This window comes from Dendropsophus ebraccatus, chromosome 13 (assembly GCF_027789765.1).
Source record: "Dendropsophus ebraccatus isolate aDenEbr1 chromosome 13, aDenEbr1.pat, whole genome shotgun sequence".
Classification (NCBI taxonomy): Eukaryota; Metazoa; Chordata; class Amphibia; order Anura; family Hylidae; genus Dendropsophus; species Dendropsophus ebraccatus.
The window spans coordinates 32626060-32698148 of NC_091466.1; the positions used below are offsets into that span (position 1 = coordinate 32626060).

Genomic DNA, 72089 nt, shown 5'->3' on the forward strand with positions numbered 1-72089 from the left:
ACAGCTCTATGCAGAGCTATTATATCCAGGGGAATCAGTACAGCTGGCCGGGATGCACTCTAGTCAGCGACTAGGTGTAACAAGGATAAATAGACCCTGGCTTGGATTACACCAGATAGCACAATACTTCCTTCGAAATGGCCCTGCAGACAGGGCTGTGGAGTCGGTTAGCCGCAGCTCCGACTCCAACTCCGACTCCTGAATCTTATCAGGACCGACTCCAACTCCGACTCCTGAATTTTATCAGGACCGACTCCGACTCCCGACTCCAACTCCTGCTCCTTCATAAATGGCCGGTCAGATACCAGGGGAGTTATTATCACACTGGCTCAGCAACTTCTCCCTAATGTCCTACATGATCATGGTGCAACTTCTGAGTGAATAAAGGAATACTGGGTATAAAGCAGCTTCTCCTGTGTGTGCAGTGGATGCAGCCAGTCTCCAGCCTCCATGTCCTGAACTACTCACAACTAGACTAGATGGAGCAAGTGGTCTTTTCCTGCTGACAGTCTTCTATGTTTCTAACTAAATATTCACCATACACAAAGAAACACTGCTAACAATGCCAGATACCTGTGATACAGAGGGGTCAGCCATAGTGATATAGAGGGGTCACACATAGCGATGTTGAGGGGCACTGTGGGGGCACGCATGAGCACACACACACAGCCTGCTACAGCCATAGCATACACACATAGCCTTCTGCAGCCATAGCACACACACACTCATACACACAGCCTGCTGCAGCCATAGCGCACACACACACACACACACACACACACACACACAGCTGCAGCCATGGAACACTGAAGAAAAACACACAATCTTCTCCAATAGAGAAAACACCACAGGACAGATGTTACTGCTACACTACTTATGTCTCCTCCTCCTCTATATTACACAGGATATCTCCATATTACATGGCTGCGCATATACAGTCATCTAGCATCCAGGAAGAGAACAGCACAGATCTCCCCCCACACAATGGCCTCTTCCAGCTCAGAAGCAATAGCTCAGTGACCTATTAGAATGTTGCTCATAATATATATTGATGAGCAAAAAGATTTTTTTAACCCTTTAAGGACAGAGCCAATTTCGATTTTTGCGTTTTCGGTTTTTCCTCCTTGTGCTTAAAAGGCCATAGCAGTTGCATTTTTCCACCTAGCGACCCACATGAGCCCTTATTTTTTGCATCACTAATTGTACTTTGCAATGACAGGCTGAATTTTTGCATAAAGTACACTGCGAAACCCGAAAAAAATTCAAAGTGTGGGGAAATTGAAAAAAAAAAACGCATTTTGTTTATTTGGGGGAAATGTGTTTTTACGCCATTCACCCTGGGGTAAAACTGACTTGTTATATATGTTCCTCAAGTCGTTACGATTAAAACGATATGTAACATGTATAACTTTTATTGTATCGGATGGCCTATAAAAAATTCAAACCATTGTCAACAAATATACGTCACTTAAAATCGCTCCATTCCCAGGCTTATAGCGCTTTTATCCTTTGGTCTATGGGTCTGTGTGAGGTGTCATTTTTTGCGCCATGATGTTTACTTTCTATCGGTACCTTGATTGCGCATATACGACTTTTTGATCGCTTTTTATTACAATTTTTCTGGATTTGATGCGACCAAAAATGCGCAATTTTGCACTTTGGGATTTTTTTGCGCTGATGCCGTTTACCGTGTGAGATCAGGAATGTGATTAATTAATAGTTCGGGCGATTACGCACGCGGCGATAGCAAACATGTTTGTTTATGTATTTATTTATTTACTTTTATTTATAACCTGGGAAAAGGGGGGTGATTCAGACTTTTATTAGGGGAGGGGGCTTTTTACTATTAACAACACTTTTTTTTTTACTTTTACACTTATACTAGAAGCCCCCCTGGGGGACTTCTAGTATAAGTGCTTTGATCTCTCATTGAGATCTCTGCAGCATAGATATGCTGCAGAGATCCATGAGATCGGCACTCGTTTGCTTTCGGCTGCTGCAGCCGGAAACAAACGAGTGCCGAGCCGAGGACGGCGCCATCTTGGACGCGTCCCCGGCAGGCTTCAGTTACGGAGATCGCTCCTCCGGGATGTTATCTCCTCCACTAGACCCCAGGAAACGGCTGAATCCGGTAATCGGATGCAGCTGTCATGTTTGACAGCTGCATCTGATTACTGTATTAGCGGGCACGGCGATCGGACCGTGCCCGCTAATACCTACGGTCCCGGGCTACTCGCGGCACCCGGGACCGGCGCGGTTCAGAGCGGGGTCGCCGCGCGGCCCCGCTCTGAACTTCCTTACCGGCATCAGGGCGTAAATTTACGCCCGATGTCGTTAAGGGGTTAAAGCTGGAGTCGGAGTCGGTACATTTTTTTCCAACTCCAACTCCGACTCCGACTTCAGCCAAAACTAGCTCCGACTCTGACTCCACAACTCCAACTATACAGCCCTGGTAAAATGTCTGTGTCTCACTGTATTGTCCAGGCTGCTCTACATCGGCTACTCACAGGTGCAGTCCCACTACTGATCAGCTTGGGGAATGAGACCTGAGCTGTTCCCGACCTGGGCTGGTTCATCCCTCCTTAGACAACCTGGTAGCTCTGAGCTTTCCCAGAGTCACCATATTGACACTGATCTTAGTGCGGACACCCGATCAGCATAGCACAGGGAAGAGCAGAACTCCTGGAAACAAGTGATCCAACAGCCTGAGCCTCCCAGGTAGCTGGGATTACAGACACACGCCACTGGGCCCAGCAAGAGGAGCAGCTGCTGTGTAATATAGGAACCTGTGTGATGTAAGGAATACTGCCAGATAGAGCCACCTGCGGTGTAATATAGGAACCTGTATGATGTAAGGAATACAGCCAGCTGGCGCCACCTGCTGTCTCTTTCGTATAATTACACCATGTTCAATATCAGTCCAAGAGATGATGATGGTAGTCCCCCTAGTTCTCCCCTGGGGCACCCCTGACTAAAGTGCCTGGCTGATGGTAGAGTGGTGTTCTGCAGGTGTGTGTTATGTCAGGTCACAGGGAGGAAGACAAAGAAAGCAGAGAGGGGTATAATATTATGGTAACTTTGTTTAACAGAAAATCATCCACATGCATGGAAGCACAGTTCTTCAACCAGGTACAGTTTCAAGGAAAACAAGGTAACAGCAGATGGCAAAGGGTTAATCCATGTGGGGGCAGTGAGTGTCCTGAGTTAGTTCACCCCCCTGGGGTGACAGAGAGAAATCACATCGGTGGACTCCCAGTGGTAGACGTGGTATGAGCCCGACCAGAGGTCACTAAGCCACAGACGGCTGGGAGGTCCTTGAAAACTGTTACCCTCTGAGATGAGGTAAAGACCTGACACTAGATTTGTTTTTGAAGGCCACAGAAGAGGTGTCCCTCAGGGTAAGGTAGATACTATGGGTGTTACGTATGGTGACTAAGAGGAACTGTCATGGTCCTGAGCCCCCCAGGTTAGACAACTTACTCTGCACCAATGCCTGCTGCTCGCTCTCTTAATTCAACTCACTACTTCTTCTATCCTCTGTACACACTGCGCATCGCTTTACACAATCTTCCTGAATACAAAAGTAAAAAGATGGGAAGTACAGTGGTACCGTCATTTAAGAGTAACTTGCATTGAGAGCATCACAGTTTTTCAAAATTGTGACTTGGTTAAGAGCGACTCTGTACCCACAATCTGTGGCCCCCCCCCCCCCCCCAAATCATGTGTACCTTCAGATAGCTGCTTTTAATCCAAGGTACAAGCGGTTTGGGGGAACACAGAAAACATGTTTTACCATAGGGCAAATGGTGTAATCACAAAACCCCTCAAAATAAAAATAGTTGCAAGTTTTTTTCCATTTCACTGCACATATAATTTTTTTTTTGTTTCGGAGCATATTTTATGGAAAACTAAGTCTGTCATTGCAAAGTACAATTAGTGTCACAAAAAAATAAGGGCTCATGTGGGTCTGTAGGTAAAAAAATGCAAGCGCTAGGAGGACACAAAGAGGACAAAATGATAGCGCAAAAAAAGAAAATTGCCTCAGTCCTTAAAGGAGAATTCCGAGTAAAATCAATTTTAACCCCTTAACAACGCATGGCGGGTATACCCGTCATGTGGCCATTAAGGGGGAAGCAGAGAGCCCTACGTGAGACCTCTCTGCAGCCTGCGGTCCCCAGTTGCTATGTGCAGCTGGGGGCCGTGGGTATTAGCCGATGCAACCGATCACCACTGCTGGCTAATTAACTATTCAAATGCAGCTGTCAAAGCTAACAGCTGCATTTGAATAGTGCTTGGCCCCTATCCCTAGTGTCTAGTGGCGGGATCTCCCCCCCTGTGATGTGATTGCAGAGGGGAGATCTCTCATACTGAGCCGGCCGGGACTCAGCGTCGGAATGACGCCGATCCCGTCTCGGCAATCTATGTATGTGGTCTGCAGCATGCCAGTATAATAGAACACTGATCTGATGGATCTATTATATACACAGCATTGATCTCAATGGGAGATCAGTGCTGTGTATATAGAAGTCCCCCAGGGGGTTTCTGATAAATGTATGTGAAAAAAAACAACCTTTTTTATTAACCCTTAGAGGACCAAATTTTTGGGTTTTCGTTTTTCCCTCTTTGTGCTTAAAACGCCATAGCACTTGCATTTTTTCACCTAGAAACCCACATGAGCCATTATTTTTTGCGCCACTAATTGTACTTTGCAAATACAGGCTGAATTTTTTCATAAAGTACACTGCGACACCAGAAATAAATTCAATGTGTGGTGAAATTGAGAAAAAAAACGCATTTCTTTTATTTGGGGGATTTTCGTTTTTACACCGTTCGTCCTGGGGTAAAACTGACTTGTTATATATGTTCCTCAAGTTGTTACGATTACAACAATAGGCAACATGTATAACTTTCATTGTATCTGATGGCCTGTAAAAAATTCAAACCATTGTATAACAAATATACGTTCCTTAAAATCGCTCCATTCCCATGCTTATAGCGCTTTTATCCTTTGGTCTATGGGGCTGAGGTGTGAGGTGTCATTTGTTGCGCCATGATGTATTCTTTTTTTTTTTTTTTTTTTTTTGCAAACAAATTTTTATTGTTTTATCCAAGAGCAAATATCCATGCACATAAAAGTATCAAGGCATATGAAAAAGAGCTGCCATGCAGCCTCCAACAAGGTTAGCAGAACAGCCAATAATACAGCCAATTAACAGTAACAATAACTCGGTGAAGGTGAGGTACCTCTGTTCTCTCACATAGATGAGATCTAGGGCAGAATGAACTCCCCCTTCTCTCCAACTGATAAAAGCTGGGTTTTGGTATCCCTGGGCAAATTCCGGATGACGCCAGACATGCATATGTTTACTCTTGAGGATGGGGAGTCCCATCAACTTTCTGGTATGTTGCCATGCTTTTATTGTGTCTCTCATCACTAGACAGCCTTTCACCTCCTTAGGGAGATGGGCATAACTTGTATGGAGAAGACCATTTAAAGTCCATGGGGCGACTAACTGGGCCTCCAATTCCAGGTTAGAGAATAAGCTAGAGCCCCTCAACCAGTCAATCCCGTGCCTCAGGAGGCAAGCTAAGTTATAGCACCTCACGTCAGGTAAATTAAGGCCTCCCTTGTCTTTAGGTAGGATCAACTTCCTCCTTGCAATCCTAGGCCTCTTAGCGGCCCAAATGAATTTTATGAAGGAGGAGTTTAACGTATTCACATCCTGGTGCTTCAAAAGGACCAGGATTGTCTGGAGGGGGTAAAGTAATTTAGCAATTCCCATCATTTTAAGTAATGAAGTGCGTGCCAGGAGCGACAGGGGTAGATTGGACCACTTCTGTAAATCAGACAATATTTTGGAGATTATAGGGGGGATATTTAGGGAATAGAGAGAGCCAGCCACCCTGCCAATCTTAATCCCCAAATACGTGATAAAGTGAGAGGCTTGTTTAACAGGGAAGGGATAATGCCCACCCTCAGTCCTATTACTAGAGGTGGTAAGACGTAAGATTTCACTCTTATCAACGTTCACTGTGAAGCCGGACAAGGTTCCAAAGTCATGCAAATAAGTAAACACCCTATCTAAGTCCCTGTCCGGGTTGCCCAAGAATACCAAAAGGTCATCAGCAAAGAGAATCACCTTCAGAGTGGTCTGACCTACCCGTATCCCCTCCACATCCCGAACCGTTTGGAGTTTCCTAGAAAGGGGTTCAATGGCCAAGTTAAAGAGTAGAGGGGATAACGGGCAGCCCTGTCGCGTTCCCCTATGTAGGGGAAAATGAGAGGACAGGAAACCCGGGGTGTGGATACGTGCCTGGGGGGTGGTATAAAGTCCCCTTACATATTCAAAAAAAGGCCCACAGAAGCCCATCCTCCCCAATACTGCGTGCATCCATCCCCAGCTCACGCTGTCAAAAGCTTTTTCTGCATCAATAGAAAGGAGAGCTGGGGATGGATGCAAGTGGGGCCTGAGCTGAATCTCGTCCAACACAGCCATAACTTTTCGGATATTCATGACGGCCGCCCTACCCTTAATAAAACCCACTTGGGCCGGAGAGATGAGACGTGGCATAATGATTGCCAAGCGGTCCGCCATGATTTTCGACAATATTTTTAAGTCTAGGTTTAATAATGAAATAGGCCGGTAAGAACTGGGACTCTGAGGATCCTTACCCGGCTTCAGTATGACTTTTATATGGGCCGTGTTGGAGGAGCTGGGCACCGGACATCCCTCCAGGTAGGTGGTATATAGGTTGCAAAGTGGCCGACCCACCTCCTCAGAAAGGATCTTATAAAAATCCCCCGAAAACCCATCGGGGCCCGGGGCTTTCAGCGGTTTCAATTGTGAAATCACTGCTGAGATTTCTGCCACTGAAACCGGGGCATTCAGATAAGTCCTGTCCTCTTCTGACAGAGAGGGGAGGCAGGCATCGTTCAGCCAAACAGAATTTTGCATGCTCCCCGCCCCCCCAGGAGGGACCTGCTTGCTATACAGCTTTTCATAAAATGTTTTCAGCACCTCATTAATCTTTTGGGGGTGTCTCATTACTTGGCCCTGATCATCTTTCAGCTGAGTAATGGTCTGGGAGGAGAAAGGGCCTTTAGCAAAGCGAGCTAGAATTCTACCTGCTTTATTCCCATGGCGGAATAATAATGCCTCAAAATAGGACCTTTGTAGCCCCTCCTTCCTCTCCATCCAGAGTTCATATGTTGACCGGGCTTGTTGCCAGTTCTGTCTAGTGGTGTCAGAGGGGGACGCTAAGAAGGCAGAGTACGCCTCTCTAAGTGTTTTACTGAAGGTCAAGATTTTCTCAGATACCTTCTTCTGCATGGAGGCTTTATAGGCCATAATATGCCCTCTTAACACAGCTTTGGCCGTATCCCAATATAGCTGCGGTTGGGATACGTGAGCATTATTAGTTGAGGCGTACTCCAACCACCACCCTTTTAAAAGGGTCTTGAACTCGTCATCTTTGGCCAGTCCTGTTGGGAACCTCCATATAAAATCGGTGCCTCTTGGCAACTGGGTGGTTAACGTACATAACATAGGGGCATGATCTGAAATGACCATGTCCTCGATCAAAAGGGACTCAACTCTATGTAGTAATGGAGGAACCAACAGGACATAGTCAATTCTCGACCATGAGTCGTGGGGAGGTGAGTAAAATGTATACTCCCTAGAGTCAGGGTTGAAATGCCGCCAGGAGTCCACTAGGACGGTCTTGCGGCATAAGGAGGCCAGTGGGGTCAGTCTAGGGGAGGAAGAAGATTGGGAGGATCCGCACCGCATACGGTCCTCCATTATGGACATTACTTCATTCATGTCCCCAGCCACTAGTTTGTTTGGGGTTGGGTCAGCTAGAATTCTGTACTCGGGAGAAACTGCGCTACACGTTTGGTGTTTTTTTTTCTTTTATCCCCTTGTAAAAATGAAAAATGAAGGCTAGAACAACGTTTTAGTGTAAAAAATTTAATTTTTCCTTTTTACACCACATTGTTCTGAAAATCTGTGAACCACCTGTGGGGTCCAGATGCTCACCGCACCCCTTGTTACATTCCTTGAGGGGTGTAGTTTTCTAAATGGTGTCCCTTTAGGGGTGTTTTTTAGGTTTTGGCACCCCAGAGCCTCTGCCAACCTGAAGTGGTACAGTCAGAAATGACCAAATATAACGGAGGCGTTGAAATTCACTAGGTGCTCTCTTATATCTGAGGCTTGTGGTTGCGTCAAATAGCGCAATAGGGCCACATATGGGGTATATCTATAAACTGCAGAAATTGGGCAATCAATATTGGGGTGCATTTGTCTGCTAATAGGTTTATCATTATGAAAGATATTGGATTACAATAAAATCTCTGCACAGAAAATTAAAATTTTTAAATTTCTTACACACTTAGCTTTTATTTCTGTGACTCCCCTAAAGGGTTAAAAAAACTTTCTAGATGTGCTTTTGCAGAGTTTGGGGGGTGCAGTTTCTGAAATGGGGTGCTTTGTGGGGCTTTCTAACATACAGTCCCCTCAAATACACTTTAAACCTTAACAGGTCCCTAAAAATATCTGATTTTGAAATTTTACTGAAAATTTGGAAATTTGCTGCTTATGTTTTAAGCTTTCTATTGTCTAAAAAAAATGAAATATAGTTTAATAAAAGCTACCAACATAAAGTAGACATGTTGCTAATGCTATTTAAAATATAACTTATGTGGCATAACCATTTTCTGTATAAGCAGAAAGGTTTCAAAGTTGGAAAAATGCATTTTTTCACAATTTTTCACGTTATTTTGGTGTTTTTCATAAAGATTCGTTATGAGTATCGACTCCATTTTACCAGAAATGTAAAGTACAATATGTCAGGAGAAAACAATCTCAGAATCGGCTGGATAGGTAAAAGCATCCCGAAGTTATTAATGAATAAAGTGACACTGGTCAAATTCATAAAATTTGTCTCTGTCCTTAAGGCCATTTCAGGCTCTGTCCTTAAAGGGTTAAAGGCTAGCTATGATCTGCTCCCCTCACATGTGTATGGTGTATTAAAGGGAACCAATCACCCCAATCAGGCTGATATGGTTCCCTGAACCGCTGTATACAGCTTCTGAGCAGCCGGTGGCATGTACCGTCTGCGGCTGCAGCAGCAAGTGTATAACCGTAAAAAAGCAGTTTAATCCCCCAGGCACGTGACAGGCAGCGACGGGGAAGTAGTCATCTGGTTGGCTCCCCGTCTGTGTCTAGTCACCGCTCTCTGCCTGTCCGCGTGCTCGGAGGGGATTAATGACAGGCAGAGAGGTCCGTTACTGGCCTCTCTGCCTGTCATTCATCCCCTCCGAGCACGCTGACAGGCAGAGAGCAGTGACTAGACACGGGTGGGGAGCCGCCCAGATGACTACTTCCCCGCCCGCGTCTGTCACGCGCCCGGGGGAGTAAAGTCCTTTTTTTGGGTATAGAGCTACTGCTGCAGCCGCGGACGGTACATGCCGCAGATGCTGCAGGAGCTGTATACAGCAGTTCAGGGAACCATATCAGCCCGATTGGGCTGGTTGGTTCCCTTTAAGAACACATAACATACACTTCCCTTCGCTGCTCTTGTCTCAGACAGCAGAAGAAGGGTTAAGCCTGACCTGCTGGGTTACGGGTGAGGAGACAGGGGATGAGACAGGAGCAGCCAGAGAACAGCCCCTCCTCTCCCTCCCTCATCCAGGGCCATGACAGGACTGCTGCCCCCACCTCAGGGTAACTGTGCAGTCCCTGTCATAGCCCCCATTCACAGCTACTAGAAACCAGAGAAGAAAGCAGAGTGTTTCCTTACAGCTGCTGCTCTGTCAGGATGGCTCTGTGGGGGAGGGGCCCTTCCTCACTCTGCCTCCAGTCTCCATGTAGCTGAGCCAGTAGGTGACCCTCCCTGCCATCTGGGTGTGTGCCATCCAGAGTCTTCAGAGGAGAAGCTGCTGCCTTGCTGCTCCTGTCTTCCCTCTGGTGTAGGGTCGGCACCATCTCTCCTGCTGCCTGAGGCCTCTATGGTGCAGCTTTTTCCTCTCTTCTGCCGCTACGTCCTGTGGCAGAGAGGTAAGCAGCAGATGGTGGCTGGGACCCTGGGCCCCCACCCTGCTTCGGCGCTGGCAGTTCACCAGCTGCCTGAGGTCTGTGTGATGCAAAGCAGCTGTGCTAAACAACTTGGGAATTTAAACAGGTGGCGGGGCATGCCGGGCCCCCCGGGCAACTGAGACCTTTGCCACCGCTGTAGCTACGCCACTGGTTATAAAGCATGACCACATAATGACTGGCTTACCTCGCACCATTTCCAGAGATACTTTCTTCCAGGATATATTCTGAGGTCAAGGATCCATATTCTCAAGTTCTGCTGACACTACAAAATTGAAGAAAGAGCTAGGTGTAAGTCTGGATATAACCAGACTAATCTATTCATCATTTCTATGTCTCACTGTACAATTATTCACTATATCTAGATGGTCACTATGAGCTGTGTCCAGCCCTATGTTGGTGTGTATACTGATGAGGGGGGGGGGGGGCAGGGAATATATAGATGGTGGGAGTGATAGTTTCTACCTCTGCCCCATGTCCCTCTGTCCCTCTATTAGAGCAGAGAAATAGATCTGTATTAATGTGCTGCCTGTATTGCCCCAGAAGCCATCTAGCTGCTTCCTATCTACTATGTATATTATTCCATCATTTGGTGCAACTTGGATTATAACAATGTCTATTAGCACACAGAAGCATAAGAGCGGCGGTCTTCTAGTACAGTCTTTCTCAACCTTTTCAAGACAGCTCCCCCAATGAAATGCTCCAGCCGAGCACCACAAGGATGCGATCGATTTTATACATTTCCTTAGGGTTGATTCACAAATACGTTTCTTAGTGAAATCTGCTGCGATACTCTGTGATGTTATGGCCTACGGCCAGATTTTCATTCCACTGCGAGAATGTAGCCAGTGTATATTTAACTACTTAGCTCCCAGGTCTTGAACAGATCATGCTTACCTGCCTGCGCTTCCGCCTGCTTCTCAGTCTTGCGGTTCACAGCCAATCAGTGCACTGTCCCGCCGCAGCCACTGATTGGCAGAGCGCACTGTCAGTGAACCACAAGACTGTGAAGCAGCTGGGAGTGCAGGCAGGTAAGCATGATCTGTGGGCCATCAGTGAGCCAGGAGCCTGAGAAACAGATGGAAGCGCGGCAGGTAAGCAGTTTTGTTCAAGGCTTTGATTTTTCTGCGAACTCGGTACGTGTGAATCAACTTTTATTTTTTATCAGATAATTTTTTTTTATTGAACTGCTCATTGCATGACAAACATCAGCACTGACAATATTCAATAGGATAGAAAATAATTACATAATACATGTACATTTTTTTTTACATATGGTACGAAAATATGCATCCGGATACATTAAGGGTGCATTCACACGTATAGGATCCGCAGCAGATTTGATGGCCCACATTAGATTCAAAGCAAAATTGCGCCAGGAAATCTGCTGCAGATCTGCTGCACATCCTGTGAGAACGCAACCTAATTAAAAGAAATTCGTCCTGCAATCAGTCCTCCAGTTTTTCTTTTTTTTCCTCATAAATGCTTGTATCGCAGTTTCGTACGTTTAAGTTAAAAGAAACATTAGGGAGAAAAAGCAGTAATAGTGTACAGAAATAGAACCCAATTCTATCAAAATTTCACTACATAACCAACGGCCCATTATGAGCCAAACAGTCTGCACTGCACACTTAGCATTATGTAACCATATGGTGTTATTATCCAGTCACAGTATGGCGGTATTGGTCAGGTCTGGTATGGCGGTGTTATCCAGTCACAGTATGGCGGTATTGGTCAGGTCTGGTATGGCGGTGTTATCCAGTCACAGTATGGCGGTATTGGTCAGGTCTGGTATGGCGGTGTTATCCAGTCACAGTATGGCGGTATTGCTCAGGTCTGGTATGGCGGTGTTATCCAGTCACAGTATTGCGGTATTGGTCAGGTCTGGTATGGCGGTGTTATCCAGTCACAGTAAGCCGGTATTGGTCAGGTCTGGTATGGCTGTATATGTTAAATGTGCATTGTCTGAAGCTTTTACCTACCAATCCTATGACGAGAATCACTATAGACAATATGCAGAACATTTAATGTGCCAACTTGTTTATATATCTTAAACATTTAAAAATCACGTAGAAAAAAAAAGATTTAGCCAATGTATGTGGCCGAAATAAGATCAGCAATCTCCTCTCCTGACATCCTCTGTGCTGCTGTGACCTCCCCTATACAGGGCCGTCTTAACTGCATTATGGGCCCCTGGGCAGAGGTGCGAATTGCCCCCCCCCCAACCGCCACCATCAAATCCCCCACATCTTTGCATATAGTGCCCCCCATATAGTGCCCCCCATAGTAGCCAATCCCCCCATAGTAGCCAATCCCCCCATATAGTGCCCCCCATAGTAGCCAATCCCCCCATATAGTGCCCCCCATAGTAGCCAGTGCCCCCCACAGTAGCCAGTGCCCCCATAGTAGCCAGTGCCCCCCATAGTAGCCAGTGCCCCCATAGTAGCCAGTACCCCCCATAGTAGCCAGTACCCCCATAGTAGCCAGTGCCCCCCATAGTAGCCAGTGCCCCTCATAGTAGCCAGTGCCCCCCATAGTAGCCAGTGTCCCCCATAGTAGCCAGTGCCCCCCATAGTAGCCAGTGCCCCCCATAGTAGCCAGTGCCCCCATACTAGCCAGTGCCCCCCATAGTACCAGTGCCCCCCATAGTAGTCAGTGCCCCCATAGTAGCCAGTGCCCCCCATAGTAGCCAGTGTCCCCCATAGTAGCCAGTGCCCCCCATAGTAGCCAGTGCCCCCATACTAGCCAGTGCCCCCCATAGTACCAGTGCCCCCCATAGTAGCCAGTGCCCACATAGTAGCCAGTGCCCCCCACAGTAGCCAGTGCCCCCCATAGTAGCCAGTGCCCCCATAGTAGCCAGTGCCCCCATAGTAGCCAGTGCCCCCAATAGTAGCCAGTGCTTCCCCCAAAAAACAAACGAGTTACTCACCTGTCCGGCGGCCCCAGCAGCTCCTCTCCCGACAGCGCGCACTTCCGACATCCTCCGGGCACAGGCAGCGGGGTACAGAGAGACTGCCTGTGCCGGAAGTGTCCGGCTGCATGACACATCCAGGACACAGGCAGCGTCTCTGTACCCCGCTGCCTGTGCCCGGAGGATGTCGGGAGTGCGCGCTGCCGGGAGAGGAGCTGCTGGGGCCGGCGGACAGGTGAGTTCCTGGACTGCCCGCCCCTTCTATCGCCGTTCAGCTGAGTCGATCAGAAGCCCAGGAAAGTGCTGCTCATTGCACTTTCCTGGGCTTCTGATCGGCTGTCAGCTGAGAAGCGATAGAAGGGGCGGGCTGGGCGGGCGGAGGGGGTGGCTCAGGGCCGCTCACTATGCATATGCATAGTGAGCGGCAATAGAGGGGGCGGGCGGGCCAGCTTCCTTGCGGTGCTCGGCACTGCTTGGGAGCCGTCTTCGCTTTATAGGACGCACTTAGTTTTATAAGTGCGTCTTATAAAGCTAAAAATACAGGTCCCAGAGGGCAGGGGCCCCCTAGGATGCAGGGGCCCCGGGCAGCCGCCTACCCTGCCCAATGGATAAGACGGCCCTGCCCCTATACTATCAGCACCGTCCTCTCCTGACATCCTCTGTGCTGCTGTGACCTCCCCTATAAGATCAGCACCCTCCTCTCCTGACATCCTCTGTGCTGCTGTGACCTCCCCTATAAGATCAGCAGCGTCCTCTCCTGACATCCTCTGTGCTGCTGTGACCCCCTATAAGATCAGCACTGTCCACTCCTGGCATCCCCTGTGCTGCCAGGACCCTGTGACTTCCCATATAAGATCAGCACCCTCCTCTCCTGACATCCTCTGTGCTGCTGTGACCTCCCCTATAAGATCAGCATCGTCCTCTCCTGACATCCTCTGTGCTGCTGTGACCCCCTATAAGATCAGCACCGTCCTCTCCTGACATCCCCTGTGCTGCCAGGACCCTGTGACTTCCCATATAAGATCAGCACCGTCCTCTCCTGACATCCTCTGTGCTGCCAGGACCCTGTGACTTCCCATATAAGATCAGCACCCTCCTCTCCTGACATCTTCTGTGCTGCTGTGACGCCTCTATAAGATCAGTAAACACACCCCTCTTACGGGTGGGTCAGGGGTTCCAATTAGAACAACGCAACACTTAACCCACAGGCCGAAGCCTGGGGTACAATACCCCTTTAAACAAAAATACCCCCCCTAAATAAAATATAGCTAACAAATCAACAACAAAAGTATTATGTGCCCGAAAGTGTCTGCTTTTTGTGCACAAAAAATAAGAGGTGGCCTGAATCCCCACATTATGACGTAAATTGCTATATAGGCTCTCCACATCCAGACTGGCAAGCACTGTATTTTCGTTCACAGTTAGATCCATTAATTTTGTAACCATATCTTTCGTGTCCTTAACATAGGATGGTAAGGAGGATACCAGAGGTGCCAAAATGTTGTCCACATATTTGCTCGCCCCCTGTGTCAAACAGTTGTTACCAGACACTATAGGTCTTTACATCACATATTTTACTTTGGACACGGTATTCAGAGGTCAGAGAGGCCAGTGCTGGCTTCAGAGGAGATAGCTGGTGATGTAGCTGTAAATTAACTCTTTGTTGTCCTGTTTTGGTTCCTCATCTCCCTCAACCCCTCCCCTCTCCGTAAGAGAACCATGAAGACAGGGGGGAGAGCTTCAAACTGCTTTCGCATGATAAAAATGTATTTTTCAGCTAATAAACCGAATTACAAAGTTTCTTAAAATCACCTGTACTATTGATTTCTGCAAAAAAAAATAAAAAAATTAAACAACAGTGACACTTTAAGCACTAAAGTCCGTATCCAGATTATCTATTTGCTGCCAAAGTGTTTTATATTATTCAGAGACTGCACAGTAAAGCTTTTCTATTTTTATCACTGAGACTCATCCTTCCATCTGCACCAGCACCTATACACATCCGCCACACACCTTGGGTCATTTTTCCCCTCTCTGTGGGTGGCAGTACCGATAGTCCGGGTGGGTCAATTGCCACTCAGGACTGCCGTGACAAGAGCCCAAGGAACCCATCACAGCCTGGCAGGTCACCAACCATTTTGGGGAAGTACAGCCAGCCACAACACTAAAGCAGGTACCAACATCGCACCTGTGTGCTGGACTATCACTGGCATCACACATACCATCCCTGGAAGAGCTGTACAACACAACCGACCAACCATCACAGAAGTGGCGTCACCAGTAACATCCCAGCACGTCACTGGTCGAGTACCACAATTACTTAGCAGCTCCACATTCCTGCCCATAGAGGTGAGTGTCAGCGTGACATCCTGTTTATGATGCCTAATAGGGTATATGGACGGGGTTAGGGGGGGGGGAGACAAACTCTTTAATTAATCTTAGGGCCCTATTCCACAGGAACGATAATCGGCCCCATTCGACCGATTATCGCTCGGTGAATTAGAGAGAACGATCAGCCGATGATCTTGTCATCGGCTGATCGTTCATTTAGGGCCCGACCTAAAATCATCGTTCCCCCACCGCGCATCACTACAGTGGAACAGCGGGGCACTGCGGGCGACCGACGATTTGAGAAGCAGCAGCAGCATACATTACCTGTCTGGTCATCTCCTCCGCTCTGTCTTCCTCCCCGGGTCCCGCGCTCTGGCTTCAGAATAGCCTGTCAGGTGACGGAGCGCTCAACCAATCACAGGCCGGGACCGCAGCGGCCTGTGATTGGCTGAGTGGCCTGTCAGCTGACAGGCCATTCTGAAGCTAGAGCGTGCGGGACCCGGGGAGGAAGACAGAGCGGAGGAGAAGACCTGACAGGTAATGTATGCTGCAAGGGCTGCAAGGACATCGGTAACGATGTCCCTGCAGCCCTCGCTCAATGATCATTGGGCCGTGGAATAGGCCCAGTAGACGAGCGGCGATCTAGCAGATTGGCGCTCATTTACATCGTTGATCGGGCCCTCCTCGGCCCGTGGAATAGGGCCCTTAGCGTCGTAAGTACTAGATTGGTTACATGTTAGGTGTGTGGCTTTTTGTACCCAGCATGTGTTTTTTATTAGAACTTATACACTTATACAGTGCCAGGTTCTGCAGTAATACTTAAAGATATTCCAAAAGCTGCCATCTTTTTGCCAAATCTTTGTAGAAACCACTGCCAGAATGGGATACTGAGGACAGCAGAAATCTGCAAATGATAAAAACATTCAAATATTATCTATCTATCTATCTATCTATCTATCTATCTATCTATCTCCTATCTATCTATCTATCTATCTATCTATCTATCTCCTATCTATCTATCTATCTATCTATCTCCTATCTATCTATATATCTCCTATCTATTTATATATCTCCTATCTATCTATCTATCTATCTATCTATCTATCTATCTATCTATCTAACTATCTATCTCCTATCTATCTATCTATCTATCTATCTATCTATCTATCTATCTCCTATCTATCTATCTATCTATCTATCTATCTATCTATCTATCTCCTATCTATCTATCTATCTCCTATCTATCTATCTATCTATCTATCTATCTATCTATCTATCTATTTCCTATCTATCTATCTATCTATCTATCTATCTATCTATCTATCTCCTATCTATCTATCTCCTATCTATCTATCTATCTAGCAAGGAATTCCCCACAGCACAGCTTAGAATTCAAACGTTGTGATTTATTTCATATCCAAAAACATCAGTAAACAGTGCAACACAGCAAGGTGAGTCTGATGCGACGTTTCTGCGGCCTCCGCCGCCTTTCTCAAGCTTGAGAAAGGCGGCGGAGGCCGCAGAAACGTCGCATCAGACTCACCTTGCTGTGTTGCACTGTTTACTGATGTTTTTGGATATGAAATAAATCACAACGTTTGAATTCTAAGCTGTGCTGTGGGGAATTCCTTGCTATATACAACGGGCTCCTGGTCAAAGCCGTCCCTGCTGGCACTCGGATCCACTACTGGTATAGTGCTACCTATATACTGTGATATCTATCTATCTATTTATCTCCTATCTATCTATCTATCTATCTATCTATCTATCTATCTATCTATCTATCTATCTATCTATCTCTCTATCTATCTATCTATCGCTCCATGTAATAGAGACAAGGATCAGTCGATGAAGCGATAATCGGCTGATCGTTGGCTTAGGTTAGGACCAAAAATCACTGGGTGCCAACCCCGCATCACTACATATAATAGCGGTCCACAGCTGACGGCTAACAATTGCCCAAACACCTGTTACCTTACCTCTCCCCGCTCACGGTCTTCTCTCCTTTGCTTCGCAGCTTTGCAGTCCCAGCAGCAGCGTCTGAGCGGCCTGTCAGCTAACAGTCCGCTCAGCCAATCAGAGGCCGCTCAGACACTGCTGTTGCTGGGGCCGGGAATCTGCACAGCACAGGAGAGAAGACCGGGCGCAGGGAGAGGTAAGTTATAAGGTGTTTGGGCAAGGACTGCAAGGACTGCAATGTCCATGCAGCCCTTACTGCCCAATTATTGGGCCGTGTAATAGGTCCAGTAAACTAAAATGATTGGGCCGTAGTCAGCGCGTGTAATAGGACCCTGACTATCTTCTCGTACAATGGATACATTAAAGCCAAAAAGAACTAACAGGGCAAAGCATGGTGCAGATACTGTATGTACATCAATGGAGGCTTAAAGGGATACTCCGACAAATTTGTTTTTTTTTTCAAATCAACTGGTGTCAGAGAGTGACAAAGATTCGTAAATTACTTTTCTTAAGAAAACTCAATCCATCCAGTACTTATCAGCGGCTGTATGTCCTGCAGGAAGTGGTGTATTATTTTCAGTATGACACAGTGCTCTCTGCTGCAACCTCTGTCCATGTTAGGAACTGTCCAGAGCAGCAGCAAATCCTCATAGAAAACCTCTCCTGCTCTGGACAGTTCCTGACATGAACAGAGGTGGCAGCAGAGAGCACTGTGTCACACTGGAAAGAATACACCACTTCCTGCAGGACATACAGCAGCTGATAAGTATTATCTATCTATGTCCTTTCTATCTATCTATCTATCTATCTATCTATCTACAGTATCTATCTACGTAGATAAACCAGCAGCACTCTGTTCTTTGTAGTTTTAAACACAAAAATGACTTTATTCCATACAAGTGCAACGTTTCAACCGCCTCTCGCTGTCTTTTTCAAGCATATAACATGTGACTAGTGATACAAATTTATACTCTCATTCACAGGTGTTCACAAAATTAGGGGGTGTGTTCAACCTACACGCGTGCCAAATACACATCTAGTGCAAATAAGTATATGTAGATCTCTGTTTCAAAATATAGTGTTAATAGTGCTGCAAGCATTATTCATATAAAAGTCCATATATATATATATATATATAGTGAAAAAATGAAAATACTAATAAAGATGAAAAATACGCCTTGAAAAATTATCAGCGGGCAGGTCAGTTGCAATAAATTCTACAAGTTGGTAGTTCATATTAGTGGATGTCAGGATCCATAACGCCGTGATCAGTAATACACCCATCGAGGATCTGCAGGTTCTCATTCACATTGTAGGCAATGCGGCATGAAGATATTATGGTCAGGTCGTATCCAGGGGAGTGCTGTAGCGGTCTTGTAGGAGGGCCACTTAATGGAGTAGCTGTGTCTCATGTCGGCTCGTCTTCCCAACCTACAGATGACGCCTCGGACTTCTCGGTGTGAATTAGTCCCAAGCCTGGGTCTCACTCCGAGCAGGAGCTAAACCGCATCGATCAGGTAAGTGATCACAGTTATTGCGCTCCTCTCGTCCTGGCGATGAGTCCATAGCGGTACTCTCGTGCCCTCTGGTTAGACATGCCTGGAGACTCACCTTGTGGTATCCTCCTCAGACATATGGATAAATATATAAGTAAAAACCTCCCATAACGACCCTCTAGTTATTCCTCGGGTGATCAACCGATCATGACATGGATCCCGGCGTCCTTTTGCACAAGATCTATAAATTAAGCAAAAACAGAACATTAGATACTAGTCTCATATAGTACATGTTGATGCAAACACAGGATATATTTGGCAGATCAATAGCAAGTCATCTCCTATACATACCACTAGTAACTTTATATTCAATATTAAGGCCATACGGCCCCAATGCTCCATGTTTGTGAATCCACTCTCTCTCCTTTTTAGGAGTGTGTGCCTATCACCTCCCCTCTTTGGCTGAACAACTTGATCGATTATCATGAATTTTAGATCCCTTTCGGTGTGCCCGACATTGGGGAAATGCTTAGGTACAGGTAAGTCCATTTTGCCCTTACGGATCGAATATCTGTGTTGGGTTAACCTAGTTTTAGGGTATAAACACACACACCGTATACGCATCGTATTTACTGCTGCGATACGCAGCAGATAAGATCTACATAACTGAACACAGCATCAAATCTGCACCATCAAATCTGCTGCAGATCTGCTGCGTATACGGTGTGTTTGTACCCTTAAGGTCATTGGTGGTTTCCCCAACGTAAATTGTTTTACAAGTGCACCATAATACATACACGATCCAACTCGAGTTACACGTTAGATACTGTCTTATGGGATACTCTCTTAGGGTCACGGGGTGAATGAATTTCTCGCCCTTACACATGTGTTTGCAGTTAACACAAGATAAACATGGGTCCGATCCTTTTTTACGTGGTACTAAATATCTTTCTGTGTCCTCCTTGGGCAATGCTACATCCGTCTTGACAATTCTGTCTCTTAAATTGCTGTTTCTGCGGTATGACAATAATGGCGGATTTTGAAATTCATGTATATTTTTGTAGCTATTCTTGACAATCTGCCAATGTTTTTGAATAATTTGACCTATTTGCGGGGATAGATGTGTGTAGGTTGTTATGAAGGGAATACGATTTAATTAATTTCTGGATTTTCTCTGTGTGAGTAATGTATGTCTGTCCAGTCTATTAACCCTTTCTTTGCTCTCTTCCACTAATCTCAGTGGATATCCCCTGTCTGGGAATTCCCTGGCCATTTTGTCAAGTGTTCTATCAATATCCATTTCTGGGTCTGTGATGCTCTTGGCTCTGATCATCCGACTATATGGGAGGGATCTGATCATTTGTCGGGGATGGCAGCTGTCACACCTGAGTGTATTGTTACAGTCCGTCTCTTTGTTATAGATGTTGCTGACCAGTCTATCCCCTATTAAGATCACTTCAACGTCCAGGTAATGTATACGATCATGTGAGTGGGTGGCTGTGAATTTAATTGTTTCATCCACGCTATTCAAATGCACTAAGAACTCATTGAACTGTGTGACCTGTCCACAGAAGGAACACGTCATGGATGGAACGCCACCACCCCAGGACATGTTGGAAGTGGTGGGTTCCATAGATGACGCGCTCCTCCAACTCAGCAACCACTATATTTGCGTAGGTGGGTGCCACATTGGCACCCATCGCCAGGCCTCTCTGTTGCATGTACAATTGGCCATCAAAAACAAAGTAATTGTTACTGAGGACTAAATTCAGCAATTGTAGTAAAAATTCCTTCTCCTGCGGGAGCATCTGAAGTTTAGGTAAAACATTCATCATGGCTGACATCCCCCTGCTGATTTCAATAGATGTATATAAGCTACAAATGTCTAAAGTGACAAGTAAAGTGCCTGATGGAATGGACAGTGATTTGATGATGTTCAGGAAATGTGTTGAGTCTCTTAAGAAGGATCTGGCCCCTGGGGCTAATGGTTGAAAGACTTTATCCAAAAATATGGATACATGATTTACCACAGAATCTCTTTCCGATACTATCGGTCTCCCAGGTTTTTTTTTGAGATTCTTGTGAATCTTAGGAAAGAAGTATAGTATAGGTGTAATCGGGTGCTCCACTATTAGAAAGTCTTTCAAGTCACCATGTATTATGTTGCTGTCATGTGCCTCTTTAAGCAAAGCTGTTAGTTTTCTAGCAATAGCAAATTTTGGATCATTTTGCAATTGTATATACACCTCATTGTATATACACCCCCAAGGGCCCCCAACCGCAGTTACAGTAGGGCAGGAGAGCACAGACAGCGTCCTGCAGGCTCTGGCAGTGATCCCTGGCTACAGCTAATGGCTGCTATCAGGGGTCACACAGAGGCTGCAGGACGCTGGGCTCCGGTGTGTGCTCCATGTGTGGCTCACCCTCCCCCCAGCTCCTCTTACTGCACATGACCCCCTCCTGCTGCTGCTGCCATGGCCAAGGACCAGGCCCGGACTGGCAATCTGGCATTCCGGGCAAATGCCAGCTGGGCTGCCCAGATTGCCAGTCCGGGGGGGCGCCCGGCCTGCAAAAAATGTTGTGCCAAGTTTACATAGCAGCGCCACGGCCGCGCTACTGAGGACCGCCGACAAACTCAGAGTGTCACCAGCTGCAGCGCAGCTCCTCTCCCGGCAGCCTTCTCCTCTACCATCTTCCTCTCCAGGCGTCCTCCTCGGTCTCTCTCTCCGCTGTCATCTTCCGGCAGGCTGTCCTTCCCTGGAGGTCCCGACTCCCGGCAGCCTCTATCGTTTATCTATCAAGCGCAGGCAGATAAGTACAGACACTCTGTCCTTCCCCGGAGGTCCCGACAGCCTCTATCGTTTATCTGTGCAACACACACATAGATGAATGATAGAGGCTGCCAGGACCTCCGGGGAAGGACAGAGTGTCTGTACTTATCTGCCTGCGCCGGATAGATAAACGATAGAGGCTGCCGGGAGTCGGGACCTCCAGGGAAGGACAGCCTGCCGGAAGATGACAGCGGAGAGAGACCGAGGAGGACGCGCGGTGAGGAAGATGGCAGAGGAGAAGGCTGCCAGGAGAGGAGCTGCTGGGGATTGGGTTACAGGTGAGTTACTGTTTTGTTATTTTTCCGGTGGGGGCACTGCGCTGCATACTGTGGGGGTGGGGCGGCAATGATGGATAGTATATGGGGCACTATTTGGGGGGGGATTGGCTACTATATGGGGCACTATTGGGGGGGGATTGGCTACTATATGGGGCACTATTGGGGGGGATTGGCTACTATATGGGGCACTATTGGGGGGGATTGGCTACTATATGGGGCACTATTGGGGGGGATTGGCTACTATATGGGGCACTATTGGGGGGGATTGGCTACTATATGGGGCACTAATACTATGGGGGGATGGCTATATGGACACTGATACTTTTGGGGTGGATTGGCCACTATATGGATGCACTATGCAATAATACTATTGGGTGATAGACTACTATAGGGGGACTATTGGGGGGGGATTGGCCACTATATGGTGCAATAATACTATTGGGGCATTGGCTATAACGTAGGCCACTATATGGGGCAATAATACTATTGGGGGGATTGGATACTATATGGGAAATTATTGGGGGATTGGAAACTATATGGGGTAATATTGGGGGGATTGGATACTATATTAGGGCTGGGCGATATTGGCCTAAATCAATATCGCGGTTTATCATTCATGTAGCCGCGGTAACGATAAATTGAACAATAATTATGACACGCCCCTTTTAAAAGCCACACCCCTTTTGAAAACCACATTTTTCGATGGTGATACAAACGTGGATTTATTCCATATAACAATGTGCAGCAAACTTCAAAAGTAATATACAACGTTTTGGCATCTCCTACGCCATTTTCAAGTGCCACTTGAAAATGGCGTAGGAGACACCAAAACGTTGTATATTACTTGTGAAGTTTGCTGCACATTGTTATATGGAATAAATCCACGTTTGTATCACCATCAGTGCTGCAGAGTATTTTTTACTAGCTGACTTGATCCAAGATCTGGGATTCGACTGCTGGCAGCCACAGTTCATTTAGTGTGTGGCCTATATGGTTTGCTTTATTTATCTATCTATCTATCTATCTATCTATCTATCTATCTATCTACAGATGGGAGATAGATAGATAGATAGATAGATAGATAGATAGATAGATAGATAAAAAACAAAATATTGCTGTAGCACTCCAATAAGGTGAAAAAATATAAGGAGGTTTATTCAATCCATGAACAGGGTATGCGACGTTTGTAAGACAGAAACGTTGCATACCCTGTTCATGGATTGAATAAACCTCCTTATATTTTTTCACCTTATTGGAGTGCTACAGCAATATTTTGTTTTTTATATATTGTATCCGGGTGATCTCCGGAGTGCAGTTGGCACCCACTGACTTATACGAGTGCCGCGTGATCGTTGTAAACTTAGATAGATAGATAGATAGATAGATAGATAGATAGATAGATAAGATAGATAGATAGGAGATAGATAGGAGATAGATAGATAGATAGATAGATAGATAGATGGGAGATAGATAGGAGATAGATAGGAGATAGATAGGAGATAGATAGGAGATAGATAGGAGATAGATAGGAGATAGATAGATAGGAGATAGATAGATAGATAGATAGATAGATAGATAGATAGATAGATAGATAGATAGATAGGAGATAGATAGGAGATAGATAGATAGATAGGAGATAGATAGGAGATAAATAGATACTGTAGATAGATAGGAGATAGATAGATAGATAGATAGATAGATACTGTAGATAGATAGATAGATAGAAGATAGATAGGAGATAGATAGGAGATAGATAGGAGATAGATAGGAGATAAATAGATACTGTAGATAGATAGGAGATAGATAGATAGATAGATAGATAGATAGATAGATAGATAGGAGATAGATAGATAGATAGATAGATAGATAGATACTGTAGATAGATAGATAGATAGATAGATAGATAGATAGATAGATAGATAGGAGATAAATAGATACTGTAGATAGATAGGAGATAGATAGATAGATAGATAGATAGATAGATAGATAGATAGATAGGAGATAGATAGATAGATAGATAGATAGGAGATAGATAGGAGATAGATAGGAGATAGATAGATAGATAGATAGATAGATAGATAGATAGATAGATAGATAGATAGATAGATAGGAGATAGATAGATAGATAGATAGATAGATAGATAGATAGATAGATAGATAGGAGATAGATAGGAGATAGATAGGAGATAGATAGATAGATAGATAGATAGATAGATAGATAGATAGATAGATAGGAGATAGATAGATAGGAGATAGATAGATAGATAGATAGATAGATAGATAGAAGATAGATAGATAGATAGATAGATAGATAGATAGATAGATAGGAGATAGATAGATAGATAGGAGATAGATAGATAGATAGATAGATAGATAGATAGGAGATAGATAGATAGATAGATAGATAGATAGATAGATAGATAGATAGATAGATAGGAGATAGATAGGAGATAGATAGGAGATAGATAGGAGATAGATAGGAGATAGATAGATACTGTAGATAGATAGGAGATAGATAGATAGATAGATAGATAGGAGATAGATAGGAGATAGATAGATAGATAGATAGATAGATAGATAGATAGATAGATAGATAGATAGGAGATAGATATATAGGAGATAGATAGATAGATAGATAGATAGATAGATAGATAGATAGATAGATAGGAGATAGATAGGAGATAGATAGGAGATAAATAGATACTGTAGATAGATAGGAGATAGATAGATAGATAGATACTGTAGATAGATAGGAGATAGATAGGAGATAGATAGGAGATAGATAGATACTGTAGATAGATAGGAGATAGATAGATACTGTAGATAGATAGGAGATAGATAGATAGATAGATAGATAGATAGATAGATAGATAGATAGATAGGAGATAGATAGATAGATAGATAGATAGATAGATAGATACTGTAGATAGATAGGAGATAGATAGATACTGTAGATAGATAGGAGATAGATAGATAGATAGATAGATAGATAGATAGATAGATAGATAGATAGATAGATAGGAGATAGATAGGAGATAGATAGATAGATAGATAGATAGATAGATAGATAGATAGATAGGAGATAGATAGATAGGAGATAGATAGATAGGAGATAGATAGATAGATAGATAGATAGATAGGAGATAGATAGATAGATAGATAATAGATAGGAGATAGATAGATAGATAGATAGATAGATAGATAGATACAAAAAAAAGTCTATTAGTGCAGCACTCCTTTTTATAAGTATAGTTCGGTGCCTTCCAGCGTGCACCCTTGCGACCACAGGTGCTAAAGTATACAAACAGAAAAAGCTGTGGCACTCGAAATTCAGTGAAAAAATAATAAGTGTTTTTTATTCGCCCAAAACCGCGGTTTTGGGCGAATAAAAAACACTTATTATTTTTTCACTGAATTTCGAGTGCCACAGCTTTTTCTATTTAGATAGATAGATAGATCTCTCTCTCTCTCTCTCTCTCTCTCTCTCTATCTATCTCCTATCTATCTATCTATCTATCTATCTATCTATCTCCTATTATCTCTCTCTCTCTCTCTGTCTCTCTCTCTCTCATCTACCCCCAGTCACTCTGTCACAAGCTGTTCTGCCGTGGCCCCCCTCTCCCTCACATACAGTTGGTGTCAGGTATGGGTCGGCACCTCCTTGCTCCACCAGCCACCGCTGTCTGTCTCTCCCGCACAGCCCCTGTCCCTCAGTGTTGGTGTAGCTCCGAGCACATATATCTGCTGGCAGTGTCGGGGGAAGAGGGTCACACATGACTGCTTCCAGGACTGAGAAAAGATAACGGGCGCCGGGGATTCCTGTGCGGGACAGAGTGTGGTGCCCTGTGTAGCGAGGAGGTGCCGACCCATACCTGACCCCCTGCAGCCACCGTATGTGCGGGAGAGGGGGGGTAGGGCTCACCGTGCAGCTTCCAGAGAAGCTAGGAGAAGTGAGCCGCCCGGCAGCAGCAACGCTGAGCACACAGCACGCCTGTGCGCAGCCTGTCAGTTCTCCAGCCTTTCTCTTCAGCCCCCGCAGCAGGATCTTCTATCCCTTGCCTTGCACCAGTATATGTGCGTCCTGGCTGGGATCGAAATAGTTTTACACAGGCCAGTCAGGGTAGGAGCAGGGACACGTGGGAGATTAACTGAGGGGAGCAGTAGATGCGGCTGCCGGGTGAGGGGAGGAAAAATACCGCAGATACCGTCCTGGCAGAGTTGAGGTCGGTTAACCGACACCAGTGACGGTATCGGTATTTTTACGGTATATCGCCCAGCCCTATACTATATGGGAAATTATTGGGGGATTGGATACTATATGGGGTACTATTGGGGGGATTGGATACTATATGGGAAATTATTGGGGGATTGGATACTATATGGGGTACTATTGGGTGGATTGGATACTATATGGGAAATTATTGGGGGATTGGCTACAACGTAGGCCACTATTGGGGGGTTTGGCTACTATATGGGACACTATCGGGTGATTGGATATTATACGGGGCACTATGTGAGGGATTGGATACTAAACGGGGCACTATGTGAGGGATTGGATACTATACGGGGCACTATGAGGTATTAGATACTATATGAGACACTAGTGGGGGAATGGCTACTATGGGGGGCACTATTGGAGGGAAAAACTTGTATATGAGGCATTACTGGGAGGAGTTAGCTACTATATTGGGTGCTAAGGAGGGGATTAAAAATCTTTATGGTGCGCCATTGGGGAGTTACTACTATTTTGGACACTTATAGGATTACCTACAGCATGGGGGAAATAATGGGGTAACTACTGTACGGGGGCATTATTGGATTACTACTGTGCAGGGGCACTATTATGGGGTAACTTCTGTATGGGGCAGTAATAAGGGGTACTGTTAAGGGAACTAATACTGAATGGGCTACCAAGGAGGGCATTATTAGCATTTGGGGCAATTCGGATGGGTAACTTGTATAGAGGTGGGTAGGTGGTGTTATGAAAGTGCAGAGCCTAAAATGTGTGTCTGACAGATTCTGTGGAGATGAGTGGTGACCAGAAGACGTCATCATGATGTCCTGGTCCAAGTGGGGAAGACAACAAAAGAGGAAGACTCCAGTCAGAGAAGACGTCCCTTGTGAGTCACTCAATGTACTGTAACTTTGCTGTACTGTTCTCAATGTATGGAGGTATAAATGGTCTACATAAAGGGTTTTATACACAGTATGATGGTATTAGTCATTATGTGGTGGTGATGTGTGGTCATGGCATGGCAGCATTATTTGCTCCCTGTATAGTGTTATTGGTAATATTACCTTTTGTTTTATTTAGTAAGACTATAATGGTAACATATAGTTATTATGTGGTGGTAATACCTGGTAATGGTGTGGTGTTATCATTTAACCTTCCTATACAGTTGGTCTGTGTGTACTGGATATGGTCAGTATGATGGTACCATGTGTGGGATTATACTTGTTCATTGTATACTCCCCCCATCCTTTATGGTGCATCACCTTCTCAGTCCCTATAGTTTAGTTAGGAGGTGCACACTATAAATAATGGGAGTAGGGTGTTGGTGCACTAGAAAGAATTGGGGTTCAGGGGTGTTAAGCCGTGTGGTTATTGTGTGGGGACAGGAAGTCTGGGATCTGAATTTCTTTTGGTGTTTGGGATATGTTAACATGGTGGACTGCGCTTACATGGGTATGAATTTATTAAGGGGTCTGGGATATAAATTTATTCAGATGTCTGGGGTATGATTCTTTTTAGGGTGCTTGAGTCATAGTTTAGAGATGGGATGAGAGAAGATGAAAGTCCCTGGCTGATGGAGTCCCTCTCCGCTCTCCTGACATCTCTTATAGGAAATATCTGTGCTGCCCATGAGTCCTGGAGCATCATAAGTTAGATTAATAAAAGCATTGTTTTATCAAGTGGGTGAGTGCCGGGATATCTCTTCTAGTTGCTGCATCTTACACACAACTCTGTGTTGTGCTTTTCCTCTATAATTCCTCCCAGAAAGGTAAGATAACAGGCCTGGTCTATATGGAGACTTTTAGAGACACAATAATACAATATAACTACACACTATGTATGCCGGGCCTGAGTGACATCTGGGTGTTACCAATCCTCTGCTCACCAGGATGGGTCTCCAAGTCTGATAATGTGAGTGGTGATAGGACGGGGTCAGTGTTTAGGAACGAGGGGAACAGGAACAACAAGTCAGAAATTTATACATAGATTTTCAGGAGGAATAACAGGGGAACAGCACAATACAGAGGCAGGAAGGAAAGATGCCCCGGAATTATTTCAGTACTATAACTTTCTTGAGGTGCTGTGTTTCTTGAGGTGCTGTGTTTCTTGAAGAATGGGCTGAATAGTTTTCAGAGCAAAAATACCTTTACCTTTATTATTATGAATGACAACTGACAGGAGAGCATACAGATCCTCAGTTATTGTTCTATATGCTGCATCTGATCGCTGCTGTACTCTCTATAGTCTGCTGGGTGATATTACTCTTCAGCACCTGCGTACACCTGGTATCTGAAAAATTTGGTGTAATGGGTGCGGGGAGATTTATATGTGGGCTGGTGGGGTTCGTGTGCCAGGGCTGCTTTTCAGTGCCAGTCCGGCCCTGCCAAGGACCACTACACCCAGCATGCTGCTAGAGGGAGTAAGTATACTGTACATGTAGTGTGTAATGTGTATGAATGTTATGTGTATAAGGGTACAAACCCACTTGACGTATTTGCTGCGTGAATCAGTCTTAAAAATAAGCAGGCAAAACGCAGGTTGGCTTTATACGATTGTTCTGTGTTAAAATACGCAATTGCGTATTTTTGAAGCGTGAAGCTTGTTGTTAGCAAAGCATCAGTTGTTAACAACCTGTGCGAAAAACGCATGTAGCTTCATGCTTCAAAAATACGCAATTGCGTATTTTAACAACTTATGCTTTGCTAACAACAAGCTTCACACTTCAAAAATACGCAATTGCGTATTTTAACCCCTTAGGGACCAAGCCTGTTTGGGCCTTAATGACCAGGCTCATTTTTCAAAATCTGACCTGTCTCACTTTATGCGCTTATAGCTCAGTGATGCTTTAACGTATGCTAGCGATTCTGAGATTGTTTTTTCGTAACATATGGTACTTTATGTTAGTGGCAAAATTTGGTCACTGTCTTGTGTGTTTTTTGTGAAAAACATCAAAATATAATGAAAAATGTGAAAATTTTGCACTTTACGAACTTTGAAATTCTTTGCTTCTAAAAAAAAAAGGCACATGACAAAAATTAGTTAGTAAGTCACATTATCAATATGTCCTCTTTATTCTGGCTTCATTTCGTAAACATATTTCACTTTTTTAGGGTGTTACGGGGCTTAGAAATGTATCAGCAAATTATCAAATTTTCATGAAATTTCCAAAACTGATTTCTTTAGGGACCAGTTCTTTTTTTAAGTTGATTTAGGAGGCTTGTATACTGGAAACCCCCATAAGTGACCCCATTTTGGAAACTAGACACCTTAAAGAATTAATCTAGGGGTATAATGAGCATTTTAACCCTACAGGGGCTGGAGGAAAGTATTCACAATTAGGCCGGAAAAAAATGGAAAATAGAAATTTTCCAATAATATATTTGTTAAGATTAAAGTATCTCATTTTCATAATAAACATGAGAGAAAATGCACCCCAAATTTTGTAATGCAGGTTCTCCTGAGTAGAACGGTACCCCATATGTGGGCGTAAACCACTGTATGGGCACACAGCGGGGCTCAGAAGGAAGGGAGCACCTATTAGCATTTCCAGTTCAGATTTTGCTGAAGAAATTTCTGAGCGCCAGGTGCGTTTGCAGAGCCCCTGTAGTGTCAGCAGAATAGAACCCCCCCAAAAGTCACCCCATTTTGGAAAGTACACCCATCAAAGAATACATCTTGGGGTGTGGTGACCATTTTGACCCCACAGGTATTAGAGGAAAGTATTCAAAAGAAGACAGTAAAAATGAAAAAATAGAATTTTTCCAATAATATGTTTGTTTAGTTTGAAATTTCTCAATTTAACGAGGAACAGGGGAGAAAACTCACCCCAATATATGTAAGGCAGGTACTCCTGAGTAGAACGATACCCCATATGTGGGCATTAACCACTGTGTGGGCACACAGCGGGGCTCAGAAGGGAAGGAGCGCCAATTAGCATTTCCAGTTCAGATTTTGCTGAAGAAATTTCTGAGCGCCAGGTGCGTTTGCAGAGCCCCTGTAATGTCAGCAGAATAGAACCCCCCCAAAAGTCACCCCATTTTGGAAAGTACACCCATCAAAGAATACATCTTGGGGTATGGTGACCATTTTGACCCCACAGGTATTAGAGGAAAGTATTCAAAAGAAGACAGTAAAAATGAAAAAATAGAATTTTTCCAATAATATGTTTGTTTAGTTTGAAATTTCTCAATTTAACGAGGAACAGGGGAGAAAACTCACCCCAATATATGTAAGGCAGGTACTCCTGAGTAGAACGATACCCCATATGTGGGCATAAACCACTGTGTGGGCACACAGCGGGCCTCAGAAGGAAGGGAGCACCAATTAGCATTTCCAGTTCAGATTTTGCTGAAGAAATTTCTGAGCGCCAGGTGCGTTTGCAGAGCCCCTGTAGTGTCAGCAGAATATAACCCCCCCAAAAGTCACCCCATTTTGGAAAGTACACCCATCAAAGAATACATCTTGGGGTGTGGTGACCATTTTGACCCCACAGGTATTAGAGGAAAGTATTCAAAAGAAGACAGTAAAAATGAAAAAATAGAATTTTTCCAATAATATGTTTGTTTAGTTTGAAATTTCTCAATTTAACGAGGAACAGGGGAGAAAACTCACCCCAATATATGTAAGGCAGGTACTCCTGAGTAGAACGATACCCCATATGTGGGCATAAACCACTGTGTGGGCACACAGCGGGGCTCAGAAGGGAAGGAGCGCCAATTAGCATTTCCAGTTCAGATTTTGCTGAAGAAATTTCTGAGCGCCAGGTGCGTTTGCAGAGCCCCTGTAATGTCAGCAGAATAGAACCCCCCCAAAAGTCACCCCATTTTGGAAAGTACACCCATCAAAGAATACATCTTGGGGTGTGGTGACCATTTTGACCCCACAGGTATTAGAGGAAAGTATTCAAAAGAAGACAGTAAAAATGAAAAAATAGAATTTTTCCAATAACATGTTTGTTTAGTTTGAAATTTCTCAATTTCACGAGGAACAGGGGAGAAAACTCACCCCAATATATGTAAGGCAGGTACTCCTGAGTAGAACAGTACCCCATATGTGGGCATAAACCACTGTGTGGGCACACAGCAGGGCTCAGTAGGGAGGGAGCGCCAAGCATTTTCAGTGCATGATTTTCCTGAAGAAGTTTCTGAGCGCCAGGTGCGTTTGCAGTGCCCCTGTAATGTCTACAGAATAGAACCCTCCCCCCCAAAATCACCCCATTTTGGAAAGTACACCCCTCAAGGAATTTATCTTGGGGTGTGGTGACCATTTTGACCCCACAGGTATTGGAGGAAAGTATTCAAAACTAGACCGTAAAAATTAAAAAAATTGAATTTTTTCAATAACATGTTTGTTTAGTTTGAAATTTCTCAATTTCACTAGAAACAAGGGAGAAAAAGCACCCCAAAACTTGTAACGGAGGTTCTCCTGAGTACAATGGTACCCCATATGTGGGCATAAACCACTGTATGGGCACACAGCAGGGCTCAGAAGAGAAGGAGTGTCATTTTAGTTACAGGCAATATGTGGGTGTTTACTGGTTATCTGGGGTGGTAATAGACAATCTCAGGGTGTTTACTGGCTATCTGAGGTGGCAGCAGGCAATCTGGTGGGGTTATGGGCAATCTGGGGTGGTTACGAGCAGTCTGTGCCAATCTGGGGTGGTTACGGTCAATCTGGGGTGGTTACGGTCAATCTGGGGTGGTTACGGTCAATCTGGGGTGGTCACAGGCAATCTGGGGTGGTCACAGGCAATCTGGGGTGGTTACGGGCAATCTGGGGTGGTTACTGGCTGTATGGGGTGGTTATGGGCAATCTTGGGGTGTTTACTGGCTATCTAGGGGTGGTTACTGGCTATCTGGGGAGGTGACGGGCAATCTGGTGGTGTTCACTGACTATCTGGGGATGCAACTGGCAATCTGGGGTGGTGACAGAAAATCTGGGGTGGTGACGGGAAATCTGGGGTGGTTGCGAGCAATCTGTGGTGGTTACAGGCAATTTGGGGTAGTTACAGGCAGTCTGTGGCAATCTGGGGTGGTTACGGGCTGTCTGGAATGGTTATGGGCTATGGGGGGGGGATACGGGCAATCTGGGGAGATTACGGGCAATCTGTGGAGATTACGGGCATTCTGGGGTGGTGACAGGCAATCTGGGGTGGTTATGGGCTGTCTGGGATGGTTATGGGCTGTCTGGGATGGTTATGGGCTGTCTGGGATGGTTATGGGCTGTCTGGGGTGGATACGGGCAATCTGGGGTGGATACGGACAATCTGGGGAGGTTACAGGCAATTTAGGGTGGTTACGGGCAATCTGTGGTGGTTACGGGCAATCTGGGGTGGTTACGGGCAATCTGGGGTGGTTACGGGCAATCTGGGGTGGTTACGGGCAATCTGGGGTGGTTACGGGTAATCTGGGGTGGTTACGGGTAATCTGGGGTGGTGACGGGTAATCTGGGGTGGTTACAGGTAATCTGGGGTGGTTACAAGTAATCCAGGGTGGTTACGGGTAATCCAGGGCACTTGACTTTGGTGACAGGCGTAAAAAAGTGTCGGCACCATTTGGAACAAGCGATCAGTGGTATATAGTATAAACCGCTGATCACTTGTACTAGGACCACACCGGGTGGTCACCGATCATTGCCCCATGCTCTCCGCCACCTCCTGTGGTGGAAAGAATGAAGCTTTGATCATTTCTAGGAATCCATCACTGTGAACAGAGTCTGTTCACAGTGATGACGGCGGCCATCTTGTATCAGATGGCCGCCCAGGGAGGGGAGGGTCAGTGGCCAGGTCACTAGGGTTAATTCTGGGGATGGGGGGACATGTTTTCATCTCCTCTCACTGTGGATTCACGGTGAGAAGAGATGAAAGCGTTCAGCTGCGCTGGCAATGCCCGTTACCGGTAGCCGCCTTTATACTGATAATAACGGCGATCACCGGTGAGGGGACTGGCCGGGACTGACCCCACACTCTCCCCCAACCCCTCAGCGACCTCCGATAGCTGAGAGGAGGAGGCTGCGGGCATTACCGGCGCCGCTGCACTATTCTGCACCATCGCCATAAAGAGCTGATGGCAGAAGAATAGAGCCCATTAGTGATCGCCGTAAAAATCCGTATCGGCGGTCACTAATAACATAACACATGTATTCTCTGGGTCGCTACGGTTACGGCGATACCACATTTGTATAGTTTTTTTTTAACTATTACCGCTTTGGCGCAATAGAAACTATCTTCCTAGCCAAAACCCACAAAAACTGTCCCTGCATTGCAAGATCCATAGCGTTCTCATCTTTTGCGCGACAGAGCTGGTTTTGGGCTTATTTTTTGCGGGAAGATCTGTAGTTTCTATTGATACCAAGTTTTATATGTATATGACTTTTTGATCTCTTTTATGACGTATTTTCTAAAGTGGATTGATAAAATACAGCTATTCTAGTACTGTTTTTTTTATTTTTTTTTTACAGCGTGTGTCGTGCAATATAATTATTGATATAGTTTTATAGATTGGGTTGTTACGGACGTAACGATACCAAATATGTATAGGATTTGTGTTTTTGATCACTTTTATGTAATGTTTTATAGTGTATGGGGAATGTAATGCATCTTTATTATTGGGGGGGCTGGGGGGGGGCTGTGTTGTGTTTGGTGCACACTTTTTTTCACTTTTTTTTACTTTTACACTAGTGTACATTACTGTACACTAGTGTAAAATACTTTGATCACTGATACAATACATTGCAGTACCTGATGTACTGCAATGTATTGTATCATGCCTCATGCTGACAGGCAATAGCCGCGGCCACCCCTGTCAGCATCAGGCATCTCCATGGTGACCCCGGGGACCTTCATTAGGACCCCGGGATCACCATGGAGACATCGGGACCCCGGACGGCGCCGCGGGACATCGCGATCATGTAAGTGAACCACGGCGCCGTCCGGGATCCACCGGGACCCGTTAGATGCCGCTGTCATGGTTTGACAGCGGCATTTAACGGGTTAAACTGCCCGGAGCGGAGAATTCTCCGCTCCGGGCAGTTACAGGAGGGTGTCAGCGGTCACACTGACCGCTGATCCCCCGTCCTGCAGCCGCCGCCGGGCGGTAATTTATTCCGATGCGCCCGCCGTTAAAAGGCGTACGCATCGGAATAAAGCCCATTAGTGGCCGCCGTGAAAAGGCAGCATGGCGGTCACTAAGGGGTTAACACAGAACAATCGTATAAAGCCAACCTGCGTTTTGCCTGCTTATTTTTAAGACTGATTCACGCAGCAAATACGTCAAGTGGGTTTGTACCCTAATGCATGAATGTAGTGTGTGTTACATGTCATGTGTATAGGGTGTGGGCTGGATGGTTGAGGCCGGTGATTGGCTGCAGGTCCTATGTATAGTGTAACTGAGGCCGGTGATTGGCTGCAGCTCCTATGTATAGTGTAACTGAGGCCGGTGATTGGCTGCAGCTCCTATGTATAGTGTAACTGAGGCCGGTGATTGGCTGCAGCTCCTATGTATAGTGTAACTGAGGCCGGTGATTGGCTGCAACTCCTATGTATAGTGTAACTGAGGCCGGTGATTGGCTGCAGCTCCTATGTATAGTGTAACTGAGGCCGGTGATTGGCTGCAGCTCCTATGTATAGTGTAACTGAGGCCGGTGATTGGCTGCAGCTCCTATGTATAGTGTAACTGAGGCCGGTGATTGGCTGCAGCTCCTATGTATAGTGTAACTGAGGCCGAAGATTGGCTGCAGCTCCTATGTATAGTGTAACTGAGGCCGGTGATTGACTGCAGCTCCTATGTATAGTGTAACTGAGGCCGGTGATTGGCTGCAGCTCCTATGTATAGTGTAACTGAGGCCGGTGATTGGCTGCAGCTCCTATGTATAGTGTAACTGAGGCCGGTGATTGGCTGCAGCTCCTATGTATAGTGTAACTGAGGCCGGTGATTGGCTGCAGCTCCTATGTATAGTGTAACTGAGGCCGGTGATTGGCTGCAGCTCCTATGTATAGTGTATTATAATGTCACTAAGGTGATACGGTGTATTTTATTGAGGAAAAAATAAAGTGGTATTCAGTCCTTAAAGTGACTGTACCACCAGGCCCAGGCTGAAGCACTGGAGACGGGCCAATCCACCCTTAGTGGGAGGAAACCCCCGCCCCTCTATGATAGGGTTCCATTGATTCTAATGGAGTCACGTCATGGAGGGGCTGGGGTTTCCTCCCACTAAGGGTGGGTCGGCCCGCCTCCAGTGCTTCAGCCTGGGCCTGGTGGTACAGTCACTTTAAGTGGTGGTCACTGTATGGCGGTAATATTGGTCTGTATATAGTGTATATAGAGTCATTATGCGGTGGTCACTCTTTGGCAGTAATATTGGTCTGTATATAGTGTATATAGAGTCATTATGCGGTGGTCACTCTTTGGCAGTAATATTGGTCTGTATATAGTGTGTATATACAGTCATTACTGCCATAGATTGACTGCCACATAATGACTATATATACACACTATATACAGACCAATATTACTGCCATACAGTGACTGCCGCATAATATTGATCTGTATATGGTGTATTTAGAGTCATTATGTGGTGGTTACTCTATGGCAGTAATATTGGTCTGTATATAGAGCAAAAAATTCACACAGGAGAAAAGCCATTTTCATGTTCAGAATGAGGGAAATGTTTTACAAAGAAATACAGTCTTACTCAACATCAAATAATTCGCACAAAGGATAAGCCATTTTCATGTTCAGAATGTGGGAAATGTTTTACAAAGAAATCCAGTCTTACTAAACATCAAAAAATTCTCACAGGGGAGAAGCGATTTTCATATTCAGAATGTGGGAAATGTTTTACAAAGAAATACAGTCTTACTCAACATCAAATAATTCGCACAAAGGATAAGCCCTTTTCATATTCAGAATGTGGGAAATGTTGTACAAAGAAATCTAGCCTTACTAAACATTAATTCACACAGGGGAGAAGCCATTTTCATGTTCAAAATGTGGGAAATGTTTTACAAAGAAATCCAGCCTTACTAAACATTCAATAATTAACACAGGGGAAAAGCCATTTTCATGTTCAGAATGTGGGAAATGTTTTACACAGAAATCCAGCCTTCCTAAACATCAAAAAATTCACACAACGGATAAGCCTTTTTCATGTTCAGAATGTGGGAAATTTTTTTTACAAAGAAATCCAGCCTTACTAAACGTTAAATAATTCACAAAGGGGAGAAGCCATTTTCATGTTCAGAATGTGGGAAATGTTTTACACAGAAATCCAGCCTTACTAAACATCAAAAAATTCACACAACGGATAAGCCTTTTTCATGTTCAGAATGTGGGAAATTTTTTACAAAGAACTACAGTCTTACTCAACATCAAAAAATTCACACAGGAGACAGGCCATTTTTATGTTCAGAGTATGGGAAATGATTTACAAAGAAATGCAGTCTTACTAACCATCAAATAATTCGCACAGAGGAGAAGCCATTTTCATGTTCAGAATGTGGGAAATGTTTTACAAAGTAATCCAGTCTTACTAAACATAAAAAAAAATTCACACAGGGGAGAAGCCGTTTTCATAATCAGGATGTGGGAAATGTTTTACAAAGAAATACAGTCTTACTAAACATCAAATAATTCACACAGGGGCGAAGCCATTTTAATGTTCAGAATGTGGGAAAAGTTTTTTTTACAGAAATCAGATTTTTAGTGACTCCGCCCACTGGACTCTTTACCACAGAATGGTCAGGGATTTCAATCAACAAGTTACACCGAATCTGTTCGCACAAAGATATACATCAATTCGCTCTGTTCTTCCTGCTCTATAATATGATGGCCATAGATTAAATAGGGAATAAGGAAACTGAGTCAGCTCACCATGTGCAGGGTAACGTAGTAGAGTCAATGGTTTCCCAATGTAGGACTGGAGCACGTGTAGAGGGCTGGGCTACACCACCAGCTGGGTAATCATGGAGAGAGGAAGTTCACAGCTCCAAATAAAGTCCAAAAGTTTATTGGGTGTCCATAAAATACATACAAAAGTTTTAAAATACACGCCCTTTTTATGGACACCCAATAAACTTTTGGACTTTATTTGGAGCTGTGAACTTCCTCTCTCCATAGATTAAATAGCATTGTCTTAGTGACTGCTCTCCTATTAAAGGGAAACTATCATGGCAGCTACAGAAGCCTTGACAAGGCTGCCAAGACAGCTGATTGACACCATATTCTTTCATTGCTTGGGGGTAAAGCATTTAGGGGGTTAAACGAACAGTGTTGGAGTGAGAGAGCGGGTGACAACTGCAGATATACCCACTCCATACTTCCTTAAAGAGCAATGCCAGCGAAAAACTTTCTTTCTAATCGACTGGTGTCAAAGTGCCAGAGATTTGTAATTTACTTCTATTAATTAATTTCAGGTCTTCTACTAGTAGCTCTATGTGCCGGGCTCTGCTGAAGAGAGAAGACATTGGGGTGAGTATCAATAGGGCTCCCTCTCTCCTCCCTAGTACGGCAACCAAATTCTGCAAGGGAGGGCAGCAATTATGGATACATTGCGATATCAATGTGCACCCTTACTCCATGGGATTAAGTGAGGATGGCATGCATCCTCACTTAACCCCTTGTGTGGAATACTGTCAGCAGCATCTGCCAAAATGCTGCATACTGTAATGTGCAGAACACCTCTCACAATGATGGGTGTTCTTCCCCGGGCCTTTTTTGTGTGTTTTATTTTTCAGATATCCGTATCCAGAGGACTGCATCAAATTCGGTAGACTATGGCTATGACCAGCATTTTTTTTTTTTAATAAAATGGTCAGCGAGGGGTGTGGGGGTGTTCTTTTTTGAATAATGGACATTTCTCTATTGTATTGTTCTATTTTTATTTCAGGCTTAGTAGTGGAAGCTGTCTGATAGACGACATCCATTTCTAAGTCAGTGCCTATTGTTAGCTGGTATAAAATGGCTAACACTAACCCTCCTCCCAATATTACCCCAATACCCACTGTACCAGGGGTACTGGGGACAGCCGGGTACCAGTAGTCCCACAGTGTCAAACCTGGCTACTGGTACCCGGCTCTTGCCAGTACCCCTGGTGTGGGGGGTACTTGGGACTTGGGTAATAATGGGGGGGGGGAGGGGGTTAGTGTTAGCTATTTTATACACGCTAAAACTATTCCCCGACTTATTAATTGATTTTGTCAGACAGCTTCCATTACATTACAGCTTCCATTACTAAGCCTAAAATAAAACACAAGACAATAGAGAAAAGTTTTTTATTAAAAAAGAACACCCCCACACCCCTCTTTGATCATTTTATAAAAAAAAAACCCGCTGGGCATAGACGTAGTCCAACAAATCCAACATAATCCTCTGGATACTGATATCTGAATGACAAAAGGGAAAAACACACACAAAAAGCCCACATCATTGTGACAGGTGTTCCGCACCTTACAGTATGCAGCATCTTGGCAGATGCAGCTTACAGTATGGCACACAAGGGGTTAAGTATGGATGCATGGCATCCACACTTAACCCTTTGTGTGCCAGACTGAACCATGTGGCCCCCAGGGGGTTAAGTGAGGATGCATGCCATCCTCACTTAACCCCATGGGGGGGGGGGGCACATTGATGTCACAATGTACCCTTCCCAGCAAGGTAGGGGGTTAATTGCCCCATTTTTTTGCTGGGATGGGTGCAGTGTTGGGAGAAGAAGGGGAGCGCTATTGATACTCTCCTCCGACGTCTCTTCTTCAGCAGAGCCTGGTGCACTGAGCTACAAGTGTGCTAGGCTCTGCCTCTTCAAAGATGGAGCCTTCAAAACAGCAGCTGCAGCCACTGACTGGCTGAGATGACAATGCTCCAGCATCAGGGGAAAAATGCAGACCTGAAAAACGCCCAAAGTATCAAAGACCTAGGGTCCTATCAATGCAGCAAGGAAGCCCCATGCAAATCCAGTAGGCAACAGTAAAGGTAGGAATATTCAGTGCTGTACATAGGTAGGAGCCCATCTAATAAACTACATGACTGCCATGGAGAAAAAGTGTTTGTCATCTGATGGACCCACAATGGTCTTTATAACCCCTTCACTATTTACCCAACTTCAAAGATTTAAACAGCCAAGACTGGAGTTATCTCCTATCCCGACCATTGTAGCGTGCATGAGCGCAGTGACCTGGGGTAACGATTTTAGTGCTAAAGTTATATGTAAAAAACAAACAAACAAAAAAATCAGCAGTGCATCATCCCAGCTATAGTTCTACATTTCTACCACAAGAGGGCAGCATATCACATAAAAAATCTGTTTCCTATAAGCCTAAATACTGGAGGCTGGCGCAGGTGGATGCTATTCTATGTTTACATATATATCTGCCAGATTCTATCTGTCTATCTATCTATCTATCTATCTATCTATCTATCTATCTATCTATCTATCGATGTGTTTACACAGACAGAGTTATCTGACAGATTTTTGAAGCCAAAGCCAGAAACAGACTATAAACAGGGAACAGGTCACAAAGGAGAGACTGAGATTTCTCCTCTTTTCAAATCCGAAATCTGTCAGATTTATCTGCCTGTGTAAACGCACCATATCTCCCAGTAATACATAGGATTAGTGTCTGATCTGGGAGAGCAGGATGTGAGAGAGTATAACTACAGCTCCTTCATGCTTTGTCACCCAGCTTTCCCAGACTCCTACAATGACTATACAATCCCTGGGCTGCAGGGTTCTGGGAAAGCTGGGTGCCCTCATTCATATCCTGTATATTTTCACCTGCTTTTTTGGGTTATTTTTAGCCTGGAAACAAGGTGAGATGTAAATGAGCTGAATCGTTTTCTCCAAGGAGACACTGCACAAATTTTATTTTACACAATTAGATATAGAAGATAAAACCGGATCCTTTATTTCCCGGTGAGCCCGTGCTGGAGCGGTGGCCATGTGGGCAGTCGCCTAGGGGCATCTTTCCAGGTGCCCCTGCACCATTACTTATTAAAGACGAGGATGGGGAGTATTGATCCTGCAGCTTCATTGAACTTGTCACATCTCATCCTAGAGGTGTACACTGAGCGATTTTTAAAGATTAACGATTGCAAACGAGATATATGTTTATCGTTAACCTGAAATTGTTCACCACATTACACAGAACGATAGTTAGTTACGATCGTTATTGCGATCGTTACTATGATCGTTTATTTCTTCTAATCCCAGAAAAACAATGAACAATGTGCAATTACAGTGAATGATTAGTGAAAAAATGCGGAACTTGAGCGAACGAACGTGGAATTACAGCGAACGATTAGCGAACAATTAACGATAATTTTAGGTTCAGATCTAAATCATCGATCAACGACATACGAATGATTTTTTGATCGTTGCCTGCAATTACACAGAACGATTATTGTTTAAATACAACGATTTAACAATTTTTTGCACGATAATCGTCCCGTGTAATAGGGCTAAGAGGCTGAGAGCGGCCACAGCTGATGATCCACATTCACCTGTAACAGAGACTTGTATGCTCCAAGCAGAAGAGATAACTTACATGTCATCTGTAGTGTCAAATGGGGCTAAACTGCAACACTAGGCTCAGCCTATGAACAAAGGTGTAATATACTCCAGAGCTGCACTCACTATTCTGCTGGTGGCGTCACTGTATACATACATTACATTACTGATCCTGTACAGATCCTGAGCTACATCCTGTATTATATTCCAGAGCTGCACTCACTATTCTGCTGATGAGGTCACTGTGTACATGCATTACTTATCCTGTACTGATCCTGAGTTACATCCTGTATTAGGCTATGTTCACACAAAGTATGTTTCCGTAAAAGTACGGCAGTTGTTGAAATCGGCAACAACGGCCGTACTTTGTACGGAAACATACGTTGTCTTTTCTTCTATGGGATCTCGGCCGGAGCATATACACATAGGGGGAGATTTATGAAAGGGTGTAAATATACACCTGGTGTAAACTGCCCACAGCAACCAATCACAGCTCAGCTTTCAGCTCTGGTAAAATAGAAGAGGAGCTGTGATTGGCTGCTGTGGACGGTTTACACCAGGTGTATATTTACATCCTTTCATAAATCTCCCCCATAGTATACGATCCAGCTGGGATACCCTGCAGCGCTGCAAAGAACTGACATGTCAGTTTTCTGCGGCCACTATTCAGCCATATCAGTTCACTCAATGAAGCGAGCGGCCCCGGCCGAAGTTTCATTGTGTGCTGTGGGAAGTTCTGATGCGGGCGCACATGGATGCGCCTGCATCAGAACGCTGCGGCGCCAAAGATCCTTTTTTTTAGAGACCGGCCGGGTCAGGGAACCAGGGTGTGAACATGGCTTTATACTGCAGAGCTGCACTCACTATTCTGCTGGTGAGGTCACTGTGTACTTACATTACATTACTTATCCTGTTACATCCTGTATTATACCCCAGAGCTGCACTCCCTATTCTGCTGATGGGGTCACTGTGTACATAAATTACATTACTGATCCTGTACTAATCCTGAGTTACATCCTGTATAAAATACTCATCTTGAGTTGCATCCTGTATCATACCCCAGAGCTGCACTCCCTATTCTGCTGGTGAGGTCACTGTGTACATAAATTACATTACTGACCCCTTATGCTGGCGTTGCCTTGCTGACACTGACAATTTAATGCACATTTGGTGGTCATGCCCGAAAATCAAGCCTTTGTGGACACGGATCCATTCCATTCTTCTGAGTCTTATTAGTATCCCGCTCCTGTGGACCCCAGGTATGGCCCTTTTAGGGTTAGGCACCGAGGATTGGAATGCATCTGACCTTACTATTCTCATGCATATATTGTTAGCCACAAGGAATTGTGTTGCTAAAAATTGGAAGAGTACTACTATTCCCAGTGTACATGAAATCATGAATGTAGTAGACTACAACTGCCAGATGGAATTGTCCATTGCGTCCAGATTGAACTCTGGTACAAAGGTTAGATCTCAGTGGGGAAAATGGCTTCACTTACCCCCTGATTTCCTACCTTCCTTCCCCAGAACCTCTCTTAATCCCTCCCCCCCACTCATCCCCCCCCCCCAGTCTAGCCTAAGGTATATTATCTCGGGACTAGAAATAAAGTTGTGTGGCGACACCTTGGAGGTCCTGGGCTTTGACCCTGATAAGAAGGTTATATCTTTAAGATTAGATACCACAAGCGATTATTGTTAAAATATGATGTACTTTGTATGTTATTGGCCCCCAGTAGAGACGATTGTTTCTTGTTTCTTGTTGGTTTGGATTACACTGGGCATATTGTTAATGTCACTGTTAATATACAACATGTGGTTGCCTTGTCTAGTCATCCTTTGTTAAAAATAGAAAAATCTTTCAATAAAATTATAAATAAAAAATAAATAAATAAATAAATTACATTACTGATCCTGTACTAATCTTGAGTTACATCCTATATAAAATACTCATCTTGAGTTGCATCCTGTATCATACCCCAGAGCTGCACTCCCTATTCTGCTGGTGGGGTCACTGTGTACATAAATGACATTACTGATCCTGTACTGATCCTGAGTTACATCCTGTATACAAAAATGATTCCGGTTGGCTATGGTGGAAAGGAGTCAGATCACACATGAGATGTATGGGGCCCTGCAGACCAGTCATACCCCAGTAGTCCCTGTCCACCCCAGTAGTGTCTGTAATAGAGAACTGAACATTGAGCAATAGAAGAAGGTGACTGGTCTTCTCCATTATGTGGACAGCCGGGGGTGTGCTCATCCCTTTCCTGGGGTATAGATGGCACCAGGATTCACTATGGGAAGAGGATAAAGCCTTTTAGGACCAGGGAGCGACCTGATATTTCCTGGCAGAAGGTATGCTGAGCCTTGTAGTACCTCCCGCTGAGCCTGTAGTTATAAATCTCTGCTACTCTGCTTCTCTATAGGGATTCAGCACTTGGAGCTGTCCGGAGAGCTGGTGCTGAAATCAGGTCTTACTCACCTCTCAGGACTCTGCAGGATCACTGTCCTCCAGCCACCAAAACTATTGCTCTCTGTTCACATTTGTGCATTTTATTACATTAAAATTAAAAAATATTACCAAAAATGCAACAATTGATCACAGTTACATCCTGTATTATACTCCAGAGCTGCACTCACTATTCTGCTGATGGGGTCACTGTGTACATAAATTACATTACTTATCCTGTACTGATTCTGAGTTACATCCTGTATTATACTCCAGAGCAGCACTCACTATTCTGCTGCTGGGGTCACTGTGTACATACAGGGCCGTATTTGCCACTAGGCACCCATGGTTCGGTGCCTAGGGCGGCACTTTGCGGGAGGCGGCACCCGCAGGGAGCCAGATTTTTTATTAAAAAAAATATTTAGAACCCCGCCGCCATAGGCCCAGGATCTATCACAGGCCGGAAGCTCACAGCTGCAGACCTGCGGTCCCGAAATTCTCAAGCAGGAGAGAAGTTCGGGCACCGTGGGGCTGTAGCTGTGAGCTTCTGGCCTGTGATAGAGGCTGTCTGTGCTCCCCCTGCCCCCATCTTCTTCCCCTGCCACCCCAGCTGCTCCCCTGCCAGCCATCTTCTCGCCCTGCCACCACAGCTGCCCCATCTTCTCCCTGCCACCCTAGCTGCCCCCATCTGCTCCCCCTGCCTGTCACCCCAGCTACTCCTCCTGCCCCCATCTACTCCCCCTGCCACCCTACCTGCTTCCCCTGCCCCCCATCTTCTCCCTCCGCCCCCCCTAGCTGCTCCCCCTGTCCCCCAGCTGATCCCTCTGCCCCACAGTTGCTCCCCTTCCTCCATCTTCTGCCACTGCCCCCCATCTGTTCCCCCTGCCCCTTTCACCCCAACTGCTCCTCCTGCCCCCATCTACTCCCCCTGCCACCTCAGCTGCTCCCCCTGCCACCCCAGCTGCTCCCTCTGCCCTTCAGCTGTTACCGCTGCCCCCAAGCTGCTCCCCCTTCCCCCCTTCTGCTCCCTCTGCCCCACAACTGTTGCCACTGCCCCCGCAGCTGCTCCCTCTGCCCCACAGCTGTTAACCCTGCTCCCCAGCTGTTCCCCCTGCCTCCCCAGATTCTCCCCCTGGCGACAGATGCGACCCCTATAGCTATGCCACTGGTTTGCAGTAGTGTACTGACACAGCCCCGCGGTCACTACAGTACACTAGCGCAAACTTTTAAACTAGGACCCAACTACAAGTGCTGCAAGTACTACAACTCCCAGCATATCCCGAGGGCTGCAGACTGTAAGTAAATGCTGGGAGTTGTAGTGCCTGCAGCTGTTGTAGTTGGGTCCTAGGTGCATCATACACTGGATGCTTTGTGGCATATAAGAATACATAGATCTGTGGGGGCTCAGTGTAGAGGAGAGACCCCAGAACAGCACTAATAGGGGAAAGAACAAAAACATCTACCCCTACCCTATTAGTGATGTTCTGGGGTCACTTCCCTACACTGAGCCCCCACAGATCTATGTATTCTTATATGCCACAAAGCATCCAGTGTATAGGACCCAACTACAACTGTTGCAGGCACTACAACTCCCAGCATGTACTGACAGTCTGCAGCCCTCAGGATATGCTGGGAGTTGTAGTACAGTAGTACAATCCTCTGATAACTACCACTGTAGACAGATGTATTGCTGGACCTTCAGGGCTGATGGTTGTCACCCACAGATTGCAGCCACCAGGAGACTCTGCACACAGTGATTTATTAAAGTGTTGTTCTCTCAGAGACTACAACTCCCAGCATACCCTGAGAGCTGGTTTCCGCCAATCAGTGGCTAAAGTAGCACTCAGCTGCTGATTAGTCAACATCTTGACCTGAATACAAACTTCGGGGAAAATGCAGACCCGAATAACGCCCAAAGTCTTAAAGACTTTCACACTGAAAGGCAAAAATGCTATGCATCACATTGACGCCTAAACAAACCTATGTGTAAGGGCACCCTTAGAGTGTCAAGTAGCCTAGCCACAAAGATTCAGAATAGATAAAAAGGAAGAAGGAGAAGGAGAAGGAGAAAAAAAATTATTTGTCAAATGAAAATGAGGTGGAGTAAGAATAATATGGAATGCGAAGGATTGGTTAGGTCTCCTTACTCACAAACAAAAAGAATTTGCAGGATTCATGGAAGTTTAGAATTCACTGAAATTTTCCAGAGTTTTTAAAACTATCAAATCAGGGATTCCGTAAGGAGAAAGGTTATACAGTAATGGATTTATTCATGGAGGGTAGTCTTAAAGTGTAACTATCATTTTGGTCTGGTGCCAGCCCCTTGGGTTCTCAGCAGCCGGACCCTGACCGATCTGCACTTATTTTCAATTGAAACATGCTGACAAAAGGATAAAAGACTCTTGAGGTTGCACAGAGTGACGGTATTATTAAAATCCGAACACTACAAGGGGGAGACGAATTATATACGTTACATTTCTTCTGGGCATGTGCCCAACTGAGAAAATATTGGGAAGAAATTGTGTCTATTCTGGTGGGAAAAAAGGTATTGCAGGGAGCTCCCCCCTTAAGAGGGCAATATTAGGGAAAGAAATAGTCCAGGGGAGGAGAAGTACCCTGGGTGGGCTTGGCTGAACATTGTAAGGGTCCATTTACACAGAAGGCTAGAGAAAAAGAGAACAAAGACAGCACTCCATGTGCAGGACCAGTTGCAATGGGATGGGCAGAATTCCAGTACCGGAGTAAAACCGGCTCCCCTCTCACCTGGCTAAGTTGTGCAAGATCGAGGCACAACTCTCCATGCGTATACTCAAGAAGGGAACCAGTGTGCAGCCTTCCTGCAAACCCACGCCAGGGCCGTAACAAGATGCAGACCTCCTCTCCAAATTCCAGCAGGATGAATAGGCACAGCTACTCCCAACAGATGATGTAAAAAAACTACTTTATTAAAATAATAAAAACATGTATAAAAGGCTCAGCATTACGCGTTTCTAGACCGGACTGGTCTCTTCTAGGGATGCACGATGCACCGAAATATCAATACTACTATCGATATTTCGGGCTAAAAAACGGTTCGGTACCAGGATTTCCTGGTATCGATACTTTATCAGGCAACTTAACAAAGTATAACGCAGAGAACACGGCCGGTGGCTAGCTGAGCGCCGGACGTGTTCTCTATGTGCCTCTCACTGCCCCTGCAGTCTCCTCCTCTGTTCTCTCTCCTTCCGCTCCCGGCGGCGCCAATTTTAAATAGCCGGCACTTTGCGATCGCTAGTGCCGGCTATGTAACTGTGTAGATGCCGCTGTCACACTGACAGCGGCACCTGACCCCTCCTAAGCCCGCTCCATATGCAGCAGGGGTCGGCTACTGTGTGTAGCAGACCCCCGCTGAAATGATTTATGCAGAGGAGCCGGAGCTGCACGGAGGTCTCCGCGGCTGGAGAGGGAGAGGAGGACGGAGAGGGAGAGAGGAGGAAGGAGGAGAAGGCTGGAGAGGGAAAGCGGGAGGTCCGAGAGAGAGGACACATGTGAGGATCCAGCCGGCTGGCAGGTGGGGGAAGTGCAGGGGCTGTGAGGTGCCGACATCAGCATAAGTATGTGTATAGCAGAGCCGAGTGAGCAGTGTATAGCAGAGCCGAGTAAGCAGTGTATAGCAGAGCCGAGTGAGCAGTGTATAGCAGAGCCGAGTGAGCAGTGTTTAGCAAAGCCAAGTGAGCAGTGTATAGCAGAGCCGAGTGAGCAGTGTATAGCAGAGCCGAGTGAGCAGTGTATAACAGAGCCGACTAAGTAGTGTATAGCAAAGCCGAGTGAGCAGTGTATAGCGGAGCCGAGTGAGCAGTGTATAGCGGAGCCAAGTGAGCAGTGTATAGCAGAGCCGAATGAGCAGTGTATAGCGGAGCCAAGTGAGCAGTGTACAGCGGAGCCGAGTGAGCAGTGTATAGCGGAGCCAGCTAAGTAGTGTATAGCGGAGCCGAGTGAGCAGTGTATAGCGGAGCCGAGTGAGCAGTGTATAGCGGAGCTGAGTGAGCAGTGTATAGCGGAGCCGAGTGAGCAGTGTATAGCGGAGTTGTCTGAGTGATCGCTGTACTCTGTACACAGTTATGTAAAAAACGCAAACCTTTACTTTTAACGTAATAAAATTAAAAAAAGCTCCATAAATTGGTATCTCTGTAATAGTGCAGGCCTGAAGAGTATAGAAAACATTTCAGGTTTATTATATTCGCTGTCTAGGGAGTATTATATTTCTATTGTTGTGTTTTTTTAAAATATTTTAGTAAGTATCGAACTGGTATTGAGTATCGAAATAAAAATGTTAGTATCGGTATTGAACTCAAAATTCTGGTATTGTGACATCACTAGTCTCTTCATCAGATGCTTCTGATGAAGAGACCAGTCCGGTCTAGAAACGCGTAATGCTGAGCCTTTTATACATGTTTTTATTAGTTTAATAAAGTCGTTTTTTTTACATCATCTGTTGGGAGTAGCTGCGCCTATTCATCCTGCTGGAATTTGGAGAGGAGGTCTGCATCCCATTTACACAAAAAGATTATCTGACAGATTATCTGACAAAGATTTGAAGCCAAAGCCAGAAACAGACTATAAACAGAGATCGAGTCATAAAGGAAAGCCTGAGATTTCTCCTCTTTTCAAATCCATTCCTGGCTTTGGCTTCAAATCTTTGTCAGATAATCTGTCAGATAATCTTTTTGTGTAAATGGTCGCTAAGGATGGTTTATAATTATCTGAAGGGGTCTAGGTGATTGTTGGAGCTGTGCTAGATGTTCACCTGGGTGGGACTGGGCAAATATTGGAGCTGAGCTGTATACTCATGTAAGTGAGCCCGGGCAAATATTGGAGCTGACCTATATAATCATGTAAGTAGGCCTAGGTTAACACTGAAACAGTAACTATAACTATCTATGATTGCCGAGATGAAAGTGGGAACTGTGCTATTTAGCCCTCTAGTTAGGCCTAGGCGATTGTTGGAGCTGTGCTCTGTGATCATCCGGGTGGGCCTATGGGAATATTAGAGTCAGGCCATACAACCATCTAGGTGGGCCTAGGTGAGCATTAGAACTGTGCTATACACAGGGCCGATTCAAGGGTTTCTGCCGCCTGAGGCAAACCTCAGGCGGCCGCCCCGAGTGATAGCCGGCATCCCCCCGGACCACCACCCCCCTAACCCCCCACCCCCACCCTCGCCGCAGCAGCAGCAGCCATCTACTCACCTGTCCCACACCGCAGCCGGCCCGCGATCTCTGCTGTCTCCACATCCCGTCAGGTCCCGCGATGTCACCCTGCAGCTGTCACGGACCTCCAGGCTGTGGTGAGTGAGTGGGGTGTTCAGGTCGCGCGGGGCGGTCCCGCGCGACCTAATCACCCCAGCGCGTCCCCCACCGACCCCGGGCACTCACCAAAGCCTGGAGGTCCGTGACAGCTGCAGGGTGACATCGCGGGACCTGACGGGATGTGGAGAGCGCGGGCGACGGGACAGGTGAGCGGCCGATGTCATTTTTGTTAAGTGATACTTAACAAAAATGACAGCAGGGGGGACATAATGCCGCCCCCTGCCGGACCGCAAATTCTGCCGCCTGAGGCGGAAGGCTCATTCCGCCTCATGGCAGAAGCGGGCCTGGCTATACACGTATATAAGTGGGCCCTGATGACAGGCAGAATTGTGTGGCACAATCTCTATAAAGATTTTAAGGGGTTATCCTCCGAAAATCAACTAAGGTCATAAAGTTATACAGATTTGTAATTTACTTCTATTAAAACATCTCAAGTCTTCCCATACTTATTATTTGCTGTATGTCCTGCAGGAATTGTTGTTTTATTTTGAGACTGGCACAATGCTCTCTGCTGTCCTCTTTGGCCAAGACAGGAACTCTCTCTCTCTCTCTCTCTCTCGGTTTTCTATGAATCCCCATAGAAAACCTCTCCTGCACTGGATAGTTCCTGTCTCGGCCAGAGATGTCAGCAGAGAGCACTGCCTCAGTCTGAAAATAAAACATTTCCTGCAGGACATACAGCAGCTAATAAGTATGAGAAGACTTGAAATTTTTTTATAGAGGTAAATTACAAATCTATATAACTTTCTGACACCAGTTGATATGAAAGAAAAAGATTTTTGCTGGACAACCCCTTTAAGAAAATACTCAGAACTTCAGTGTAGAATCTAAGCGGGTCCTGCTGAATACTTGTATCGAATGCTTGGAGAGATCTTGGAGAAAAACTGAAATACAGCTACAGGCTATGTTCACACTGCGTATGAATCCGTCCGTAGAGCGAACCGCGAATATACGCACGTAGTTTTGAGGTTGATGCGTTCGCTTGAAAGTATACGATATACGCCCGCACAGCGCACACTACGTATGAACTTACGGCCGGATCGTATACGGCGCCGTGAAAAATGAACAAGACCATTGTTAGAGGACGGAAATGTTGAAACTTACGGCCGTGGATTTCCATGCGGTCCCGTACGAAGTACTTATTTCAGCCAAATTGAACTTGATTTTTCAATCCAAAAGGTTCTGTGTGTTTTATTGGGCTGGGCGAAGATTTCCAAGTAAATGACCTGCCTCAGATCGCTTGGAAACAAGCTAGGGAAGCATAACTGTACTGCGGGCGTATGTTCGCGGTGCGTACGCATCCGGCGCATGCCGATTTTTTCCACGCCCGTAGTTTCAGCCGCACATTTCAGCCGCGGCGTAAGAACTGCGGATGGATTCATACGCAGTGTGAACATAGCCACAGACTGTATAGTTTGAGATACACAATAATAAACCTCAGGGACACATTAGTTAAAGCTGATGTTGGACCAGGGACACAGACCATTCAAAGAGTTATTGGTACCCAAAGAAAAGGTTGCTTTCCATGTCTGACTTGTAGTATATGCAAACACATGAGGAAGGGAGATTGTTTTGTACACCCTCAAACACAACCTTCATACAGGATTAGGGATTATCTCACCTGTCTGATTATGTGATTTATGTATTGATTTGGCCATGTCAGAAATTATATGTTGGAGAGACCACCATCAATTGTAGATCTAGGATTGCTAAACACAGGTCGACGATCCGTACTGGCCGACTAGATCTCCGAGTATCGAAACATTTTATCGAAATGGGACATCAAGTTGATGATTTGAGGTTCATGATACTGGAAAGAGTCCCAAAACAGAGGAGAGGTGGTGATAGGACATCGCGTCTCAAACACAGAGAATTTAGGTGGATTTATATGTTGGATTGTCTGGCTCCATCAGGACTTAATCTCGACTTTAGGATGTGATTACATTTCTGGCGGATTCTTGCTGGTTTTCGACTGGTATATTTATTCGCTGTGATTAACGATAATTAGTGCCGAAATGACAGTTTATATATTTTTTACATATATTGATGTTGAATAATAGGCTTTTCTCTCTTTTTCTTTCTACTTTGTAGATGAGATCGGCAGATCTTGAGTCTCTGTAAATCCACTTACAAGCCCCGGACGGATGTTTGGTGTTTTCCTGCTAATTTTCTATACAATTACATGTTTTTTCTTTTTTCTTTAATAAATTAAGGTGGATCAATTTTTGTCTTTTGTTTTTTCACTACGTTGTTTTTATATTTTTGTGGCATCACTTCGTTCCATTAACTGATGATTTATAGTTCACACTGAGGGGATATATGGTAGATCCACAAGGGTTCCTTGCTATGATTTGGGTTACAGTTCCTCACCGTACAACTCCCTTGGTGATCTGATCAGGGTTGGTCGGGAACCAGGGTTGAGTAACACCTCTACCGCAGCAGTCCCATGACCATGTTGTGGGCTCCTGTGTACAGCGGTGTAGTTACGAGGGAGGGACTTTGCGGCGGTGAAGTGTTCAACATTGCCCTATGGGCAGTTTATGTTCACGGAACCAATGCCCCAGATTAAGCACAATGCGACTAGTTGGCTTTCCCCTCCAGAGTGTGATGAGTCCGTTTACGCAGCGCAATATGTCCTATGTACCATGAGTCCGTTCACACGGTGCGGTATGATATGCATATCATGAGTCCGTTTTCACGGCACAATACAAATGGGAACAACCTTTGAAGGAGGTTGTTTATTTATAGTGATGACCATCACTCTCCCACCATTATACAAAGTTTGAGAGTGAATATTACATTCTGGTTTTGGGCAATTTCTTGCCCTGATCAAAAAATGGTTTCCACCTGTGGTCCTGTGACACTGCGCATGCGCGGACAAGGTGACGTGATCCGCATCCTAAGGTACACGTTCCACGCATGCCCAGTATGCACTGACCGGCTTTACACGATGCAGGACGCCATCTCCATTTGGCGGCATGACTGGTAATCATGTTTTTAATCATGTTGACACTGTATAATTAACCTGCCTCACTGTAGATAATATATGCTCACATTATGACACTTGTATCACATTTATTTATTATGTTTGCCACCTTGCTGATGAGTTATAGATATCGTATCCCTTATGATGTTGTTTGATTGCTGTGAATATATTGATTATGTTTGTGATGAATTAATTACATAATTACACTGTATGCACTTCACTTGTGTATTTAAAGACTGCTTTTTGGAACTTATCACTTATGCTTGAGAAAGGCTGATGTACAGCCGAAACGTTGCATGGCTTTGTGAATAAAGCTACACTTTTTTCACGATTTTTGGATGCTGTCTCCATATGCTGTCTCCATAGGCAGAAGGAAAGAGATGCAGAGGGTCAGGTATTAAAGAAGGAAGAAGAGTACCCCCAAGTGATATGATTTACTCAATGAGACCCCCAAGGACTAAGATCCCACTGCAGCCATAGGCTCTGTCACGGCTCCTTCCCAGATCAGATCCTCAATAACAATGTAACTGACCTGTATGTCCCAGTTATTATGCTTCCTTCTCAAATATTAGTGTCCCCTGTAGCCATTAGTAAGGCCCCTCCCCCAGTAACAGTGCCCCCTGTAGCCATTAGTAATGCCCCTTCCCCAGTAATATGGAGCCCTGTAGCTGTTAGTAATGCCCTTATTCCCAGTAATATGGAGCCCTGTAGCCAGGTATAGTGCCCCCATTCCCAGTAATAGTGCCCCCTGTAGCCAGGTATAAAGCCCCCATTCCCAGTAATAGTGTCACCAGTAGTCAGCAATAATGACCCTGTAACAAGTAATAAAACTCTTTTGCAGCCAGTAACAATGCTCCATAATCCATTATGATGACCACATTCCCCTATAATAACATCCCCTTTTGCCAATAATAAAATAATAAGGCCCCTGTAGCTAGATATGCCACCTGCAGCCAGATACAGTGGTCCCTGTAGACAGATAGGACCCCTATAGCCAGTGGTAATGCCTCAGTAGCTAGAGACAATGCTCCCTACAGCCAGATACAACACCCCCTATAACCAGATATGCCTCCTATGACCAGATGCAATGTCCCCTGTAGTCAGGGCCGGTTTTAGACTAGATGTGGCCCTGGGCGAAGTTAAAGGTGGGGCCCCAAATGCTGAAATATTTTAGCAACAATTTAAGGTCCCCATACATGTTACTCTTTTGTTGGTGGTACCTGTTGCTCCTGGTGGGTTCGGCCATCAGCGTAAGGTGTATGGGGCTCTCTGGACAGTCCTCTGACAGATGATATCAGTGGACATAGGGGGTCGAGCTTGATGGAAAATCAACGCCCAACCTCTTTGTTCTCAGAGAGATAAGCCGGCATCAGATCTGTATGGCTATGGCTTTCCCCTCTCATAGAGAACACAGGAACACTCAGATGTGCCAAATTTCTCTGTATGGGGAGGATGGGACCGGATGGGACAGATAATTGTCAGCTGAAGGATTGTTCAGCCAGCAGTTATTGGAAGTGTACGGCCACTTTTAAGGCCGTATTACACGGCCTGATATTCCGCAGAAGCGAGCGCCAATCTGGTAGAATGGAGCTCGCTTAGAGAGCCTACTACAGCAAAAGCTATGGAGGAGATTTATCAAACTGGTGTAAAGAAGAATTGGCTCAGTTGCCCCTACCAACCAATCAGATTCCACCTACTTAGAATGTGAGTAATGAAAGGTGGAATCTGATTGGTTGCTAGGGGCAACTGAGCAAGTTTCATTTTACACCATGTTTGATAAATTTCCCCCCCTATGTGTATATATACAGTATATCATTAGTGATGTGTGTGCAATCCTTGCTGTATATAGTAAACAATAAAGATATATACTACCTGATCATGTTCCCCAGTGTCCTCAGGCCTTGTCTGTGATATATACTACCTGATCATGTTCCCCAGTGTCCTCTCAGAGCGATAGCGTCCTGATTCGGACAATTTTCGCTCCATGTATTAGGGCCCTTACTCAGTTCAGAAGGTTACATGCCGGGACTGCCGCTATATGCCAGGACTGCCGCTACATGTCAGGACTGCAGCTACATTATGGGTCTGCCGCTACATGTCGGGACTGCCGCTACATGTCGGGACTGCCGCTACATGTCGGGACTGCCGCTACATGTCAGGACTGCCGCTACATGTCGGGACTGCCGCTACATGTCGGGACTGCCGCTACATGTCGGGACTGCCGCTACATGCCGGGACTGCCCCTACATGCCGGGACTGCCGCTACATTATGGGACTGCCCCTACATGGCAGGACTGCCGCTACATTCTGGGACTGCCGCTACATTCTGGGACTGTCGCTACATTCTGGGACTGCCGCTACATTATGGGACTGCCACTACATGCCAGGACTGCCGCTAGTGGTGTAAGCACAAGAACTATTTATATGAATTGCATTAAAAAAATAAAATAAAAAAATCACTATAATCAGGACCAAATATTACCTCCATACCGTTATTGAAGAAAACACACTATATATAGGCCAATATTACCACCATAAAGTGACCGCCCCATAATGACTTTATATACACTATATACAGACCAATATTACCGCCATAGAGTGACCACCGCATGACTCTTTATATACACTATATACAGACCAATATTACCGCTATAGACTGACCACTGTATAATGAATGACTCTATATACACTGTATACAGACCAATATTATGTGTCTGTAACTCTATGGCTGTACTTTTGGTCTGTATATAGTTTATATATAGAGTCATTATGTGGTGGTCACTGTATGGCGGCAATTTGGCAATATCATTATGTGGTGGTCAATCTATGGCAGTAATGACTATATATACACTATATACCGACCAATATTAATGCCAAAGAGTGACCACCGCATAATGACACTTTATACAGACCAATATTATTGCCAAAGAGTGACCACCGCATAATGGCTCTATATACAGACCAATATTACCGCCATAGACTGACCACCACATAATAACTCTATATACAGACCAATATTACTGCCATACAGTGACCACCACATAACTCTATATACACACTATATACAGACCAATATTACCGCCATAGAGTGACCGCCACATAACTCTATATACACACTATATACAGACCAATATTACCGCCATAGAGTGACCGCCACATAACTCTATATACACACTATATACAGACCAATATTACCGCCATAGATTGACCACTGCATAATGACTCTGTATCCAGACCAATATTATGTGGCGATCACTCTATGGCTGTACTATTGGTCTGTATATAGTGTATATAGTCATTATGTGGTGGTCACTGTATGGCGGTAATATTGGTCTGTATATAGTGTCATTATGTGGTAGTCAATCTATGGCAGTAATGACTATATATACACTATATACAGAGCAATATTAATGCCAAAGAGTGACCGCCACATAATGACTCTATATACAGACCAATATTACCGCCATACAGTGACCACCACCTAAGGACTGAATACCACCTTATTTTTTTTTCTCACCGTATTGCCTTATATACATAGGAGCTGCAGCCAATCACCTGCAGCAATTACATAGGACTGATGAGGCCAGAGAATGGCTGCAGCTCCTATATACAGTCTATTCACCTCAACACTTGGAGTCAGCAGTGCTAATACACACACACCATTATATATATATATATATATATATATATATATATATATATATATATATATATATATACACACCATTATATATATATATATATACACACACACACACACCATTTTATATATATATATATATAATATATATATATACACACACACCATTATATATATATATAATATATATATATATATATATATATATACACACACACCATTATATATATATATATATATATATATATAAAAATTGAACACGAGGACGGCACTCCAGTAGTGTATAGTGAGGATTTATTCACCCAATCACAAACAGCTACATATATATATATATATATATATATATATATATACACACAGCTATATATATATATATATATATATATATATATATACACACACACACACCATTATATATATATATATATATATATATATATATATATATATACACACACACATCCATGAAAACACATTATACAGATACAAACCATCCAGCCCTCACACTATACACAGGACATGTAACACACACTACATTCATCCATTATACACCTACATTCATACACATTACACACTACATGTACAGAATACTTACCCCCTCTAGCATGCTGGGTGTAGTGGTACATCCCCCTCATGTACCTTGCAGCAGCAGCAGGCTCTCATCCTCACCCGGCAGCCCTCTCCTCCATCGTCCCGACAGCTCCACACCAGAGCAGGAAGTCACGTGCAGAGAGGAGCTGGAGGGAGGGGGAGGGGGAGGGGGAGCTACACACACGGAGCAGACACCAGCCCAGCGTCCTGCAGCCTCTGCGTGACCCCTGATGGCAGCAGCCGGGGATCACTGCCAGACGCTGCAGGACGCTGCCTGTGCTCTCCTCTCCTACTGGAACTGCGGGAGGGGGCCCCTGGGGGATGGGGGCCCTGGGCATTTGCCCTGCTTGCCCCCCCCTAACGCCGGCCATGCCTGTAGTCAGATACAGTATGTCCTTTAAAACCAGATACAATGCCCCCTGTAGCCAGCTATGCCCCATATAACCCAAAACAATGCCTTGCAAACAGAAAGAAAGTTACACTTACTTCTCACCAATTTAACACTGTGCCTCCTGCAGCCAGATACAATACCTCTATAACCAGATACAATGCCCTTATAACCAGATACAATACCTCTATAACCAGATACAATGCCCCTATAACCAGATACAATGCCCCTATAACCAGATACAATGCCCCTATAACCAGATAAAATACCCCTACAACCAGATACAATGCTCCTATAACCAGATACAATACCTCTATAACCAGATACAATGCCCCTATAACCAGATACAATGCCCCTATAACCAGATACAATGCCCCTATAACCAGATACAATGCCCCTATAACCAGATAAAATACCCATATAACCAGATACAATGCTCCTATAACCAGATGCAATGCCCCTATAACCAGATACAATGCCCATATAATCAAATACAATACCCCTATAACCAGATACAATATATAACCCCCTATAATACAATGTCCCTAAAACCAGATACAATACCCCTATAACCAGATACAATGCTCCTATAACCAGATACAATACCCCTATAACCAGATACAATGCCCATATAACCAAATACAATACCCCTATAACCAGATACAATACCCCTATAACCAGATACAATACCCCTTTAACCAGATACAATACCCCTATAACCAGATACAATGCCCCTATAACCAGTTAGAATGACCATTACCACTAGATACGCCCCCATAACAAAACACAATGTCTCCTTTAACCATATACATTATGGCCCCTTTACCCAGATACAGTGGCCCCTGAAGCCAGAAACAATGCCCTATGTAGCTAGAGAGGCTCTCTGTCGCCATATACAATAACAATGGTAGTTAGCTATGCCCCCTGTAACCAGATGCAATGCCCCATATTGTCACAGGCTGAAGTGTATTGAGTGTAGGAGACTGGATTTCTCCATACACATATTTGTTATAATGGCCGCCTATGGCAAACTGTGCACAATAGTCAAGATGAACATAAACACTAAACCCCAAAAGAGACCTGAACCCTACACAGGCAGAGCAGGCGGGAAAGTAGCTGCAGATATGTAATAATAATCACTTATTACCCTTATATAAAACTATGAATAAAATAGTAATTATATGGGAAAAACTATTCTTATAGGAAGGGACTGGAACCTTTTATCAAATGTATTTTTTTTATTTTTTTAGCAACATTATCAAATATCAGTATAAATCATAATAAAATACTACAGCCGAGCGCATAGACCAAGATTTTATTCACCCTAATTCCTGCCAATGGCCGACTGTTCATTGTATGGTTAGTACAAGTGTTTGTATTAAGATGTTTAAATAAAGATTATTGAAAATCATGATGTAATTTGTTTACAAACTGGACCCTTTAGAGCTTTATTAGTAGTTGGAGTGTAAGTATGCATATCCATTGGCTCCTGGTATTTTTTGTTATTTTCTATTCTTAATCAGTTTTCTCCATGTAATCTTTTATTTTCTCACACACATAGGCGATTTGTGAGAGATTGACGACAGGAGAAGACTTATAGTCATGGAGGAAGAGCTGAAGATCATCTACAGCGAGGAGGACCAGTTCGTGGAGGATACGGACTTTCCCGTCGTCTACGAGGAACATGTGAGTGAGAATTCCCCATCCATTATAGCAGGGTATAGCAGATAGGATACACTGTGGGATGTTTGTATAGAGATGGGGTTGTGTACATAGTGGGGTGTCCTGTCCAGGAGTATCTGTACCTGAAGATACTCCTCCCTGGTCACATGATCACATAGGTGCCCCCCCCCCATAGGAGACAGTGGTGATGGGAGGAGATGTGTAGAATGGGGAGCTATAAATACCTTACACCCTGTTACTTATTCCCCATGTTCAGCCATTTCCAACTGCCATTTTGCCATGTTCCATGCAGGGGGCGGGGCTTAGTTGGGCCATGATAACTGCTGGGTGGTGGCTGTGGTCTATGGCCGGGCTCATGCACTGTGTGTGTTATGTGATCTCCAGCACCTCTGCGGACATAGGAAGGAATATACTCCTATAAGGTAGAGGGAGAAATCACATAGCACACATAAGCCATGGGCCTGGCCTAAGAATTTATCCAGATGTGCAGTAATATGTGACAATGCTATCACTGGATCAGGATCTACTGTGTGATCTCTAAGGTCAAATAATAAAAATAATTATAATATATATGGTACAGTATGGGATTTGTAGTTCTGCAACCTGAAGCTCTCCTGGTTGCATAACTACAAGCCCCATCCTCATGTTGTGGTGACAGTACAAGATGAGAGTTATAGTTCTGCAATCTGGAGCTCTCCAAGTTGCATCACTACAACTCCCGTCATGTAATGTCACCAGGGCATAATGGGAGTTGTACACAGCTGCTCCTGTGTTATTTTGGTGCGCAACTTGCTATGTGTACTGGCGCACTGGAGTGTTGTTGTGTTTCCCTGCTGTTTCTCTAAATAAAGAATTTAACAGCTGGAGAGTCACAGAGGGGGTGGCGGGGAAGCCTGCAGTGATATCCCCCCCCCCCCCCATTACACAGCCACTGAGATGCTGACATACAAGAGGGGTGCCGCTGGACATTGTCCCTCTACGGGCTCTACAGGCAGACAGGGATGCCTGGAGTGTAATCCCCCATCATACAGCACCGCTGACATGTCGCTTAGGTTTGTCAAGGGGGAGGTGCCTTAAGGATGAACGGGGCCCACCGCTGCTCTTGCACAATGTCCTGGGGATGGCATATGGGATGGGAGGGCACAACGACTGCTGTACATTGTCCTGGCTATACGGGCAGATGGGGAAGCCTGTAGTGCAGTAGCGATATTTGATAGGGGGCAGGGTGGGCGGCCGCCCCCGGGCCCACTCTGGCAGGGGCCCACTGTGATCTCCAGAGATTATGCCATGTAATTACTCCTGTGGCCGGAGGCAGAGCAATTCCGCCTCCAGCCACAAGAGGCCGCTCCCTTCCCCCTGCACTTGAGTCACACACACAGAGCAGAGACTCAGGGAGTGAGCTGACTCCTGAGGCTGACTGTGACAGTACTGCATTGCAGGTAATTATGGCGTCCTTTCTTTTTCTGGGGGGAGAGGAGGTGTGGGGTGTGATGTGCTGGTCTGGCCAAATGACGGGGACCTAATTTGGAGTTACAGGCTACTGGGGGGATGCAGCTTGGGGTGTGTATACCTGCTGTATTAGTGGAAAAAATGGCGGGCGGGTGGTAAGAAGAGGGTCTGCCATGTGTCCACCTGGTAACTGCCGCTTCTGCCATGAGATAGAATGAGCTTTCTGCCTCAGGCAGCAGACTCTTTGCCTCACTAGGGGACGGCTGCACAGCACAATCCCTTACTTTCACTTTCACTTATGCAGAGAGCCGACACACAGTAGAGCTGACTGGAAGGTGTGTGCCCTGTCCCCTCCACTACTAAACCCCCCATATCTACCTATACTACTACACCCCTTATCCACTATACCTCACTACTACACCCCTTATCCACTATACCTCACTACTACACCCCTCATCCACTACACCTCCACTACTACACCCCTTATCCACTATACCTCCACTACTACACCCCTCATCCACTACACCTCCACTACTACACCCCTTATCCACTATACCTTCACTACTACACCCCTTATCCACTATACCTCACTACTACACCCCTTATCCACTATACCTCACTACTACACCCCTTATCCACTATACCTCCACTACTACACCCCTTATCCACTATACCTCCACTACTACACCCCTTATCCACTATACCTTCACTACTACACCCCTTATCCACTATACCTCACTACTACACCCCTTATCCACTATACCTCACTACTACACCCCTTATCCACTATACCTCCACTACTACACCCCTTATCCACTATACCTCACTACTACACCCCTCATCCACTACACCTCCACTACTACACCCCTTATCCACTATACCTCCACTACTACACCCCTCATCCACTACACCTCCACTACTACACCCCTTATCCACTATACCTTCACTACTACACCCCTTATCCACTATACCTCACTACTACACCCCTTATCCACTATACCTCACTACTACACCCCTTATCCACTATACCTCCACTACTACACCCCTCATCCACTACTACACCCCTTATCCACTATACCTCACTACTACATCCCTTATCCACTATACCTCACTACTACACCCCTTATCCACTATACCTCACTACTACACCCCTTATCCACTATACCTCACTACTACACCCCTTATCCACTATACCTCACTACTACACCCCTTATCCACTATACCTCCACTACTACACCCCTCATCCACTACTACACCCCTTATCCACTATACCTCACTACTACATCCCTTATCCACTATACCTCACTACTACACCCCTTATCCACTATACCTCACTACTACACCCCTTATCCACTATACCTCACTACTACACCCCTTATCCACTATACCTCACTACTACACCCCTTATCCACTATACCTCACTACTACACCCCTCATCCACTACACCTCCACTACTACACCCCTCATCCACTACACCTCACTACTACACCCCTTATCCACTATACCTCACTACTACACCCCTTATCCACTATACCTCACTACTACACCCCTCATCCACTATACCTCACTACTACACCCCTCATCCACTATACCTCACTACTACACCCCTTATCCACTATACCTCACTACTACACCCCTTATCCACTATACCTCACTACTACACCCCTTATCCACTATACCTCCACTACTACACCCCTTATCCACTATACCTCACTACTACACCCCTCATCCACTATACCTCCACTACTACACCCCTCATCCACTATACCTCCACTACTACACCCCTCATCCACTATACCTCACTACTACACCCCTTATCCACTATACCTCACTACTACACCCCTCATCCACTATACCTCACTACTACACCCCTTATCCACTATACTTCACTACTACACCCCTCATCCACTACACCTCCACTACTACACCCCTCATATCTACCTATACTACTACTACACCCCTTATCCACTATACCTCACTACTACACCCCTTATCCACTATACCTCACTACTACACCCCTTATGATGTTGGTCATTTCCAGCATCTTGTACTCAGTATAATGGGGTCACCCAGCTTTCCCAGCATCTAATACTCAGTATGATGGAGGTCACCCAACAAAGCAGCTATGGTTCTTTTATCTTGCATAACCCCTTTACATTTTACATGGCCATATATGTGAAAAGTAGAAAGCCTTTTACACTGCTCTCAGTCCCTGTTCTCTGAGTAATGTAGTTAAATATTTCCTTTATTATTTGGAAAGCAGTGTCTTCTGCTGAGGTTCCCTATGGGTAACTTAGTCGGTTGGGGGCCCACTCAGACTTGCTCGCCCCCCCTAGACTGAACCCCTAGCTACGCCCCTGCTGTAGTGGAATCCTCCCCCCACCACTCGCACGGCAGCATCTCCTCCGCATTGTAATGGGGGGGGGGGGGGAGGATTCCATGACAGGCTTCCCCATCTGCTTGTAGAGCCGGGACGTTGTCAAGCAGCACAGCTATGGACCCCCCCAGTGCACAGCAGCCCGGCCATCCTCCATAGCGGCCGAGCTGTGAGCGGTAAAGAACTGTGCCGGTCACTCTCCATGTGTGAGGCAGCATGGAGCTCCGGATTTGCCGCAAATGGAGGAGAGCACTGGAGGAGAGCGCGCTGTAACAAACCCGGCATGGTACAACTATTTATTGATATGTAATTACAAAAATGACCATGTCAGCAGGGTTCTGTGTATTGTCTGCTAGATACGTTCTAAGAATAAATTTTATTTTTTGCATGATGACTGGAGTACTCCTTTAAATAAAAATAAATAAACATATATATATATATATATATATATATATATACAGTGTCGGACTGGGGTACCTGGAGCCCACCAGAGGAAATGATCCTTTGCGCCCACCAATAAAGAAGCAGTGAGACAGGACATGCTGACCCGACCCTTTCCTTGATTCATCAGTATCTGTGACAACTTCCTAATGAATAACATGTTTTCAGTCGAACTAGAACTCTCAGAATACCCTACACTAAATCTCTCAGGGTATAATGAGAGTTGTAGTTTCTGAGAGGATGACCCTTTAAAAATAATTGCTATGTAGAGGATCCTGAAGGTCCAGCGATAAATCTCTACAGCGCCAGTTGTTATCAGAGGATTGTCTATTCACTGTACTACAAATCCCAACATATTCTAAGAGCTGTAGACTGTCAGTAAATGTTGGGAGTTGTAGTGTCTCCAGCTGTTATAGTTGGAGGATCTTAGGTGTATTGTACACTGGATGCTGTATGGGAGATCAGAATGCATAGCCCCCTCTGTGCAGCATCCCCCAATACATAGCCCCCCTCTGTGCAGCATCCCCCCAATACATAGCCCCTCTGTGCAGCATCCCCCAATACATAGCCCCCTCTGTGCAGCATCCCCCAAAATATAGCCCCTCTGTGTAGCATCCCCCAATACATGGCCCCTCTGTGCAGCATCCCCCAATACATAGCCTCCTCTGTGCAGCATCCCCCAATACATAGCCCCTCTGTGCAGCATCCCCCAAAATATAGCCACTCTGTGTAGCATCCCCCAATACATGGCCCCTCTGTGCAGCATCCCCCAATACATGGCCCCTCTGTGCAGCATTCCCCAATACATAGCCCCCTCTGTGCAGCATCCCCCGAAATATAGCCACACTGTGCAGCATCCCCCCAATACATAGCCCCTCTGTGCAGCATCCCCCAATACATAGCCCCCTCTGTGCAGCATCCCCCAAAATATAGCCCCTCTGTGCAGCATCCCCCAAAATACATAGCCTCTCTGTGCAGCATCCCCCAATACATAGCCCCCTCTGTGCAGCATTCACCCCAAAACATAGCCCCTCTGTGCAGCATCCCCCAATACATAGCCCCCTCTGTGCAGCATCCCCCAATACATAGCCCCCTCTGTGCAGCATCCCCCCAATACATAGCCCCCTCTGTGCAGCATCCCCCAATACATAGCCCCTCTGTGCAGCATCCTCCCCACAATACATAGCCCCTCTGTGCAGCATCCCCCAATACATAGCCCCCTCTGTGCAGCATCCCCCAATACATAGCCCCCTCTGTGCAGCATCCCCCAATACATAGCCCCCTCTATGCAGCATCCACCCCAATACATAGCCCCTCTGTGCAGCATCCCCCAATACATAGCCCCTTTGTGCAGCATCCCCCAATACATAGCCCCCTCTGTGCAGCATCCCCCAAAATATAGCCCCTCTGTGCAGCATCCCCAAAATACATAGCCCCTCTGTGCAGCATCCCCCAATACATAGCCCCTCTGTGCAGCATCCCCCAATACATAGCCCCCTCTGTGCAGCATCCCCCAAAATATAGCCCCTCTGTGCAGCATCCCCAAAATACATAGCCCCCTCTGTGCAGCATCCCCCAATACATAGCCCCCTCTGTGCAGCATCCCCCAATACATAGCCCCCTCTGTGCAGCATCCCCCCAAATACATAGCCCCTCTGTGCAGCATTCCCCACAATATATAGCCCCCTCTGTGCAGCATCCCCCAATACATAGCCCCTCTGTGCAGCATCCCCCCCAATACATAGCCCCCTCTGTGCAGCATCCCCCCAATATATAGCCCCTCAGTGCAGCATCCCCCCACAATACATAGCCCCTCTGTGCAGCATCCTCCAATACATAGCCCCTCTGTGCAGCATCCCCCCACAAAACATAGTCCCCTTTATGCAGCAACCCTCCCCACAATACATAGCCCCCTCTGTGCAGCATCCCACAATACATAGCCTCTCTGTGAAGCATCCCCCCAATACATAGCCCCTCTGTGCAGCATCCCCCCCAATACATAGCCCCTCTGTGCAGCATCACCCAATACATAGCCCCTCTGTGCAGCATCCCCCAAAATATAGCCAATCTGTGCAGCATCCCCAAAATACATAGCCCCCTCTGTGCAGCATCCCCCAATACATAGCCCCCTCTGTGCAGCATCCACCCCAATACATAGCCCCTCTGTGCAGCATCCCCAATACATAGCCCCCTCTGTGCAGCATCCCCCAATACATAGCCCCTCTCTGCAGCATCCTCCAGTACATAGCCCCCTCTGTGCAACATCCCCCCACAATACATAGCCCCCTCTATGCAGCATCCCTCCCCACAATACATAGCCCCTCTGTGCAGCATCCCCCCCAATACATAGCCCCCTCTGTGCAGCATCCCCCCAATACATAGCCCCTCAATGCAGCATCCCCCCACAATACATAGCCGCTCTGTGCAGCATCCCACAATACATAGCCTCTCTGTGAAGCATCCCCCCAATACACAGCCTCTCTGTGCAACATCCCCCCAATACATAACCCCTCTGTGCAGCATCCTCCAATACATAGCCCCTCTGTGCAGCATCCCCCCACAATACATAGCCCCTCTGTGCAGCATCCCCCCCACAATACATAGCCCCCTCTGTGCAGCATCCCCCAATACATAGCCCCTGTGCAGCATCCCCCAATACATAGCCCCTCTGTGCGGCATCCTCCCCACAATACATAGCCCCCTCTGTGCAGCATCCCCCCCAATACATAGCCCCTCTGTGAAGCATCCCCCAATACATAGCCCCCCTCTGTGCAGCATCCCCCAATACATAGCCCCCCTCTGTGCAGCATCCCCCAATACATAGCCCCTCTCTGCAGCATCCTCCAATACATAGCCCCTCAGTGCAGCATCCCCCAATACATAGCCCCCTCTGTGCAACATCCCCCCACAATACATAGCCCCCTCTATGCAGCATCCCTCCCCACAATACATAGCCCCCTCTGTGCAGCATCCCCCAATACATAGCCCCTCTGTGCAGCATCCCCCCCAATACATAGCCCCCTCTGTGCAGCATCCCCCCAATACATAGCCCCTCAGTGCAGCGTCCCCCCACAATACATAGCCCCTCTGTGCAGCATCCCCCAATACATAGCCCCTCTGTGCAGCATCCCCCAATACATAGCCCCTCTGTGCAGCATCCCCCAATACATAACCCCCTCTGTGCAACATCCCCCCACAATACATAGCCCCCTCTATGCAGCATCCCCCCCAATACATAGCCCCCCTCTGTGCAGCATCCCACAATACATAGCCTCTCTGTGCAGCATCCCCCAATACAAAGCCCCCTCTGTGCAGCATCCCCCAAATACATACCCCCTCTGTGCACCATCCCCCAATACATAGCCCCTCTGTGAAGCATCCCCCCCACAATACATAGCCCCCTCTGTGCAGCATCCCCCAATACATAGCCCCTCTGTGCAGCATCCCCCAAAATATAGCCCATTCTGTGCAGCATCCCCCAATACATAGCCCCCTCTGTGCAGCATCCCCCAATACATAGCCCCTCTGTGCAGCATCCCCCAATACATAGCCCCTCTGTGCAGCATCCCCCAATACATAGCCCCTCTGTGCAGCATCCCCCAAAATATAGCCCTTCTGTGCAGCATCCCCCTAAACATAGCCCCTCTGTGCAGAATCCCCCAATACATAGCCCCCTCTGTGCAGCATCTTCCAATACATAGCCCCTCTGTGCAGCATCCCCCCGAATACATAGCCCCTCTGTGCAGCATCCCCCAATACATAGTCCCTCTGTGCAGCATCCCCCAGTACATAGTCCCTCTGTGCAGCATCCCCCAATACATAGCCCCCTCTGTGCAGCACCCCCCGATACATAGCCCCCTCTGTGCAGCATCCCCCAATACATAGCCCCCTCTGTGCAGCATCCCCCAATACATAGCCCCTCTGTGCGGCATCCTCCCCACAATACATAGCCCCCTCTGTGCAGCATCCCCCCCCCAATACATAGCCCCCTCTGTGCAGCATCCCCCAATGCATAGCCCCCTCTGTGCAGCATCCCCCAATACATAGCCCCCTCTGTGCAGCATCTTCCAATACATAGCCCCTCTGTGCAGCATCCCCCCGAATACATAGCCCCTCTGTGCAGCATCCCCCAATACATAGTCCCTCTGTGCAGCATCCCCCAGTACATAGTCCCTCTGTGCAGCATCCCCCAATACATAGCCCCCTCTGTGCAGCACCCCCCGATACATAGCCCCCTCTGTGCAGCATCCCCCAATACATAGCCCCCTCTGTGCAGCATCCCCCAATACATAGCCCCCTCTGTGCAGCATCCCCCAATACATAGCCCCTCTGTGCGGCATCCTCCCCACAATACATAGCCCCCTCTGTGCAGCATCCCCCCCCCAATACATAGCCCCCTCTGTGCAGCATCCCCCCCAATACATAGCCCCTCTGTGAAGCATCCCCCAATACATAGCCCCCCTCTGTGCAGCATCCCCCAATACATAGCCCCTCTGTGCAGCATCCCCCAATGCATAGCCCCTCTGTGCAGCATCCCCCCCAATACATAGCCTCCTCTGTACAGCATCCCCCCAATACATAGCCCCTCTGTGCAGCATCCCCCAATACACAGCCCCTCTGTGCAGCATCCCCCAATACATAGCCCCTCTATGCAGCATCCCCCCCACAATACATAGCCCCCTCTGTGCAGCATCCCCCAATACATAGCCCCTCTGTGCAGCATCCCCCAAAATATAGCCCCTCTGTGCAGCATCCCCAAAATACATAGCCCCCTCTGTGCAGCATCCCCCAATACATAGCCCCCTCTGTGCAGCATCCCCCCAATACATAGCCCCTCTGTGCAGCATTCACCACAATATATAGCCCCCTCTGTGCAGCATCCCCCCAATACATAGCCCCTCTGTGCAGCATCCCCCCCAATACATAGCCCCCTCTGTGCAGCATCCCCCCAATACATAGCCCCTCAGTGCAGCATCCCCCCACAATACATAGCCCCTCTGTGCAGCATCCCACAATACATAGCCCCTCTGTGCAGCATCCCACAATACATAGCCCCCTCTGTGCAGCATCCCCCAAAATATAGCCCCTCTGTGCAGCATCCCCAAAATACATAGCCCCCTCTGTGCAGCATCCCCAAAATACATAGCCCCCTCTGTGCAGCATCCCCCAATACATAGCCCCCTCTGTGCAGCATCCCCCAATACATAGCCCCCTCTGTGCAGCATCCCCCCAAATACATAGCCCCTCAGTGCAGCATCCCCCCACAATACATAGCCCCTCTGTGCAGCATCCTCCAATACATAGCCCCTCTGTGCAGCATCCCCCCACAATACATAGCCCCCTCTGTGCAGCATCCCTCCCCACAATACATAGCCCCCTCTGTGCAGCATCCCACAATACATAGCCCCTCTGTGCAGCATCCCCCCAATACATAGTCCCTCTGTGCAGCATCCCCCCCAATACATAGCCCCTCTGTGCAGCATCACCCAATACATAGCCCCTCTGTGCAGCATCCCCCAAAATATAGCCAATCTGTGCAGCATCCCCAAAATACATAGCCCCCTCTGTGCAGCATCCCCCAATACATAGCCCCCTCTGTGCAGCATCCACCCCAATACATAGCCCCTCTGTGCAGCATCCCCCAATACATAGTCCCTCTGTGCAGCATCCCCCAATACATAGCCCCTCTGTGCAGCATCCCCCAATACATAGCCCCCTCTGTGCAGCATCCCCCAATACATAGCCCCTCTCTGCAGTATCCTCCAGTACATAGCCCCCTCTGTGCAACATCCCCCCACAATACATAGCCCCCTCTATGCAGCATCCCTCCCCACAATACATAGCCCCTCTGTGCAGCATCCCCCCCAATACATAGCCCCCTCCATGCAGCATCCCTCCCCACAATACATAGCCCCTCAGTGCAGCATCCCCCCCACAATACATAGCCCCTCTGTGCAGCATCCCACAATACATAGCCTCTCTGTGAAGCATCCCCCCAATACACAGCCTCTCTGTGCAGCATCCCCCCAATACATAACCCCTCTGTGCAGCATCCTCCAATACATAGCCCCTCTGTGCAGCATCCCCCCACAATACTTAGCCCCTCTGTGCAGCATCCCCCCCACAATACATAGCCCCCTCTGTGCAGCATTCCCCAATACATAGCCCCTGTGCAGCATCCCCCAAAATATAGCCCCCTCTGTGCAGCATGCCCCAATACATAGCCCCTCTGTGCGGCATCCTCCCCACAATACATAGCCCCATCTGTGCAGCATCCCCCAATACATAGCCCCCTCTGTGCAGCATCCCCCCCAATACATAGCCCCTCTGTGAAGCATCTCCCAATACATAGCCCCCCTCTGTGCAGCATCCCCCAATACATAGCCCCTCTGTGCAGCATCCCCCAATGCATAGCCCCTCTGTGCAGCATCCCCCCCAATACATAGCCTCCTCTGTGCAGCATCCCTCCTCTGTGCAGCATCCCTCCAATACATAGCCCCTCTGTGCAGCATCCCCCAATACACAGCCCCTCTGTGCAGCATCCCCCAGTACATAGCCCCTCTATGCAGCATCCCCCCCACAATACATAGCCCCTCTGTGCAGCATCCCCCAATACATAGCCCCTCTGTGCAGCATCCCCCAATACATAGCCCCCTCTGTGCAGCATCCCCCAATACATAGCCCCCTCTGTGCAGCATCCCCCAATACATAGCCCCTTTGTGCAGCATCCCCCAATACATAGCCCCCTCTGTGCAGCATCCCCCAAAATATAGCCCCTCTGTGCAGCATCCCCAAAATACATAGCCCCCTCTGTGCAGCATCCCCCAATACATAGCCGCCTCTGTGCAGCATCCCCCCCAATACATAGCCCCTCTGTGCAGCATTCCCCACAATATATAGCCCCCTCTGTGCAGCATCCCCCCAATACATAGCCCCTCTGTGCAGCATCCCCCCCAATACATAGCCCCCTCTGTGCAGCATCCCCCCAATACATAGCCCCTCAGTGCAGCGTCCCCCCACAATACATAGCCCCTCTGTGCAGCATCCCACAATACATAGCCCCTCTGTGCAGCATCCCACAATACATAGCCCCCTCTGTGCAGCATCCCCCAAAATATAGCCCCTCTGTGCAGCATCCCCAAAATACATAGCCCCCTCTGTGCAGCATCCCCCAATACATAGCCCCCTCTGTGCAGCATCCCCCAAATACATAGCCCCTCTGTGCAGCATTCCCCACAATATATAGCCCCCTCTGTGCAGCATCCCCCAATACATAGCCCCTCTGTGCAGCATCCCCCCCAATACATAGCCCCCTCTGTGCAGCATCCCCCCAATACATAGCCCCTCAGTGCAGCATCCCCCCACAATACATAGCCCCTCTGTGCAGCATCCTCCAATACATAGCCCCTCTGTGCAGCATCCCCCCACAAAACATAGTCCCCTTTATGCAGCAACCCTCCCCACAATACATAGCCCCCTCTGTGCAGCATCCCTCCCCACAATACATAGCCCCCTCTGTGCAGCATCCCACAATACATAGCCTCTCTGTGAAGCATCCCCCCAATACATAGCCCCTCTGTGCAGCATCCCCCCAATACATAGCCACTTTGTGCAGCATCACCCAATACATAGCCCCTCTGTGCAGCATCCCCCAAAATATAGCCAATCTGTGCAGCATCCCCAAAATACATAGCCCCCTCTGTGCAGCATCCCCCAATACATAGCCCCCTCTGTGCAGCATCCACCCCAATACATAGCCCCTCTGTGCAGCATCCCCAATACATAGCCCCCTCTGTGCAGCATCCCCCAATACATAGCCCCTCTCTGCAGCATCCTCCAGTACATAGCCCCCTCTGTGCAACATCCCCCCACAATACATAGCCCCCTCTATGCAGCATCCCTCCCCACAATACATAGCCCCTCTGTGCAGCATCCCCCCCAATACATAGCCCCCTCTGTGCAGCATCCCCACAATACATAGCCCCTTTGTGCAGCATCCCACAATACATAGCCTCTCTGTGAAGCATCCCCCCAATACACAGCCTCTCTGTGCAGCATCCCCCCAATACATAACCCCTCTGTGCAGCATCCTCCAATACATAGCCCCTCTGTGCAGCATCCCCCCACAATACATAGCCCCTCTGTGCAGCATCCCCCCCCCACAATACATAGCCCCCTCTGTGCAGCATCCCCCAATACATAGCCCCTGTGCAGCATCCCCCAAAATATAGCCCCCTCTGTGCAGCATGCCCCAATACATAGCCCCTGTGTGCAGCATCCTCCAATACATAGCCCCTCTGTGCAGCATCCCCCAAAATATAGCCCCTCTGTGCAGCATCCCCCCACAATACATAGCCCCTCTGTGCAGCATCCCCCCACAATACATAGCCCCTCTGTGCAGCATCCCCCCCAATACATAGCCCCTCTGTGCAGCATCACCCAATACATAGCCCCTCTGTGCAGCATCCCCCAAAATATAGCCAATCTGTGCAGCATCCCCCAAAATATAGCCAATCTGTGCAGCATCCCCAAAATACATAGCCCCCTCTGTGCAGCATCCCCCAATACATAGCCCCCTCTGTGCAGCATCCACCCCAATACATAGCCCCTCTGTGCAGCATCCCCAATACATAGCCCCCTCTGTGCAGCATCCCCCAATACATAACCCCTCTCTGCAGCATCCTCCAGTACATAGCCCCCTCTGTGCAACATCCCCCCACAATACATAGCCCCCTCTATGCAGCATCCCTCCCCACAATACATAGCCCCTCTGTGCAGCATCCCCCCCAATACATAGCCCCCTCTGTGCAGCATCCCCCCAATACATAGCCCCTCAGTGCAGCATCCCCCCACAATACATAGCCCCTTTGTGCAGCATCCCACAATACATAGAATCTCTGTGAAGCATCCCCCCAATACACAGCCTCTCTGTGCAGCATCCCCCCAATACATAACCCCTCTGTGCAGCATCCTCCAATACATAGCCCCTCTGTGCAGCATCCCCCCACAATACATAGCCCCTCTGTGCAGCATCCCCCCCCACAATACATAGCCCCCTCTGTGCAGCATCCCCCAATACATAGCCCCTGTGCAGCATCCCCCAAAATATAGCCCCCTCTGTGCAGCATGCCCCAATACATAGCCCCTCTGTGCAGCATCCTCCAATACATAGCCCCTCTGTGCAGCATCCCCCAAAATATAGCCCCTCTGTGCAGCATCCCCCCACAATACATAGCCCCCTCTGTGCAGCATCCCACAATACATAGCCCCTCTGTGCAGCATCCCCCCAATACATAGCCAATCTGTGCAGCATCCCCAAAATACATAGCCCCCTCTGTGCAGCATCCCCCAATACATAGCCCCCTCTGTGCAGCATCCACCCCAATACATAGCCCCTCTGTGCAGCATCCCCAATACATAGCCCCTCTGTGCAGCATCCCCAATACATAGCCCCCTCTGTGCAGCATCCCCCAATACACAGCCCCTCTCTGCAGCATCCTCCAGTACATAGCCCCCTCTGTGCAACATCCCCCCACAATACATAGCCCCCTCTATGCAGCATCCCTCCCCACAATACATAGCCCCTCTGTGCAGCATCCCCCCCAATACATAGCCCCCTCTGTGCAGCATCCCCCCAATACATAGCCCCTCAGTGCAGCATCCCCCCACAATACATAGCCCCTCTGTGCAGCATCCCACAATACATAGCCTCTCTGTGAAGCATCCCCCCAATACACAGCCTCTCTGTGCAGCATCCCCCCAATACATAGCCCCTCTGTGCAGCATCCCCCCCACAATACATAGCCCCCTCTGTGCAGCATCCCCCAATACATAGCCCCTCTGTGCAGCATCCCCCAAAATATAGCCCCCTCTGTGCAGCATCACCCAATACATAGCCCCCTCTGTGCAGCATCCCCCAAAATATAGCCCCTCTGTGCAGCATCCCCCCACAATACATAGCCCCCTCTGTGCAGCATCCCCCAATACATAGCCCCTCTGTGCAGCATCCCCCCACAATACATAGCCCCTCTGTGCAGCATCCCCCCACAATACATAGCCCCTCTGTGCAGCATCCTCCAATACATAGCCCCCTCTGTGCAGCAT

At 46.6% G+C, this 72089-nt stretch overlaps 1 pseudogene; it reads left to right on the top strand.

Moving 5' to 3' along the window:
* The first annotated feature begins 11131 nt into the window (after positions 1-11131).
* On the top strand, positions 11132-38060 carry LOC138770538 (gastrula zinc finger protein XlCGF26.1-like; annotated as a pseudogene).
* Positions 38061-72089: the final 34029 nt, after the last annotated feature.